Genomic DNA, 71,298 nt, shown 5'->3' on the forward strand with positions numbered 1-71,298 from the left:
AGGATTTTGTGAATACAGCAAAAGGCCAAAATTTATATCAATATGGGAAAAAGAAAGAATTGAATCCAAAAATTATGTACCACCTATCTAAAGAGAAATTTCATCAAACACATGGCAAGCAACCCTTTTCAAAATCCTCCAATCGTGCCCTTCTTTTTCTCATCTTTCTAAGTCTCTCAAACCAATTCTAAATTTTAAGCCTTAATCAAAACCAATTCTAGGCTACATACGTAAATCAAAACTAAACAATTCATATCAAATTTTTTGAACATAAGAAAGTACCTTTAACTGATGTGTTGTCGGCGATATTATGGTGGTGGAATGCTAACTGAAGGTAAGTGCTGGCTTGACAATGTTGGGAGCCCTCAAACTTCTCTCTCCGGGTCTCTATTTCTTCTCGATGTGCCTTAAAGATGTTTTTCTTGCTTTGAGGCTTTGCTTGAAAATAGGTAAAAACTTGTATAGAGAAATTGTCACAAAGTTCTTGCAAGAAATAAAGTACAAAGAGCAGAATTGAAAAGAGAAGCCATTTTTATGAGATTTTCCACCAAATAGAGAGAAATTGTTTCAAAATTGTGCACAAAAAAATACATTTCAGAAGAGAGTGAGAGAGAGAGAGAAAGGTTTAAGGGAAGGAGATGTTAGTGTGTTAGAAGAGGAGAGTTTTTTTTTTTTTTTTTTGTTAAGAGGAATCGGGTTTTGTAACGTGTATTTGGTGGGGAAAAATTAGATTTATTTTTATATTAAAATTTAAAAAATAGGAAAAAAAACTAAATGCTGACGTGGAAAATTATGGGAGCTACAGAAGTTTTGGTTATAATATATATATATATATATATATATATATTATTCTTCTAAAATAATAGTATATGTGCATATAGTATATAATTAAACATATATTTAAGCCCTAGTCACGTGTACAAGCTATTTTAAGCCCAAGCCCAATTGACTAAACAATTTTCATTTAAAAAGAAAAGAAAAAGGAGAGGAGTATAAAAGATTAATTTCTTCAAAAACATAGAGCCAAAAATGTAGAAGAGGAGGAAGAAGAAGAAACGGTGATGGTGAGTTCAATGTTCGAGGATCTCGCCGATGGTGGTTGAAGCTTCAACAATGGTGAAGAGATCTTGTAATGTCCAAAAATTTCAACAAAAAAATCCTTTTGAACATGTATAAACTATATTGGCGTGAAACAAATATATCGTCAAAACATGCCCAAATGGCCGGAATAAGCTGGAACGCCCTGGTTTTTTGGGTGGTACAAATCAGATCCATTTCTATACTAGTTCAAGTGTTAATACAAATTTTTTTGGTTATACTAGCTAGTAGGATACTAAATTAACTCCCTTGTTAACTATAGCTGTCTCTCAAAAATTATCCCTCGATCAACATCCTAATTAATTAATTAGAATGCCTAGCTCTTCCTAGAAAAAAAAAAAAAAAAAAAAAATTGCCCACCCTACAATCCAAATTAGCATCTAAATTAATTAATAAACTCTAGCGTTGCTATGTATCTAGTTTATGGGAATATTTACAATTTACACTACTTTAAACTAAAAAAAAAAATATGTAATCAATATTCTAATTCAATATTAATCTGTCAATTAATATGTTAAATTGCTAAGATATTGTACTTCAGTGGTAATTTTTGATTTCCTTCTTGAGAAAAATCATGATTGGAATATTCTATTTTCCACTTATTGTAAGTGTGGGAGGAACGAATCTTTCCCCAATTAGCTATTGTCCACTCTGGGAATGGGCCAAGGGCTGATATAGTTCCTTAGGCTCAATGCTTATAAGGCAAGGGTGTGAGGTGTTTCTTCCCGATGTGGGATCGAACAAATCCGTGAGGGTGGCATTGGCCCTTGGTCCATTCCCAAAGTGGACAATACCTGATTGGGGAAAGATTCATTCCTCCCACAAAAGCACTACACATGATTGGTACACCCTTCCTTAGGCTCAATGCTTATAAGGCAAGGGTGGGAGGTGTCTCTCTCCAATGTGGGATTGAACAAATCTGTGAGGGTGGCATTGGCTCTTGGTCCATTCCCAAAGCGGACAATACCCGATTGAGGAAAGATGTTAGGACATATGTGATTTGATGTTAGGAGCATATGTCATTTTAGAATTGGCTAATCCTTTGTCAAAACGCACTTTACTTGTAATTGGGTAGATCTAGGATGTATTTAATACTTCAAGGAACAAGGTTTCAAGTTCTAGTGTTAAAACAATACAAATCTGTCTAAGAAACAAGTGAAGAAGTGCTAGATTTTAAAGCTTGATAGCTAGTATCTATCGAGGTTTAAAAACTGTTGAAGCTCAATGCTTGATAGCTAGCTCAATAGATATCCTATCTGTTGAGGTTTATGAAATTTAGTTTTTTAGAGCTGATTTTCATCCAATCTGTGTGTATATGTTTGGGCTTTCTTTTCTCACAATCCTAAACATATATAAGGATTATTTTAAGGGCCGTCAAAGGTTGCGCAAATGTGAAGCAAAGTTTTGTTCATGCAAATTGTGACCGGAGATAGAATTTTTCCTAGTTTATCTTTCTCTTGAAGAAGCTGCTGTATTTGTATATCATAGGGTTTTGTGACCAAGGAACTTTGCGATCTTCATCATGTGATGAACTGAAGAACTTTGTAGCCAACATCTTTCTCAAGTTGGTGATTAAGTAGTGTTCTAGGATCCGCGCATCTATTGGTTAGTTACGTACTGGGAGCCGTGCATTGAAAATGAGAGATTGTCACTACAGAATAAGTCCAATTGGGCATTGGGGTAAGGGTTCAACTGTAGGTTGTTATAAGGTACTAGGATTTCTTTACTTGTAACCGCTTGTTGTGATAATAGTGAATTTTCGAGAGTGGTGACCTTAAAATCACCTGATGGAATTTTTGCCGTGTAGGTTTTCCCCATTTGTAAACAAATCACCGTGTCAATTTAATTTCCGTTGCATTTAGTTAATTGGTGATTTGTTTGTACTATCGTTTGTTTTGCATGTTAATTGAATTAATTAATTAACTTGGCTAAATCAATTGGTTAATTTATCATAAGAGGTCAATACATTCTTGGTCTATCAAGTAGTATCAGAGCAGGCACATTCTGATTAGGCGTTAATTTTTGTTGTGTGATCCATTGACCCCTGTTGTCATGGCTGCAACCGGCTTGAAGAGATTTTTGTTTTCAAATACATCTTGTTTTTCTAATCTTTACTTGTTTAAGTGTATCAGAAAATGCAAGTCTAAAAGTTATTTGAATTCTATTATGATGACTATTGGAAAAGATCTTAGCTTGACAAAGAAGAAACTAGACTGTATTAGAATGAAAATGTGCAAAAGAGTTCATTTGAGAATAGTGAAAGTTAAAGGTTTTGTTCATAAAAGGCAGATGAGACAAAACACCATTCCCATTGATCTGTCATCTAAGCACGAAGTGTGCTTTATGATAAAGTCTGCATTTGAGGTTATTGACACGTGTTTGTGGTACCTTGATAGTGGTTGCTCAAGACACATAACTGGAGACCGATCTATTTTCAAGGTTTTCGAGTCTAAGAAAGGTGGTAATGTCACTTTTGGTGATGGGAGCAAAATCACAGATTAAAGGAAAGGGAGTCATCTCTTTACCTAGACTGCCAGATATTACAAATATTCTATACGTAGAAGGTTTGAGAGTGAACATATTGAGCATAAGTCAGATATGTGATCAAGACTTCATGGTACTATTCTTAAAGGGAAAATGCCTTGTCATGGATGAGTCCGGAAAGAAACTCATAAGTGGTGTCCGCACTCTAGACAACTATTATGGCTTAGTCCCAGATGCTGATATTGTGTGCAATAACATTCGTTTACCAAATGAAGATCTATGGCACCAAAGAATGGGGCATGCTAGTTACAAACATCTTTCAATTGTATATAAGCATGAGTCAGTTTTGGGAATACCGAAACTCTCACTACAACAAAATGTATTTTTAGTGATGAAAATTAGTGAGGAAATATTTTTCGTCACTAAAAATACAGCTTTAGTGACGAAATTCATTTTTCCCCACTAATAATGAAAAAAATTATAACATTTAGTGACGAAAAATAAATTTCGTCGCTATTTTGATTTGAAAAATGGGGGCCAGTGGAGGGAAACTTTGGCGCGAGTTTAATTAATCTATAGTGATGAAATATTTCGTCGCTAAAAGTTGAAATTTTTAGTGACGAAATATTTCGTCACTGTAGGTATTACTATGGATAGTATTAGTGACGAAAATCCTTTCGTTACTATAAAGAAGAATTAGCGACGAAAAATATTTGTCACTAAAAATAATAATAGTTTTGCACTTATATGTTTTTAGTGATTTCGTCACTAAAAGTATGATTTAGTGACGAAATATGATTTTCATCTCTAAAAATCTTAACAAAGCCCGGTCTTTAGTGACGAAACTGGAATTCGTCACTAAAGACTTATAAGCCTAATTTCAATACCCAGCACACCAAAAAGAAATCCAGAGCCACAAAACATTTCAATAACCATTTTGGTAAAAAAAAAAAAAACACAAACCACCGTTGCCGTTGAGCTCAGCTGTCGCCGATGAAGCTCAACGGCAACGTCGATGACTCCAGCCCGCATCGATCGCCAGCGCTTAAGCATTGCGATCGGTGCCGATTGCCAGTGCTGAAGCGTCGCGATCAATGCCGATAGCCAAAGCTTGGCGTTGATCGCCAACGCTCGGCGTCGATCGCCAACGGATCGACGTCGATCGCCAAAGGCGACACTCAAGCGTCGCGATCAGTGTCGATCGCCAAAGGCGACGCCAACGCTTAAGCGTCACTGTTGGCGATCGATGACAATCGCGCGACGCTTGAGCATTGCCATTGGTGCTGATAGCGACGCTTCAGCGCCTCCTCTAGTGTATGGTTCGCCAGCGCCTCCTTCGTCGCCTCTATCTCCGGGGACAATAATCACTTCTACAGAGACCAGGTTTAACCCCTTTTTGTTATTTTTTAGATTCCTTTTGTAAAGTTTGAATTTTTTAAATTTTTGTTGGGATTTGGGGATTCTGTTTGGTTGCAGAGAAAAACATGGAAGAGAGAATGAAAATCGAGGGATTTTTGTGGTTTAATTGTTGTGCTTGGCTGCTGAGAAATGTTGAGACTCGAAATTCAAGTTTTTGAGTGAAATTTAATTTTTATTTTTTGCAATTAGTTATTGTTTTTGGTTATATTATGAAGCTTGGCGTCGATCGCCAACGCTCGGCGTCGATCGCCAACGGATCAACGTCGATCGCCAAAGGCGACGCTCAAGCGTCGCGATCGGCGTCGATCGCCAAAGGCAACGCCAACGCTTGAGCGTCACTGTTGGAGATCGACGACGATCGTGCGACGCTTGAGCATTGCCATTGGCGCTGATAGCGACGCTTCAGCGCCTCCTCCGGTGTACGGTCCACCAGCGCCTCCTTCACTGCCTCTATCTCCGACGACAATAATCACTTCCACAGAGACCAGGTTTAACCCCTTTTTGTTATTTTTTAGATTCCTTTTGTAAAGTTTGAATTTTTTAAATTTTTGTTGGGATTTGGGGATTCTGTTTGGTTGCAGTGAAAAACATGGAAGAGAGAATGAAAATCGAGGGAATTTTTGTGGTTTAATTGTTGTGCTTGGCTGCTGAGAAATGTTGAGACTCGAAATTCAAGTTTCTGAGTGAAATTTAATTTTTATTTTTTGCAATTAGTTATTGTTTTTGGTTATATTATGAAGCTAAAGATTGCATTTAAAAAAATGTAAATATATGTTGGAGCATTGGAAATAATTGAAGTGCTGATTGATTACTAGGGCAAGTGAAATGTAGTAAATAATTCTATGGTGGGCAAATATTGGGTGGTTTGTATTGTAAACATAATTTGTATATAATTCTGTTTGGGTGTTGAGAGAATTGCGGGAATGGATAGAATTGAAAATGAAATGGAAGCCTTTGGTTTATGTTTTAGTGTTGTTTTGGCTTAGTTGAAGTGGAAGGAATTTGATGTTTTAAGTACTAAACTCCTTCAGTGGGTTAAATCTGTGTAGCATGTTTAGTTTCAATATTATTTGATGTACTTGCAGGATCCAGTATTACTTGGGATGGATTGGTTTTGTTGGGAGAAAGATATAGTAACTAAGTTATTAGATATTTTCTTTTGCTTGGATTCTTTCTAGTTGATGCTTGTAATGGTTTTCAATTGCTTATGTGAGTAGTCATTTGTTTTAATTTTAATGGAATCAGGAATGTATTACTGAATCACATAGAGAAACTATGCATGGGGCCTGTATATAAAAGGGAAGTTAGCCTAGCAATACAACAATGTAGTACCTGACAGTGTTACAATAGTATGGAAGTAAATATACAACACTTAGTTTTTGAAACAACAATGGGTGATTACTTATGTGTTTGCTCCAAAATAAGGGAAAGATTACTTGTTTGTTGTATTATGTTGCTTGATTGATTTAATTGAAAATGTTAAACAATTGCTTGCTTTTTAGTAGAAACTTAAGGCAGTATTTTATAGGATTTGGATTCATTCTAGACTCTATGATATAATAATAATGTGTGTTACTCTTTTGCAAGTTTTAGTGATATAAATGTGGGACTTTTGGTGAAAGTTTTTGTATTGCACCATCTTTATGTTGGTGTTGAATTGGGTGAATCTTCACAATTAGGTGAATGGTTGGTGTTGTTTCTCTAAAAAGTTGTTCAGTTGAATGGTTGATTTTTGAATATGATTTTTCCATCATAGTACAAGTAGTTTTGTTTCTGGATTGTGGCTTTTGTTTGCTAGTTTTCATGTGGGGTAGTGATTTTGAAGAATTAGATATTTGTGCTAACATTTGGTTGTTTACATGCTTTTCATTCTCCTGTAAATATCTTTCTTCATTGGCAGTTCTAATTATTGTCTTATCTGCTTGTTTAACTTTTCTTTAACTTTTGTACTTATAAATTTAACTTTTCTTTTGCAGACTAAATACACATTGTTTGCAGTAAATTTGGATTTTTTTTGAAAGTTGTAAACTTAGCTTGAGCAAAGTAAGTAAATTCTAGTTAAAAACTTATAAAACTCTATACTTGTGATGTTGGAAATTGGATTTATAGTGGTATATTGTGTTGGAGCAAGTGGGTGGCTTGCATGATGTTATAAGGTGGTTTAAATTTATATTGGGAGTCTTTTTAATTTCTTGCAAATGTGAGTGGACCTTGTTGATTAGATGTGATGAATATTACTTTAATTGATTTCAATACTTGTAAACACGCTATATTTGTGATGTTTGTGATTGGTTTTGTGGTGGGTTATTGTGTTGGAGCAAGCGGGTGGCTTGCATGGTGTTATAAGATGGGTTGTGTTGGATTTTTGAGATTGGTGAAAATTGTATGAACCTTTTGAGGAGGGTTAAAGTGTGATGAGTAGATTAGGAGGTACTACTTTCATTCATTTCAATTAGTTTGTATATATATGATATGGGAAGTGGATTTTTGAGATTGGTGAAAATTGTATGAACTTTTTGAGGAGGGTTAAAGTGTGATGAGTAGATTTTCACAAATGGGGTATTGGGTTTTACTTAGATTTTGATGTTTTGGCATTTGGGTGTTTGTTTCAAAGTGTGGTTCAATATTTACTTATAATTGTTTGGTTGTTGCTTTCAAGAATTAAGGTTCAAAGATTAATTAGTTGTTTATGGGGATTCTTTGGTTTCACATTATTTCAAGGTGATCTAATGTAAGGGCTATATACATAAAACTTCGATAGAAAGGGGTAAAATGAGTAGGTAAAGAGGTGTGTTCTTCTTAAGTAATTTTTTTTTCCAGGAAAAGGGTCCTCTTCATTAGTCTTTCAAATGGAAAATGTCCATTTAATGGTGTGCATGGTGTCTTGTCCTCTAAAATAAGTATTCATTCCTTGGTGTAGTAAGAATAGAATATTAAATGATGTGCCACCATGTACACCTTTACATTCGAACATTGAAATGGAAAGTATAAGGGAGTCCTATAATTTGAATGTATATGTCACCAAGAGCCTTGTATTTAGCGGCATTGGCACATTGTCTAGTTCTCTATAGAGATAGGAGAACTTGAGTTTGAATCTCCCTCCCCCACTTAATGTTAGCAAAAAAAAAAAAAAAAAACTTGAACGTGTATGTCAGAAATGTTAAACAATGTTAGTTTTGAGAATCTGGTTTCATATTTGATGGTAGATGCTAAGATTTTGTTTGTGGTAATATGTAGATTTTTGGTCCCTCAACTCAACAAAGAGATCTTTATGATCAAGCAGTGATTCCAATAGTACATGAAGTTTTAGAAGGCTTCAATTGTACCAAGAGGAGCAAGCTAGGGACCAAGAGGCACGAGCTAAGTAAGAGGCATGAGGACATCTTCCGTTAGTTCAAATTATACTATGCTATACTTTTTGTATTGTTATAAAACATCTTGAATTATTGTATGTGTTGCAAACAACTATTGTATACTTGTATGGAAGGAGTTTGAATTGGATACTTGTTTTATTTTTTACTTATGGAATGTATGGATCTTTTTTTATAAATGTGTTGTTGAAATAAATATGTTATTCAAATGTGAGGTTTTAATAATGTAATGACAGGTTATAGGTTAATATCAAAACCATGAAAAAAATAAAAACAGAAAATAAGTTTTAGTGACGAATTTTTTCGTCACAAATATAGCAACAAAAAATTGTTTTAGTGACGAAAATTTTAGTCACTATATGTGCCTGGATTTTCTTAAAAATAGTTTTAGTGACGAATTTTTTCGTCACTATATGTACCTGAACATAGTTTTAGTGACGAAATCATTCGTTACTAAATATAATTTAGAAAACTAAAGTGTTTTCAGTGATGAAATATTTTCATCACTGAATAGTGCTTTTAGTGAGGAAAACATTTAGTGATGAAACGTTTTCGTCACTAAAAGTTTTTTTTTTTTAAATCAAATCGGACTTTTAGTGACGAAATTTTTCGTCACCAGGATTGTTAGTGACGGGGCTATAGTGACGAAATGAGTTTCGTCACTAAAAGTCTAATTTCGTCACTAAAGGTCCTTAGTGATGAAAAACTGGAATTTTAGTGACAAATTTTTTCGTCGCTGAAAATACATTTTGTTGTAGTGTTAGTTGAGTAAGCAATGTGGTGTGTGGACCATGTCAGCTTGGAAAACAGACGAAAGCCAAACATCCGGGCACTCAGACATATGCTACATCCAGACCATTGGAGATACTACATTTGGATCTCATAGGTCCAACCAGAACTGAGTCTTTTGGTGGAAAGAGATACATCATGGTTGTGGTAGACAACTTCACTAGGTACACTTGGGTTATACTCCTACGATCCAAGTCTGATGCTCCTGAGCACATTGAAGCCTTGTGCACATTGCAGAATGAGAAGGGCTTGAAGATTGATCAAATTTGAATTGATCATGGTAAGGAATTCGAGAACTCATATATGGAGTCCTTTTGCACGAGAACAGGTATATCTTAAGAATTCTCTGCTCCGATTACTCCTCAACAAAATAGTGTAGTAGAAAGGAAGAACAGGGTTATTCAAGAAATGGCTAGAGCCATGCTGCATAACAAGGATGTCGCTAGAAACTTATGGGGAGAAGCCTTAACACTGCATTTCATATGGTTAATAGGGTGCATTTTAGACCAGGTACCAAGAAGACTCCATATGAGTTATGGAAGGGAAGGAAGCCAAATGTCAAGTATTTCAAAAAATTTTGAAGTAATTGTTTCATTCTCAAGGATAGAAAGAATGTGAGAAAATATGACTCCCGAAGCGATGAAGGAATATTTCTGGGATACTCCTCTAGAAGCAAGGCTTATCGAGTGTACAACAAAAGAACCATAAAGGTGATGGAAACGGTGAATGTTGTTATTGATGAATCTTCAGACTCCGGTTCTGAGAAGTTTAGTGAGAAAATCCCCAAAGAGATTCTTCCTCTCGAGCCCAGGGAAGTTCAAGAAATTGTTGAACAAGAGTCCGCATCTTCAAGTACTCTCGGTACTCCAAGTGTTGTAGAAGATTTAACAGATATATCTACTTCACCTGATTCTGAATCCCATGAAGAGAAAGGACCTTCCTCTAGGGTCAAATTAAATCATCCTCCTGAAGTTATTGTGGGAAACATGAATGAACTTACACTAAGGAAGTGTACAGTTGATAAATGCGTTGCTAACTTTGTGTCTTATTCTTGTTACTTGTCATAGGTTGAACCCACTAAAGTTGAGGAAGCTCTTCAGGATGAAAGCTGGGTTGAAGCTATGCATGATGTCTAGATCTAGTACCTAGATCAGAGGGTGAGCACATCATCGGTACAAAGTGGATATTCCGCAATATGACTGATGGAGAGGGTTATGTGATCCGCAGCAAGGTTCGTCTTGCAGCTCAAGGATTTCCCAAATAAAAGGAGTAGACTATGATGAGACATTTGCTCCAATAGCCTGTATGAAGTCCATCAGAATTCTTCTAGCCCTAGCATGCGATTTGAAATTCAAGTTTTACCAAATGGACATAAAGACTGCTTTCTTGAATGGATTCCTTAAAGAACCAAAAGGATTCATTGATCCACACTTTTCAAATCATGTGTTGTACCTCAAAAAGGCACTTTATGGTTTAAAGCAAGCCCCTAGAGCTTGGTATGATTGGCTCATACAATACTTGGTATCACATGGGTTCACAAGAGGAAAAAATGATCAAACTCTCTTCATAAAAAGGGAAGACGACGAGTTGATAGTTGCTCAAGTCTATGTTGATGATATCATCTTTGGGTCGACTAAGGATGAACTTGCTTATAGTTTCTCAAAACTCATGCAGGGCGAGTTCGAGATGAGCATGATTGGAGAGCTGACTCACTTCCTCGGCTTGCAAATTCATCAACAAGATTCAGGTATATTCCTATCTCAATCTAAATATGCGAGAAATCTTATGAAAAAGTTTGGTTTGGAATCTGCTAGTTCTGTTAGAACCCCAATGAACCCAAATGTTAAACTCACTGTTGACTTGTTAGGTAAAAGTGTAGATTCATCTCTTTATAGAAGTATGATAGGTAGTCTTCTTTACCTTATTGCTAGTAGACTTGACATTAGTTATAGTGTAGGAGTGTGTGCTAGATATCAGGCTAATCCCAAAGAGTCTCATATGATTGCTTTGAAAAGAATCATAAAGTATGTCAAAACCACTGCTGATTTTGGTGTGGTATAGCAATGACACAAATGATGTCTTCGCTGGGTACTCTGACGTAGACTGGGTAGGGAATGCTGATGATAGAAAGAGTACTTCGAGGGATTGTTTTTATGTGGGTAATAATCTTGTCTCCTGGATAAACAAAAAGCAAAATTTCATCCCATTATCCATTGTAGAGGCTGAGTACATCGTTCCTGGTAGCTGTTGCACCCAACTTCTATGGATGTAAAAACTTCTCCATGATTATGGTATTTGTCAAGAACATCTCATTATCTACTGTGACAATACCAGTGCCATCAACATCTCTAAGAACTTGGTTCAACATTCTCGAACCAAACACATAGAGATTCGACATCACTTCATTCGAGAGCTTGTCGAAGATGGTACGCTCACTCTTGAGTTCATTCACATTGATGATCAGAAGACTGACTTATTCACTAAACCTCTTGATAGTAAATGGTTTGAATTCCTTTGCCAAAACATTGGTGTTATCTCCATGGATTGATCTCCTCTTCTCCTTCTCCTTCTTCATGCATTTGCATCTAGTTTTATGCATTGCTTTGTTTAACATATTTTTGTTTGTTTACTTTTCGGTTTTGCGTTAATCTATTTTTTTTAAATAAAAAAATTGAAATATCAGAAAAATACAAAAATAGTGTGTTTGTGTTCATTGGTACTTGTGTACCTTGGATGGCCGTTGAAACAAAATTTTCTAAACTTTGTATCATTTGAAACTTAGATGAGCATCTTTATGCATAACTAAGAAAGTGAGCTTTGTGGCTCGTGTTTGTGATGAGTAAGATTAAGTAATCTCTTGTACTTAACACTTGTATCACTCTTTTTGATGGGAATGACTAGAAAATCCTAAGAGAAAGGCATAAATAACCATCTCACCACTGTTGCCCTCCAATCATGAAATGACATTTGTATGCTTCGACATAGCAAAAGTGGAATGTCAAATACTTAACATCATTGGGTATTTCTTTTCTATCTCTTATATGCCCATGCATGGTTTGCTTAAAAGAAAAAGAATGCAAAGAACAACAAAAAGCAAAAAGAATCAAAATGCTTTATACATGATTGCAAGTGTATTCTATGAGATGTGGGAGTTACAGGATATACCTCGAAGGTGATAGTCCCCATCAAATAGTTATGATTGTGTGTGAGTTAAAGTGATTTTCTCATATCTCAAATCGTCATAACATATAGACACTAATGCAATCTTGCGATATTTTTCACACACAACACGCAATATTCTTTGCTACCTCTAATACATGTGTAGGTACAATGTGATTTGGCCATCACAAGGAATACATGTGTTAATGTATGCTCACTAAACTATCTTAAATTGTTTTTGAAATATAAAATTGGTTAGACGTGTTTAGTGTGTGTGTGTGTTTTGGATCTATGTGCTTAACATTTTTTTTATTGAGAGATGATTTTGAGAGCTTAATATGTGGTTTGGATCCTTATTTGTGTAGCATGCTTGATTGCATTCATGTCTGTGCTTTTCTCTTCTTGAAAAATTGTTTTTAAGCTATCTCAACCGCGGCTGGACACCTCTCAACAGTTAAGCTACCTATCGAGATACTTCAGCTACTTTTTATCACATTCTTGACAGCTTCTAGATAGCTACTTCGATCTATCGAGAAACTTTCTAGATGCTCAATAGCTGCTCGATAGCTACCTCGATCCATCAAGATCCTTTAGCTGTGGACACCTTTAGACAGATGCTGGACAGCTTTTCGATAGGTAAAACATGCGTTTTAATCCTCGATACCTCTCAATTTGTCGAGAATTATGTTTTTCTATATATTGGATCCATACGATTTTCTCTCGTTGTTCTCCGATCTCTCTCGATAGATTCTTTATTCTCTCACTCCAAAACTCCTCAAACTCAACCACTTCATCTTCACTACTTATTCTTTGGTCTTTTCATTGCATTTTTCATAGGTATGATCTCTTTTCTAGCCTTTAGTCATACATTTCATGCATTATGACCTAGATTTTGGGATTTTTTGAAAACTTTTGGTGTTTTTCGAAATTGATGAGGTTTTTGCAAAATTTTTAGGTTGGGTTTTGCTTAAATGAGTTTTAAAACGTCATGCATTGCATCACACTTGCATTATAGCTATATTTTCATGCATTATTGATGTGTGCTATATATATTGATTTGTTGTGTGCTGTTAGGTTTGGATTCGACTTAGCCCATGATATTTTTTTGGTTTGCATGCAACATGTTCATGCATTTTTCTGCATACGTACCTTCATTTCTTTATATTCTTATATATTGATGTGTTTGGTGATTTTCTGCATGTCTCTCTTTCTCCCTCTCTCTTTCTTTCGGTTAGTTGCATCATGGCACCTAAACGAAAATCCACTTCATCCTAAAATCCTCTTCATTCTGGGGTATCTTCTTCTTCTGACCCTACACCTTCTCATGTATGGTTCCGTGATGATAAAGCCCAGAAGGACTTTTCAGAGAACTTTTGTCGACGAGGCGTTCATTCGGAATGCTAGGTCATCTTACCTAATTTTTCCGATACTGACCTACCCATTGTCATTCACAGTAGGGGTTAGGAGTCACTATGTGACATCCTAGTCACTTGTCCCTCCGTGATCATACAGGAGTTTTACTCCAATATGCACGGAATCGATACTTCTGTACCTCATTTCTTCTCTCGCGTTCAAGGTACGCGCATAATAGCTACTTCGGATATTGTATCCAAGGTACTACACGTTCCTAGGGTAGTGCATCTTGACTACCCTAGTTGTGCTCATCTGCGGACTGTGTCCAAAGACGAACTCTCATCTCTCTTTTGTGAGACACCTTGATCTTGGGGTGACCGTCAAAACACCCCTTACCCGGGCTTTGCAAAAGGTCCGAGATTCCTGAACATGGTAATGAAATTTATTCTTCATCCTTTGTCTTACTATAACTCCATTACAGAGCCTCATGCTCGATTTTTGTTATCCCTCTTAGAGGATATCTTTATCGACTTCCTTTCTCACTTCATTCTATCCCGCTATATTTAGTTAATTGGTGATTTGTTTGTGCTACTGCGCGTTTTGCATGTTAATTGAATTAATTAATTAACTTGGCTAAATCAATTGGTTAATTTATCACAAGAGGTCAATACATTCTTGGCCTATCAAAATATTCGTTCCTCCCACAGTAATGATTGAATAAATTAATCTATATTAAAATTAGACATTTATTTGATTGATTGGTGAGCATTACAAATTAATCTTAAATTTGAGATATTGATTGGGAAAAAAAAAATCGTTTTGGCTAAGGTCCACATTATCAATACCATCCTAATTATAGTATTGGAAATACTAATAATGTTATTTAGCAAGGAGAATTAAGATTTTGGAATTCCATCTCTTCCTGTTGTTGTAAGAGAACCCAAAAAGAAAAGAAAAAGGGTTTATTTGGTGGATGATGAGAATGCAAAATGTCATATTTTTCTCCCATAATGTTTAATCTTTTATATTTATTTGGTGCCTAAATGTACTCATTATTCTTATATTTTGATTTAGGGGGATTTAGATGATTCAAGATGATATGGAATGCCAAGATAAAGCTCTACAATTTTCATGTTTTGAGTTTTGAGAGATAGGGGGATTGAGATGATTCAAGATGCTATTGAAGTTGCTGCACCTGCACTGTTGACGTTCTGGAATGTTTCTTTGCCTGCAATTATAATACGCAGATCTGATGCGGTTTATTTTTGGAAGCTTCCAGATCTGATACACGAAAATTCTAGCTGAAAAACACCACTTTCCTAGTTATATTAGAACTTTGTTTTATTTTTAATATTTTTCTTTAATTAGTTAGATTTGGATATTATTATTGAGAATATTTTTAGGAGATTTTGTAGGCTTGGGAAAGGGGGAATTAACGTGTAAAAGGGGGAGGAGAAATTAGAATTGGACACACACGCCTCTCTCTCCCCTCTTCTCTGATTTTCTCCTTTGAATTTTCTTCATGGCCTTGCATGGCTAAAACTTTTATACTTGGTCGAAGGAAACTGAAGCCTCAGAATCTATAAAACTGTGAGTTCTAATTTGTTTTTATTGTTCAATTTATGCTTTGAATATTGAATGTTCTTTTGTGCCTATTTTCATGATTGTCTCGTTTAATTACTAGGAGGCCTACTAGTTTATTATTTGTTGCAATCTACTATTAGGTTAGATATCAAATCCGTAATTGTTTGATCTCTCTACCAAGATTTAATGATTTGTTGCGTAAGAGATTATTAGATCTTAGGAAGAACACTCGACTAAATTAAATACAACCGCTTGTGCTTGTGCTGTTTAGTTTCATCGATCTCTCTAATTCTTAAGGATGTTACTAGATTAAACCTTTAGCGCTTGTCTTGGGTTGTTTAGTAGTAAGCGTTTATTAGATTGCTTGTTTTTTAATTAACTGCGACTAAGGAGAGATAGGAAAATAGTTCTAACGGTGAATATTCAAAGTGTGAATTGATATATACTTGCATCGATGATTAGTTGTAAAATTCCGATGGTGGATGTTGACTTAGATCAAGGTTTGTTCTTTTGATTGAATTCAATACTTTAATTTGAATTGTTCCTTAATTGTTTTTCTTAAAATTGTTTTCATTATACTCAAAACCCCCCCTCCTTGTTCACATAGCATAAAACTAAGCTAGATACTCTCCGTGGGAATGATCCTTACTCGCACTACTACATATATTTTTAGGAGTATAGGTTTTATTTTTGGTTTCCTGCGATAGCACACCAGTGGAGTTTTAAGTAAGTACTCCATATATATGTATGTATGATGTATAATCATAATCATAATCATAAATCATCCTGTAAAGCAAAGAAATATCTAAAGTTTGACGATAACAAGGTAAGGCTTCACTGAGGACCCTATCCACAGTCTGCCATTAAATTCTTCAACTTCACTTACTGAGTCAAATGCATTACCACCATTTCCATCCAACACGTCTATCACCTTTCCATCTTTATCAAATTTGGTTGCCACTGGATCTTTTATCAACCGTAAGGACAAATTTTCATTTTGTAGATTAATTATGTGACAACCTAGATTATTTATGATCTCTCTTCCACTATTCAATCCCACCCAAAACTCTCCCTTCCTGGTTCTCTTAATGTTATCTGGGCATCTTCTAAGTTGAGCAAATACCTCTGAAGAATGACTCTTGGTCTTGGAGCCTCTAAGCCAAAACCTTAGAATTCTGAATTTGCCACTCTCCGCAAGTACAAGGTAGGAGTTGTCCTTGCTTAGAGCCACACCATTTGGAAATGCTAAGCCATTCAGCAACACACTCACTTCTTTGGTACGTGGGTCGTACTTCATCAACCTGCCTGTTTTGTCTCCGCTTAGGATTACAAGTAACCATACCCTTTCACATAAGGAGAGGAGAAAGTTATGGGAAAATTAAAAGAATGAAAGAAAATAATCTCATCTTTTACATTTTCAGCTTAACTAACCGAGTTCAACATTGCTCACTAAATTCTTGTTTAATTATATCTTTTCTCCTTTTAGGATGTTTTTATCAAAAGCCATGATTTTAAAAAGTTAAGTGAATTTGGTAAAAAAGAAATAATTGTATAATGGAGTAGGCAAGGTAGGAATTGAATATCCATCTTTGGCATAGGATCGGTAGCATCCAAATAATGTCTTAATTTTGAAGCTGGGACATTAACTTTGTTTCAAAATAGATCAATCCTGTGTTGTGTATGGGACATTTCCCTAGTTGTCCTTAAATCTACCTCTTCTTAATACTCTTATTCATATTTTGGTTAGGCTGATTGTTTTTCCCTTGTAAATGAGGAAGTTTAGGTGTGTTTATTTGGTTAGTCCTTACATATCTCCTAAAAGATATTATTTATTGCGCCTCTATTTTTATTTGCATCTTCAAAAAAAGAATGAGACCGACAAAAAGAGGGAAAAGTTATATACCTTCTTTGAAAAAAAATGCTACTGTCAGTAAAATAAACAACTCCAGTTTTGGTGTCGATGTCCAAAGCATTTGTGAATCGAAAGGGGACTTCTTCAGCAGAAGTGGCAAGTCGTTTGGCCACACCGCCATGGGGTTCTACCATTAAGAGCCCAAAGTAGGCATCTGCAATATAAAGATCACAAGTTGCAGGGTTGAATTTGAGGCCTAGTGGTCTTCCACACTTTGGTTCATTCTCGAGCTTGGTTGAGCCATCACAAAGCTCCCTATCCCTGATCAAATATAAGAGCAGGTTTGCTCAGTTGAATATTTCGACAAATGTTTTTAGTTAACAACCCATCATGAAGGAAGTACAAAACTCGTTCAATATCCTAATGATGCACGCTTCGTATTTGATGCATGTAAATGTCATGAGAAGCAAACAATTTCCAAGTTATGCTTTCCAATCTTTGTGTACGTTTTTAGACCCTTTAAAACACAACCAGATTAACCTAGTCAATTAGTCAAGTGATTACTTAGTCAAATTATTCAAATCTAGGTTAATACAAATATATCATATCATTGTAAAGTGCGGAAAATAAATAACATAACGATATGATAACCCAGGAAAATCAAACTGGTGAAAAACCTGAGGAGGATTTAATCTAGCTATCCTCAAGGTAAAAAAATCAACTATAGAGAATTAAAGTTTACACAATAGTGACTTAAACCACTAACATCCTATTGCTACCTCGAGTAGGAAACTTACTACCACGACCATGTGACAACTCCGAGTCCACAAACTACTTCTCTCTTGAATTCACAGCAACCACAAGTACTCCCACTTGTGTATCTTTAAGTTCTTTATGCAGCAATCAAACTGATCATCAAGCTCTTGACATAATCTTGATTCTTGATAACCCTAAATATATGTGAAGGCAAACACATCTAGATCTCACAAGAGATTCATATACACAGCATAAACAATAACAACAAAACGTGTCTAGGGTTTTTCCTTTTATACTTAAGGCAAAACATAAAACCCTACACGTCAAATGGGCTTAGGCTGAGTTGGAAATTTCTGCAGAAAAACAATCTGCACGAGCTTTGATCGATTGAGTCTAATTCTCGATTGATCAAGTCAGACAGATTTACACAGTAAATCCTGCAATACACTCAATTCTAACTTTACAAATAAACATACTTTGAGCAAGTCTAAAACAAGACTAAACGTTTTGATCATGGTTTGTCAACATTACAAAATGAAGTTATAATACATTTAAACCTAAAGTCTTAGAACCCAACACTTCAAATTAAATAACCAAATTTATGCAAAGTTGCATTTTAAACCTCATAATTTAAGGGGTTTAAACCCTATTCGTGGTTTAAAAAGTAACAAATTAAAATTTGTAATTTGAAAGTAACAAAGTAAGTTATGAGTTTTCAAAAATTAATAAATTTAATCTCATCCCCATCTAAGCGAATATCATTCATTGTATTTAAGGTTTAATATAGGTTAAAGGTTTAATTATTTCTGAAAAATCTTATAATTTAATTTGTTTATTTTGAAACTATAAAGTTTAATTTGTTACTTTTTAAAAAATTTTAGTTTAAATTGTTAATTTGGAAAATGTATTGTTAAATTCGTTACAACCTAAACTATAAATGAAAATCCACCTAAAAATTAAGAGTGGGGTAATCAATAAAAAATATAATTTGGTTATTAAATCATTTTGTATGGAAGTTCTAACAAAAATGGACAAATTTTTAGGAAAAATTATCCACTTTATTAGAAATGAATTTCGATTGAATATTATAAATTTAAATGTATATTAATTCCAACATTATTTAAACTTTTACATGATTTGACAAAATATATATATATATATATATATATATATAAATAATGGATTCTCTCCATTCCAAATGAAATAAAGATCATGTCCACGATTTTCTAGGAATTAATAGTAGCTCAATAATCAAAATTTGACAAAATCTCCCATCCTCCGATTTTATTTATGAAAAAAAAAAAAAAAATGACAAAATGCCATGCATGTTCTTGTCTTACTCGTATTTTTTAAAATGACATGCCTACAAATTCAACAACAACCTGCTTATAACTCTGTGCCCCAGAGAAAGAATTATGGTTTCTAACAAATTTTCAAACGTTGCATGCATGCCTCCAACATGAATAAGAAAACATTTAGGTTATGCTTGACTTGAATCGCATTTGTTTCTTGGCTAAAATGACAAAACTTAAAGGTGACAGTCAAAACAAGGCTAAGGTTTGATATGTGTACTCTCGAATTATTGACATTAGAAAACATAGGAGAATGATTTATGACTGATCATTAATGTTATGTATATATATGTATGTTAAATTTTACCTGTTTGCAGAGACGATGGCAAACTCTTTCCAACCTAAATGTATTCCTTGCCACTTGAGGATTCTACCATCTGAGACCCCCACATATGGTCCTTTTCCATGGCAATCAAAGGCTATACTTTCAGGGCCAACTGCACCAGGGAGCTCCATTTGGTTGTAGTTTTCGAGGTGATGATCAATGGTAACAGACAGGGTGAGAGTAGGAGCTATGAATATTATTACAAGGAAGAACAAAACGGAGGAAGCAAAAAGTGGCTTCATGGCAGCAAACAAATTAAGATATGTGGCTTCATAGCAGTACACTATCGTGCTATATATGTAGTTTGTGGCACTTATAGTTATAGGGACTTGTGCTTGTAAGTTGTAACTACGTCTTATGTCCTAACTACTCACTTCTCACTTGTCAGTTCAAAGTAGTAATTGCTGTTTATCTATATTTTTCTAAACAAAAATAAATAAAGGGTAAAATAAAAAATCTGTCTGGGAGGTTTGAGTTAATGCCCCAAAGTATTTAATTTCCCCCAAAAATAAATCACACCTGTTAGAAAATTTTCCGGCTCCAAATCTTTTTCTCCTTTCTTTTCCATCTCTGACTATTATCCATCTATTATTTTCTACCTAAATAATGTCTCGACGCATATAATTTCCATAATATAATTATTGTGGGACTGTATTGTGGTAACTAAAAGAAGTTAGGAAAAGGAATACAAACAGTGTTAGGTGTGGTTTGCACTTTTTTTCTAGTATCCAGACCTAACAGGTCAAGTTTATTTCAAGAAAGAAAAATTACAAAGCGAATTACAAAAAGAGCTATGTCATCAGGACGGTAATCAATCCAAAACTGTAGCTCATTGCTAGAATTAGCCTTTCTAGTTAGAAAATGGGCAATTGAATTGCCTATACGTTTACCATGGGAGAAATTACAACTTTGAAAATCAATAGAGAGAAAGATAATATCTGTAATCACTAGGTGTGGTTTGCACTTAAAAAGGGAAAAATCGAATATTTTTGAAAATCCTAAATAGAGGCTAACACTAACGCAAACCCCAAAATAATAGTTTTTTCCTATAAATAAATTGAGGTCATGAGGTTTTTTTTTTTTTTTTTTTTTTTTTTTTTTTTTTTTTTTTTTTTTTTTTTTTTTTTTTGAGGGGGGAAAACATAGACCAATAGATTAAGAAAAGTCGGCTAAATCAACCTGAAGTATAGAAAAGAGTTGTAATGGAACATCCTCTATCTACACAACCAAATATGAAATTGTAATAACATGTCTAGCTAAACAATGAGCAATCTTATAATAAAGTATGCTTCAATTGAATTTAATACCTCACTATGCTTTACTCATCTAGCTAATTGAATTTAATTCTCTCTCTTTGTTAGCAATCTCCAAACTCTTCCAAAAGCCTCTTTCAACAGTCAATTGGAAATATTCTTATTCATCAATTTACACAAGAGTATGCAATTTAATAAAGTAAGAAAGCATTAAGACCAACGATTTTAATACTACATAGGTTCATACAAGTCTTTCGATCTCTATAATTAAGACCGATGCTGAAATATTCAAGATCTATCTTATAATTCCCTCTTTCGACAGCAAATCACAAGATTAAAATCATCTAATTAATGGCGAGTTAATTAGAAGCAATAAGCTTAGAATAAATCAAACAAACATGAAGAGAAATTGTTCAAATTAACATAGAAAAGCAAGCATAGTTCGGAACTAGATTACATCGTTTTCCTAGAATAAAGAAAATTTAGTTCATGCTAAAAATTAAATTCAACATAAACGAATTCACCATAATTTTTCTAAGAAGATTTGAAGGAAAAAATGAATGCAAAAGAATCTTTTTCAGTGTCTTTTCTGCTTCAGCCCTCCTTCTTGTTTCAATACTCTTTTCTTTTGTTCTCTGTTCAGCCCTCTTTCTTTCTTTTCTTCTGTTTCAGCCCGCTTTCTTGTTTCTACCCACTTTCTTTTCTTTTCTTTTTTTCTGTTTCAGCACACTTTTCTTTTTAAGCGCCTCTTTCTTCTCTTTTTTCTTCTAGACGTGTTGCCCTTTTTTACTTCAGCCCAAAAACCTTTTTTCAGCCCAAAACGTTTTTGCCTCAGCCCAAAATACTTTTTCAGTTCAGCCCAAAAATATTATATTCAGCCCAAAACGTTTTTTTCTTCAGCCCAAAATCCTTTTTCAGTTTGTGGTTCAGCGCCTCCTTCTTTTTGTTTCTTTTCTTCCTGCCTTTCTTTTCTGCCTTTAGCCACTACGTATTGCCCTTTTTCAGCCCAAGTGTTCAGCACAAAACCTTTTTCAGCTGCTTCATGTCTCTTTATTTGAGTAAATCTTCATTTTCTTCAAATCTGAAATAAAATTTAAATAACAAAAATCAAGTCTAAAATCAACAAAATAATTAAAATTAGACTAAAGTTTAAAGTTGAGAAGTGATAAATTACACTTAATTATGCAAGTCATCATATATATAGGAAGAAAAATGTGCGGAAGGCGTGGCAACGCCCTCGTCCAGAAACGAGGCCAACGAGAGTGCGCCATGTGTCGAAGCATTAAATGGTTGGCGGCTCGAGGAATCACTCATAAATGATTTTCCCGCTCCTCTGAACCAAAAGATAGTTAACCAATAAAAACTTAACTCCACAACCCGTCAGTTTAAAACGACGAGAATGTAAAGTAGGGGGCAGCTGATAAGGATAAAAATAGTACTTACTTATATAAAGCATAAAGCTAACGATTTTAGATAAAGTCATCAAGCTGACGGGTACAGTTACAACCGTCAACTTCCTCTTGTAGGAGTCAACGAATGATGTTCTAAATTGGGGCAATAAGGGGAGTCCGCAACACACCTAAAGACTGACGACATCAACAAACTGACGCCAGTAAGGCTGAAGGAAATAAATAAGCTGACAACCCTGATGCAAGTTTACTTGCTGCCCACGATTGCATATATAAGGAAATGTCTTGCCCTCCACATTTGATGCTACTCAAAGGATCCCTATAAGGAAAGGATCCCGCCAAATATGCCTAAGAAGACTCCTATAAGGAAAAGACTTCCACACCAAGGAAGAGATGTCAACCCTCTACTACTATAAAAGCCCCAATACCCTCACTAGCCAAGGTACGCATAATTCACCCCTCTCTAGCACTCTAGAGTTGTAAGAAGTTCTAACTTGTCCTTCGAAGGGTACTTGGCCAGCACCACACCGGTGCTCTCTGCAAGGTCTTTTCTTTTGTGTTGTGCAGGAGCTATCTCAAGTGCGCAAGTACCTGTGGCTCACTGGTGACCTTTTCGACATCATCAACAAACATAATAGAAGAGAAGTTGTGTTTAGGCATGTAAATGTTTATCGAAATAGAAGATGAAGATGAAAATGTCTAAGAGAAGACATTTAATTATTTTTCCACTACCAAAACTTTATGGAGAGAAAATTATTGGTTTCAATAATAGGTAACTCAAATGAGAAAGAGAATTAGAATATAATAGATAGAAAACAAAAAGTTGCAAAAGATGAAATATAACATATTTTTACTACTTTGGCTACCAAAATGTGCATGTATGAGGAGAAATTTATTGTCCTAAAATGTTTATGAAAGAAATTTACACCACTCAAAATTTTTTAATTGGATACGAATTTTGACAAATTCACTATTAGATTATATTATCTTTGTATATTCTTTATACTTGCAAAATTTCAAAGTGACCAAAGATTAATAACCATGTCATCAATTAATTGTTTAAATTCAAGTTTTTGTAATTTAAAATAACGCATAAAAGATGATTTTATTAATCGAATAATAAATAACATCCAATTGGCATAAATGTTCAGAACATATAAAATATGTAATTCAATTGTAGAATTTTCGAAATATAAATTCTATAATAAGTTATTGGATGGTGAGTTACACTATGCGTAACTTGAACCCAACCTTATATATATATATGCTTCTATTGAAAACATAAAGAGTTTTCAAACAATTGAGTTACAAGTCCTGGAAAAGTTTAATATAAACTTTCTGTTTACTTTCATCTTTAATTTGTTTTTGTCATTTTTTTTCGCCGAATATACTCGCCAGACTCATCAAACTCTACAACAATGGTAAGAAAAACGTTTTTCCTCGATTACTGGTGATGAATGGATGGATGCCAGGGTGTATTATCCGTGTACTAAAGTTATATATATATATATATATATATATATATATATATAGGAGATTCTAGCCTTTTGCCCTTAATTTTGAAAAAAATTAGCAATATGCCCCTTTTTCGAAACTATATAGGGATATGCCCCTGTTTCGATACTCGATTACTTTAAAATCGAGTTTCATTAAAATACTCGATTCATAGAAAATCGAGTTATTTCAAATAAAACTAAAAAAAAAAAAAGCATAGAACTCGACTTTAGGGAAGTCGAGTTCCAAAACGCCGCCATAGGGCTTAAAAACGTCACTATAGGGCTTAAAAACGCCACTATAGGGCCCCTTGAACTTGGTATGGGGACTTATAAAATTTTTTTGCAGGAAAACGCCGCTATAAAGCTATAAAACGTCACTATAGGGCTTAAAAACGTCACTATAGGGCCTAAAAAAATCACTATAGGGCACCCAGAACAAAGCGATTACACTTATAAAAAATTTTGCAGAAAAACGCCGCTATAGGGCCTTAAAATGTCACTATAGGGCTTAAAAACGCCACTATAGGGCACCGTGAATATGGGCCAATCACACTTCTAAAAATATTTGCAGGAAAACGCCGCTATAGGGCTTTAAAACGTCACTATTGGGCTTAAAAACGCCACTATAGGGCTTCTTGAATATAGAGCAATCACACTTATAAAATTTTTTTTTGCATGGAACTCGATTTCCTGAAACTCGAGTTCCATGGAAATTTTTTTTTTTTATTTTATATTTTTTTAAGTTTGATCGGGCATAATTCGATTTTCTACAAATCGAGTATTTAATTGAACTCGATTTTAGGATAATTGAGTATCGAAACAGGGGCACGCTCCTATATAGTTTGCAAACAGGGACATGTTGCTAATTTTTTTCAAAATAAGGGGTAAAATGCCAGAATCCTCTATATATATATATATATATATATATATATATATATATATACTTCTATCGAAAACATAAAGAATTTTCAACCAATTGAGCAACAAGTCCAGGAAAAGTTTAATATAAACTTTCTGTTTACTTTCATCTTTAATTTGTTTTTGTCATTTTTTTCGCCGAATATACTCGCCAGACTCATCAAACTCTACAACAATGGTAAGAAAAACGTTTTTCCTCGATTACTGGTGATGAATGGATGGATGCCAGGGTGTATTATCCGTGTACTAAAGTAGATTAACTTTTTATTCAATTGGACAATTAGAGGCAATTCTTTGTTAACCTTGTCTGGTATATGGTCTCTCTTTATTTTGCTTTTAAGACGATCTTTGTCTTATTGTTGATATTTCCACTTACTTTCTCTAATGGTTCTAAAAGATGTTAAATCAAATTATTGAGATAGGGTGTTGATTGGTCTTGCCCCCCCGCGGGGGGTGGGGCGGTGGAGTTTTCTTTTATTTTGCCTTTATTTTATTCTCTTTCTTTTAATTGTGAGATTTAAATTTATGGCATTATCAACATGCTGAAGATTATATATTCAAAGTTTTTTTTTTTTTTTTTTTGCATAACAAATTTTTTACCCCTTCAGAGATCTATGCTAATAAATGATAATAAAATTATAGTTAAGATTAAATTTTTGAATTAATTGAATTGAATAATTTGTATTTTATTAACTTATAAAAATTAAATTTTTTAACCCTGTGCTGTTAAAAAACATATATAATTTGTACTACAAAACAAACTTTTTTACATACATATAAACACATAATATTATATATATAGTCAATTTGAGGTTCATATTTACTAGATTGATCATGAACACATTATTATGTTTGAATTTGAACTACTTTTCAAGTCTAAGCCTAGTTAGGCTAATTATCTGCTAATTAAAAAGAACTTAATTAACAATCTTTTTTCCAATTTGATTTCAAGTTATTCATAAACAACTTTGTTCAATTATAGTTCTAATTTTTATTAACACTTTTAATTGGTTGCCACTTCATGAATTTATTTTAAAGGTAAAACTTAGGTACAGTATTTAGTTATTATTTCTTAGGTTCTTTTCTTAAAATTTAGCAATGTAGCTACTTAACTAAAAATATACTTCCATGTCACGAGAAAAAAAGCCACATAACTGAATTTTAAAAGGAACAATACCTAAAGTACTGTACCTAAGTTTTATTCTTATTTTTAATGGCATTTGATAAAATCATTCCCATTTATTTTAGATATTATGTTTATTTCTGATTAAAATTTAATTTTTTATGAATGTATATTACGTGACATCACAAGCATATTCTATATTTATGAAAAATTAAATCTTCACCACTGAATGGTTTATTTATAAAAACAAAATGAATATGATTCTAATAAGACGGATAATGCGTGTAGATATTCTAAGAGCCTTAGAAATACTTTTTTTTTTTATGGGAATATAAATATATACCTTACTAAAAAAAATAAAAAATAAAAAACAAACAAACAGATGCAACATTAAAGTTTAACTAGGACGAAGTTAAGATTTTGAATTAGGGGGAGCCAAGGTATAAGAAAAAAAAAAATTCTAAATATGTAGTCATTTATAGTATTAACAAACTATCAACAAGGACAAAGATACAAAATCATTATTTTGTAATACATTACAATGTAATCATCTACTAACAAAGACACAAAACACTATTATTTCTTATTATAATAAAGCATTTGTATTAGCTCGTGCAAAATTTATGTCTATTTTAGCGTAAGGACCTATTTTTTCTATTTTACATACTCACCTCTTAAAACATCCCACATCCTATTATCTATTTTACATTACATTTGATTAAAATCTATTTCATTATCAATTTTTATTATTTTCCCAAATCATTTTTCTCTCTCTTCCTCAACCAAAAACTAATGCTCTCAGTTAAAGAATTATTAAAATATTCATTTGCATAGTTATGATAATTGTGTGTAAATGTACACAATTATTGTTGCACAAATGTATTTTTGCACAATGACACATAAATTGATATGGGTGTATTTTGAGGTTGATTGAACAGATTTGAGACCTTATGCTATTTTACAACAATTGATGCAAATGTTCTTATAATGAAATCTATGTAAATTTTAGGGGAGGGAGGTCAAGATTTTTGGAAGAGGGGGTCAAATATAAAATTATAGAGAATATACCTCCTTTTTTTTCCCCTTAAAGTCGAGGGACCTCGGCCCCTGTGGACCCTCACCTAACACCGTCCCCGAGTTTAACTACATGTGACTTCATCTTGCGGGGCCAAAATCCTAGTTTGGCACCACTAGAAGGATTTCGTATCTCCTTTCGTAGGAAATAGAAAAGAAGACAACTATTCTAATTATAATTTTGGGGGCACTTGGATAGTGGACTCAATGGATTTGAAGTATTTGTCGTAAATGTGGAGACCCCAAATTCCATCCACTATACTATTGGTCCATAGGGTTTCGAGGGTGTTTCATGGATTGGGAGTAAAATAGTTTAACCATCGAGTGGGACACCACTTCTTTATTTTTATGTAACTTTTTTTTTTCAAATAAAAGAATTCAATGAAAATAAGGTAATGCCAAATTTAATTGTGAATATTGATATAACATAATGTTGCAATCAGCCTTTTTTTTTTTTTTTTTTAATAACATAAATATATACCAAATTGTGAATATTGATATAACATAAATATATACCAATTTTTTTTATTAGTTATATTTCTTCACTCCAATCAGCCTAGCTAGTTCAACCCACTTAGTAACTACCCAATCCAAAAACTTAAGCAAAACAAAACTTTTAAAAAAAATTAAAAAATTAAAAAATGCTAGCCAGCCTAGTATGAAGAAACAATATTATTTTGTGTTTTTTTTTTTTTTTCCCATTTTTGTTGGTAGATGATTGCATCTTAATGTATTAAGATACAATGATTTTATGTATTTTCTTGGTTTATAGTTTGTTTATACTATATGAATGGCTATTTAGGGCTGCTCCACATTGAAGGTAGGGTGATCATAGGACTACCCTAATTTGGAAAAAAATAATTAATATATATAAAATTTAAAATTTTTTGATTTTTTCTTACCCTTTAAGAAAATTTAAGACGGTCACAAATTTATGAACAAATTAAACTTTGAACAAAGTTTGGCAACAAATTTGGTTGTAAATTAAGGCTACAATTCCACTCAATATATTTTTTTATTGGATGCGAATTTTGAAAAATTCACCATTGGATTACATTTTCTTTTTACATCTTCCATACTTGCAGAATTTCAAGAAGAACTAAAATCAATGGTTATATCATCAATCAAATATTTAAATTTCAAGTTTTTGTAGTCTAAAATTATACATAAAAAATAAGTTTATGAATCGAATAGTAAATAACATCTGATTGGTATGAAATTTGACATGTGTTTTAAGAACATAAAAAAACATGCAATTCTATAGTTAGATTTTCAATATATGTAGTCATGTTAATTTGTTAAGTGAGAGTTATAATGATAGGCTACAACTAAGTTTGTAGTCAAGCTTTTTCTTTAAACTTTGATCCCTTTAATAATATATTAAGCCCTTACAAACAAAAAGAAAAAGCTCAAGAAAATTTTTATTGAACTAAAATTTTGAAAGAGAAGTAACTTGCAGCATTGATAATAAGAGTATCATACAATGATTTCAAAATAAGAAAATTTGTAGACGTAAAATTGTAAGACTTATGTATCTACTTTTTTTTTTTTAATTAGATTTTGTAAAATTTAAGTTTCTTAATGACCGCTCTAAAATATATATATATATATATATATATATATATTGTGGGGACATAGGCCTAAATATATATTGAGTCTTGGGCCTTGTTCGAGGAGACTTAGTGGTCCGAGAATAGATCAATAGTAAGGAAAACATAAGACTTTGAACTTCACGAGCAAGCTATGACTGTAAAGGTTGGGAGAGGTGAGCTGAGAAGGAATATCCCCTCGGTTAAACGAAACGAAGATCAAAATATGTGTCCTATCATCTAGGGTGACGTTCTAGGAGGTTCTATTGATAAGGATGTGCATTATGAATGTACAAGAGGGATGGGGGCTAGGAAATATCCAAGAGAAAACTGCTACCACCGCATTGAATACTCTACAACTAACTCTCTAGCAGCATTAATGAGGAAGTGATACCTGAACTATAGTTTTCAGCCTTATGGCTACTCTCCAGAGACTTTAGGAAGGTGCTGATGTGACAGGGATCAACACCAACAATCTAACCTACACGTGGAGGGTAGAGATGAAGGCAAGGGATAGTATAAAGTAGGAAGAAGGCAATGAGAGAAGGGGATCGAAAAATTGAGAGAAAAAGACTGTAGCAATCAAGAGTGGAACTTGTAATCAAACTTGAGAATCAATATATAAGAACTGATCTTCTCAAACTATGCCAAGTATGATTTTCTTTATATTAAACCAGTCTATCTTTATTTTCTTGTCATCTGGATCCACTTTACTTTTTGTCTTACTCATTAAAACCCAGTTTTCTAACTCACTCTCTACAAATTCATTATATTGGACTCTTTGGGCCTAAGTTCATACATCCTTTAGGCTTGGGAGCCAAATCGTGTCCTTATATATATATTTCTAAAGTGTGTCTATGTGGATTTTTTTTTTTTTTTTTTTTTTTTTTTTTTTTTTATACTCCAATCCCCATAATTTGAAATCTAGATCCGTCTCTTCCCCAACCAATACAAACATAAAACACCTAGTAGGTGAATTTTATATTAGACAATGATACTCTTAGACTATTTTTATATTATTATCTATTTTTATGCAAATTCCGTATTTACCAAAAAGAGAGTAAATATTTCTACACTAATTGTGAATATTGATATAACCAGGGGCGGAGCCAGAAATTTTTGTTTAGGGGGCCGATTTGTGTTGCTAATTTATTAGTCTATACAAATTTTTGTACACATACACAAACACATGTATCTATACACACACACACACAAAAATTAGTATCTCATAGTGAATCCTTAAAATTAAATGCTTCATAGAATTAAATTAATCTTTCACCATCTTTCATAATGAAATTTTTACAATTTTCATTTTCAATATAAGTTACCAAATTGTCTACCATTGTGAGTAAAAAAGTTTCAATTGAATTAATAAAGTGTTCAAAGACATAAATGATCCAAAATTTAAAAAAATATGAGAACACATTTTACCATAAAAAATGAATTTGAGAAAAAATATGTTCTCTATAACTACTAGACAAATTGGACAATTTTTTTTAAGAACATTATTGGACCAACTCAAATAGTTGAGGGAGGGGGGGGGGCAAGTCCATTTTTTAGGACTAATTATTAAAATATTAAATATTTCTATATAGTAAAAAAAAAAATTTCAAAAATTTTAGGGGGCCCCCACCCCCCCCCAAACATGTAGCTCCTCCCCTAGATATAACATAATAAATAAAAATGAATGTAAGATAATATTTTTTCCATTCCTTGTAGGAGTAGAGAAACAATCATGAACGCTGGTTTAGGAATTCTGTGTGGGTCTCCTGAACGGGAGGGATCAAAATTATTCATCAAAACAGTAAAGTGGTGGGCGTGGGACCCTGTTTTCTTAACACCATATGTTTACGTTTGCTGTGAGAGCGAGGTAGCTTTTCAACTGTCCTCAGTCACCCTTCTCTGTTTCCTCTCAGGATGAAAGCTGTTAGCATTAAACACTGTGTTTTTTTTTTTTTTTTTTTGGGTGGGAATGGGATTACGAATGTAGAGTAGCCAGAGTGTATGCACTACAAAAGGAAACAAAGAAAAGCTTGCATGTGAGGTAGGTAGGTAGGTATCCTAGGCTTAAATAAATGGCATCTTTTGAAAAGGAGTTTATTCTATACTAAGGGGGAAGCGTATCAAAAGTCGAAATCCCATTAAGACTTTTGATTAGATTAGGTAGCTAAAATGCCAATCTTTTTCCATTTCTTAATAAATGACCTTTTTAGGAGAATGATCCTAATTCCAGTGAAATTTGACCTGTCTTTTTTATATAATTTGTACCCACCACCACCACCACCACCACCACATCGCTGCTGCAAATATATTCATTTCATCAACGTTAACCAAGGCAAGGCAGTCTTAGTTATAGTTATTTGCAAGTTTTCTACTTATAACCAGTTTTATAAAGTGTGGCTTGATTTAAATTTGTTAACTTGAACATGAAAGGATCCATCAGCAAGTGCATTCCACAATAATTAATTTGATTTTTCCTAAGTGGCACCAATTAAGGCCTTTGAAACTTAAGTGACCAAAATTGCTACTTCACTTTTTAGGTGTTTTATTTATACTCCATACTAATTACAGTATGTCATATGATTTTGTTTTATTTTTCTTTATAAAATAACTAAAGTTTAAAATAGGAAAATCATATGCATAACATATTGCAATTGACGAACTATAAATTAAATGCTACCAAGCCGATACATGAGAGAATAATATGTTATGGACCAACATTGAGGTTGAAGTGGTGACCGAATTCCCTGTATTATGTTGAGAATCATAGTAGATGGGAGAAGGAGAATTTTAATTTTAATTTTGGTGGGAGTGGAGGGGGAAGGGGTGTTGGGGTTGAGTGGGTTAGGGAATAGGGAGTGTCAACTATTTTGAAGGCTTCATAATGCTTTCTTTTTTGGAGGGACAGACCCAAAGACAAAATCATGTGGGTTGTACAGATGCTTCAAAACACTGGCTCTTTTCTCCATTCAAACACACAACTGGGTAAAAAGAACAATTATTTCCTACTCATTTGGGCATCCCCTTAGTGCATTTCTTCATTAAGATTACAGTCAACTTCTCTTTAACCCCACTTGTTTGAATCCCTTTTTGACTAGCTTGGAAATTTCCTTTTCTGATTCATAATATTAATTAGTTTTGTTGATCAAGGAAGGAGGAATTGGTGAGTCCAAATGCAATCCAAGTGAGCAATGCTACAGAGTACAGCCACAAAAAATTTCACATTTTTCACAACATTTAATTGGCAAGTTTTTACTCGTCTTCTTCTAGACTCATTATTAATATCATTTTTTAAAATATTTTTTTACATATTATCAACAATCTCCACATCAGCAAGTGCCAAATTTTTGTGTGTATAAATTTTCTCAATCCAAGTGCATGAAAGGAGCCAAAAGGTTGTAGACTTGTAGTACTTAAAAGTTTGAATTGGACAGGAAATGACATCCATATCTATGTCAAGCAGTCTCTTCCTAAAAATAAGAATCCACCAAGTTGAAGACTTATTGGCCGGGGGCTGCGAAGAGAAGCCACAAATATAAATAAATGTACCCAATTAATCTAAGCACATTGACACATTGGATTGAGATAAAGTACAATAACTAAAATATTACGTCTGATGCAATAGATATCAATGAGAGGGATTAAAAGTTGAAAGAAACAATTTTTAATATTTTTCTCTAAAAAAAAAGAACAATTTTTAATATCAATCTTTATATAAAAAAAGTGAGAAAAAGTTAAAAATTAAAAATTAAAAATGGTAAAAATATTTTGTGAGTGAAAAGGAGGTAATTGCAACGGGTGCATGCAATACCTACCCAATCCAAATCCTTGAGTCTAATATCATGTTCAGTGAACATTAGCAGATAGACACTAGTGCCAATTTCAGATTTTTACCTTCCTATTCTCAACTAATTAGTGGCGTGTGCTTGTACCAATTACGCAATGCAATTATCCAAGTAGAACTCACCCACTTTGAGTTATGATCAATGTTATCAAAATCAGGATTTTACGTAAGATTGTGAAAGGTAGGTGGGATCGTGGCTCATAAGATCAGATTATGGATCGTAAGATCCTACATATTTTCATATTAAAGCAAAAAACACATTGATAATGACTTTGTATGTTAAATAATCATGTAAATTTTGAATTTATCCATTAAAAAAAAAAAAACCAAAGATTTGCATTATATAATGTAATTTGCATGTCATACATCACTACATCTATACTAACGAAACAAATATATCTAAGTTTTGACCCAGTGTGTCTAAAAAGTTCAATAAATGTTTAATTAGCAACCAAATACCAAAATATTTATGAACACATATGGAAATATATTCCAAGTTCCAAGTTTAAAATCCAAAAATAGTTATCAATTGGAAACTAGCAAACTAAAATATGAAATCCAAAAGCAAGATTAATATTAAGATAAAGTGATCATTTAATTATTCTCATTTTAGGTTTCATATGACCATCGTTTCAATCATTATCATTCATTTCTTCATCTATGTAGACATTGTATATTTGTATACTAGAGCTGCAAAAGAGATCAAGGTACAACTTCACACTCAACTATTTAAGTTATACCACTCAGCAACAATTATAGAGCATGCTCAAAAAAATCAATCAATCAATATACAAATACAAACATACTAATAAAATTATATATAAGAAAAATATTTTAGTAATATTATAATACAAATTAGTATATTGATTAAACAAATTTAGCAACATTATAGTTTAAAATGTAGCAAAGCCAATATAAATTCTTCATTTAGAAATGATGAAGTATTCCTTCATTTTTATTACAAGTGAACTAAAAACTACAAAACATTTGCTTAGGTTGACATAATTTAAAAAAAAAAAAATAGAATAAAAAGTCATACCATCACAACATAGAAAAATAAAAACCCTTGAAGCTTCATCAAAACCAAAATTTATCCCTTTAAAAAATAAAAAATAAAAAATAAAATAAAATAAAAAATAAAAAAACCCAAAAACCAAAAACTGATGTTTTGGTAGGATCAGTAGAATCATTAGGATCCTATACGATTCTACGATCCTACACGATCCTACATACGATCCTATCATTTTTACAATCCTAGTGCGATTCTAAACGTTTTGGTGAAATGAAATCGTAAAATCATGTGATCCTACGATCCAAATCGCAATTTTAACAACCATGGTTATGGTAGTAAAGAGAGGCAAATATACCACAATATATGCACAAGAAGAAATAGAGGGGGTCTGGCAAAGGAAAAATTATTAAGTATTTATTAAGTACAATAATATAGTTTTTTTTTTATATATGAATATTGGATCCCATCATGAATTTCATTAATATAATTTATTATTATATGAGGAGAGTGAGCAACACATTACTCGATTTCTAAAATAATGAATTATTACTTAAAGGGAGGAGAGAAATGTTAAACCCCTCAAAACTTCCATGCCTTTGTGGTGGGGGAAAATGGGCATTTGCCCCTAATTTACAAACTATGCAGCAAAATGCCTCTATTTTGAAACAACTTAGCAAAATGCTTCAGTTTTTGAAATTCAATTTTAATAAAATCGAATTACAAGTGGAACTCAACATTAACAATGTCGAGTTCTATGCATATTTTGCCACTTAAATTTTGTTTGGGGCCTTTTTTGGTTGCCCAGCCATTTGTGGTCCATTGGAGGGATGACCTTACTAGGCCTAGGTTTTGTTCGGAGAGTTACATTCGGAACTTAACATTGGGCCACGTGGTCGAATGGCTACCGGCATATTTTTAAGCCTACAAAATCATTAAAGCCAAAGTCTAAGAATCATGATAATAGTCAAATAAATATACAATATGCGTTTGATATGATAGTTTTCATTAGTAGTTGTAACAACAGTTGAAACAAAGTAGTATTTATTTAAAGGTAAAGTAATCATGTACTCAATGATGTAAATTTAAAGATATGGAAGTAAAGTCACTTATCTTTGTATGGTTTATAACTCCAACTGTGTAGCATCAGTGAGTTGATAGGATTCCAGTAGAATGCCAGTGGTAGAGGCTAGTTAAGCTTACCCCCTCTTATCATGCATTTCAATGAGTTTAAGTCTTGGTTAATAATTGTAATAGTAGTGGGAATAAAGTAATATGTATTTAAATTTGAAGTAATTATGTACTCGATGATGTAAATTTAAAAATAAGGAAGCAAAGTCACTTATCTCTGATGGTTTGCAGCCCCAGCTGTGCAGCATCAGTTAGTTAATATGATTCCAGCAGTATGACTCCAGCAGTAGAGAGACAGTTTGCAATGATAACTTCGTGATTGAAGGGGAAAAATTGGTGCAACTGGAGAGAGAGAAAGAGAGAGAGAGAGAGAGAGAGTATGTTCAGCTGTGTGTAAGGGCTGGTTAAGCTTGTCCTCTTATCATGGACTTAAATGAGTTTCCCCTTTGACAATGCTCTTTTAATTGTTGTAAAGTTATGAATAGTGTTGCCTTCCATAGGAAGGGCTTTTGTAAGATGTAATTTGTGCCTTCTAAGGGAAGGGCTTTTGTAAGAAGTAGTTGTGCCTTCTAAGAGAAGGGTTTTGATATAAGATCTTGGTGTCTTCTAGAAGAAGGGCTTTAGTAATAGAAGTTCATGCCTTCTATGAGAAGGGCTTTTAGTATAAGTATTTGATATCTCTTGAAAAGTGTAGAGATGGTAAAAGATATAGATGTTTTGTGGGATATAGTATTTATGATATGTATGATATATGGAAGTATGAGAGATATGGAGGTTAAAGATAGTAAAATTGTGAGATTATAACAGCTGGAGAAGTTATAAAGATGGCTTTCCAAGAGGAAAGATCTTGTAAGAGAAGAGTATGGAGATATGTTTAGGTATTTGGAGATAGGAGCAGTAAGATAGGTGTATTTTCTGAATATGGAGAGTGAGAGAATGAGTATAAAAGGAGTAATAGTGTTGTAGTGTGTTTAGCCATGTTGTTGGGATTTACTGTTGGGATCTTTTGCTGGAGTAGTAGAAATTGCTTTCCAAGAGGAAAGATTTTGTAAGAAAAAAGTATAGAGATGTGTTTATGGGCAGTGAAACAGTAAGATTTCAGAGTGAGAGAGTATGAGAGTAGAGCTTAGAAGAGTTGTGGTGTGTTATATGTAATGGTGTAGTAAGTGTGTATAAGATTGTATAAGAGAAGTGAAGAAAGAGATGTTTAGAGATATGGACAGCAAGATATATGTATTTTCAAAATATGGAGAGTGAGATAATGAGTATAAGAGAGTAATAGTGTTGTAGTGTGTTTAGCAAAGCTGCTGGGATTTTCAGCTAAAGGATGTATAAGGGCTTATGAAGGGCATTTATGGGTTAAGGACTGGAGAGTTTAGTTTCTAACTTGGGAACTAAAAACCCAGAAGCTCAGTACTTTATTAAGAGCTTAAGAAGATAATTAGAAGGAGAAAGAGTAGGGAAGTTTATGAGAGAGTTCTCCTCCATTAGTGTCCCCCTTTGAGGTGTTGATGAATGGTCCCCTTTCGAGCTAAGTTTAAGGGGGTATTTTAGCAAAGAATATTAGCCAAAATCTGCCCCAACTAGTAATGAATTTTCAGAAATCCATCTTAAGATTTGGCCAAAAATGGTATGTTGAACTTTAAGGTATTCTTGTTATTTTAGGTAAGAGCTACTGGGGAAAACGTAGCAAAAAAGGAAGGTATTTTAGCAAGAGAAATGTAGTTTCTTTAGTTGGTTTTGATTTTAGCCAAATGTGGAAAAATCAGTAATGCTCAGGCTACTGGGTTAGCTGTTACATCTGTTCTGAAAAAGCTGTCCCAGCTGTCAGGAAAAACTGGGACAACTATCATGAGACAGCTGTTATAAGACAGTTGTTTCTTTGGGCAGAAGTAGATGAGGTCAGCTGGGTGATTTCAGACTGCTGAAGAGGTCATTTTATGGATTTGGCTGAAAAATGGTAAAATCTCTTTCAAGGGTATCTTGCTATTTTGGATATAGCAGCTGGTTGCTAGGATTTCAACATAAAATGGCTGATGATATCACTTACAGCCAAGTTTCAAGTGCTGAATACACTGCTAGGGTTCAGCTAGAAATGTTTCCTTTTTCGGGTGTTTGTGTTTTTGGTCCAAGGTTCCATTACAACACATTTTTAGCAAGTAATAGAATGATTGGTTGAAAGTTAATGAAGCTTTAGAGATCTAGTTAAGGTCTCATTGTGTTGTGATTTAATCTTGGTGAGTAAGAAGAGTATTTAATACTCTGCTCTAGCAGCTAGTAGAGAAATATATGGTTTGATTATGGCTGACAGCAGCTGCGTATTAGAGATATCATGAATATTTTATATATTTGGAGATAGCCAATCATATTAGGCCATGCGTTTGAGTTGGAATTTAGCTAAAAGTAGTAATGTAGTTTATGTAGAATAATATAATGAAATTTCTAAATTTGTATAGCAACAGTTGGGGATTGAATAAACAGTTATTTTCTCAACATTTAGATGGCTGGAGATATTGAGTATTTGTTATATGATGAATGTTAAGTTTTAGGAAAAAAGCAATGGGGAGTCTTATCATTTTAAGTATTATGTGATAAATGATGTTTACCATACGTTACCCGCTACACACGACCTCGTTAGAGTTCAGGGAGTTGGAGAAGACACGCCAAGCAACATGTCTCTTTTATCAACTTTAAACCGCTAGAACTTTACTAAACATACCTCTTGGCCCTCCAAACCACGACTCTCAAAGTTTCCCCAAAGAGACTTATGAGCTTAGATCATAAGCCGAAAATGAGATGACGTACCTCGGGTTTTGTTGTCATTTTGTGTAAATATGGGCTCTTGTTGAAGAAGCCGCTTGCCATGAGTGTAAGAGAGGTAATATGGGCCATGAGCTTTGATTCATTGTGTGAGCCCAATCCATATGTTGATGTTGATGATATCTTGGGTTATGATCCCAATTGATGAAAAGGAAATGTGGGACATGAATCCGCCTCTTAAAGTAAGGATCTCACAGGTCATGTGAGCCTAATCCATGAGATATAAGCTTATTTTGAGTTTTAAATAAATTTACTCAAAAAATCAATAATATGTTGAGTGACATGGGTTGCAGCTGAATATGCCACGTGGGCTGAAAAAAGAGTCCTCAACAAATTTTTTTGAAAATTTAAGTGAAACTTGACATTGCTAATTCAAGTTCCACTTAAAAAAAATATATATATACATATATATATATATATATATAACTCAATTTTGAGGATATCGAGTTTTACACAATCGAGTTTCAAAAACAGGGGCATAGTTTCAAAGTATGAGCATTTTGCTGCATAGTTTGTAAATTATGGGCAAATGTCCATTTTTCCCTTTTGTGGTGTAGTATTCACCCCTTATAATATGATGAGAAGAGAATGTCCCCTGAACTACCTTTTCAAATTCTTTAAATACTTATATTCATCACACCACGTACGTGTTAAAAGATGTATTTTTCCATTTCTCAAATATTAAAACTCTTAAAAGATGTATTTTTCTTTCAAATTTTGGATATATATTTTCTAGGAAAAAAACTAGTTTTTAAATTATTTTTTTCTCCTTTTCAAATTTTTAGTCATGTTTCTTCACTAAATTTTCCAAATCCTATAAGTATTCCCTTTGTCTCTCTTCACTAACATCTTTGTTGTTGTTCCTCGTTTCTCCCTTTCTAGCTAACATTCACCAGCTTAATATAAGTTTTTTTTTTTTTTTTTTTTTTTTTTTTTTTTTTTTTTATATATATATATATAGAGTTTGAAAATATTCTCTTTGTATAAGTACAGGTCCTACAACCCTCTGTTTGTTTTGGCTAAAGACATTTCCCTTAAAAAATTTCGCATTTTCTAGTGTTTATTACCTATAGAAAATCTTGGTTAACGGAAATCATTTTTCAAAATAAACGGATACAACCTAAAAGAAGCGGAAAAGGTTTTTACCTTTAAAGTTAAAAATGTTTTCCTTCATTCTCCCATGCCTCATCCCCTAAATTCCTTAGTACTTCTACCACCTCCATGTCATTTCCACCACTATTATCACTATTGTAACAACCACCGTTTCCACCATTGCCGCCACACCTCCGTCACTACTACATCTTTGTCAGTCATTGGCACCTCCACGGTCATTCCTATTAGTATCCTGATCACCACACCACTTTGGCCCTTGCTATTTCGATCATCATTATCCCACTTACATGTAATATTAATGATTTCCACTATAAACCAAAAGGGCAAAATGTTTTTGTGGATCACTTTCAAAATTTCAACCAATTAAAGAATGTTATTTTTATTGAATATATTTTCAATTAAACATCGAAATAAATGGAACTTCGATAAAAATTTGGATATTTATAAACACAACCTATAAATAGGATAGATAAATAAAAATTATACTTATTTCACAAGATTTAAGTACTAGTATGTAGTGGGTTCTAGTTAGCTCAATTGGTAAAGTCTTTGATGGTTGAATAAGAGGCCTGTAGTTCAATCTCCGCCTACAACAAAAATCGATTAGTGTCTTGGTCGGATGATAAATAGTTATCATCAAGAGTAGATGTCATAAGTTAAAACTTTCTAAAAAAAAAAACAAAAGTACTAATATATACACTTTATCACACCTGCGAATTTTAAAGTTGTGAATTCGAGTAATGGCAAACCTCATTAAAAAGTGGAGCGGAGGCAATGACAACATATGTGATTCCTTTTCTTTCTAAGAAAAAATAAATAAATAAATAAATAATAAAATAGAAAGCATGTAAACCTAATGTCGACCTATCAGGTAACTAGTGAAGAAAATCAGAGTTTTGTGCAAAGTTTTACCTCTTATTGCCTTTGGAGTTAGTATCAAATGGAGCCACTGTGAAAAATCCCTTCCGGTGGCCAAAAACCTGCTCAATGAACCAAACACATACCTAAATTATTCTTAATTTTTTTGGATGTGAAGACAAATATTCTTAAAGTTAATATAGCTTTATTAAGTGCTAATCCAACCTTAATAAATTTTTTTTTTTTTTTTTAATTTTCTGGTCATAAACAACGTCCATCCGATTCCGATTAACTTTTAATTTCATTGATGATCATGGAAAAAGCAGTCGGCAATCGGTCCAAAGAAACGTTTGAAACATCAAGTCAACGGAAATTGTGGGGTCTACATTGCACGTGCACCTATGTACAATTTACATAAGCTGTAATCAGGGGGTGCATAAATTAGTAGTTTGATAGAGTGGGACCCAAGACTCCAATTTGGTGTAACACATGCACACGATAACTCTGTCTTGTAGAATAAAGCTTTACCCTCTGTTCTTCATCAGATGGCAATAAATGTATTTAGGACCCACAAATATATATACTACGAACATATTGTACATATTTTATATATAGATATAGACGACAGCGACAGCGACTGAGAGAGAGTGCAGCTTTTGCTTTTTAAAGTTTGCTGCTTTTGATTGTTTATTGGATGGACTGTCTGTCGAATGTGGAGACAGTGCGAGTGTTTTAGAATCAATAAAGCAAACCCAAATAAGATTATTGTTTTCAAGCCCCAAAAAAAAAAAAAAAAAACTAAGATTATTGTTGGAGAAATATTATCTAGAAAAATTTGAGGACTACAATCTTCCTTTTTCTTTTTTTCTTTTTTTCTTTTTTTTAAGAAACTGGACCATAATCTTTTTTTAACTACAATTTTACCACAATTTTGATGAGTAAATTATGAGTGATTGTTTAAAAAGTAGTTAGTTCATATGAAAGTGATGGACATTTATTTACAATTTATTACATTAGAGTTGTAACAAAAAAAGAGTTACACTCCTATAATTATTGTATTAACTATCTATGCCCTTTTATATCACAACTCTAAATTAGTCGATCATGATCGGTGAAGAAAATAAAAGGCTAGTGTGAAAGTGATTATTCACATTTGCAGCTCACCAATTGATGAAGTTGTAGTTGTGACAATGGTGTGGTGACAAAACTTTTTTTTTTTTTATAATTATTTTCTGGGGATAAGGACAAAATTGTTATATATATAAAATTTGTGAGAAATAAATCAAAATAATTGGCATAGTAGAAAGATCTCACGGGTACCAATTAGATCACCAATCCCAACCCAATTCCTCGAGATTCTCAAAACTTAATAGAAACCAAAATAAAAACAGAAAGGAATATGGAATTTGGCACTTAATAAAATGGGCAAACTCAGGGAATGTTGGATTCTCAGTGGCCACAGTAGAAGCTTAGCAAAACAAAGCAATCCCAACACAAGTTTTAAACTCTCTCTATCTGGGTCTGGCTGACAGCAAAAACTCTTTACTGTTTGACCTCACAAAGTAATTGTTTTTATTAAGTGGTTTTAACATAAATTTGTGAGTGCTTAATAGTTAATACTTAAATTTTGCTCTACTTTTTAAATTAAGACAATGGTGAATAGAAAATTCCCTAGTGCCTTTTTCTTTTTCATTAAAAATAATGCATGATTGAAGGTCTTTTCTTTTACCAATCATCTTTTGCGTTCATCTAGATTTGCCTAATGTGGCTCTTAGCTTTTATATATTCTTTTCTTTGCTGAACCAGTGGCACGCATATTAGTTCTCTTTACTCTTCACATTACCAAACCTCTCTGATTTTGGGTGTAACTAAGTGGCTTGCAGTACTATGAGAAGCGTAAGCAGTTGTGTTGGTTAGCTTCTGATGTGAATATTACATGCAACAAAAACAAAACCAGTTGAAGATTGGTTGTGCTTAATTTTTCAAACTTCAAACTACTCCTACCAGCTTTTTACTTGATTGCTTTCATAAAAATTTAAAAAAAAAAAAAGAAAGAAAGAAAGAAAAGCTGATTTTGGCATCTGGGCTCCTAGTCTTTGAACTTTCAATTCAATGGAAAAGAGAGCGGAGGTTATTTTGTGCTGTGTAGCTTTGTTATGCTTATGGAGCTCAGCAACTGGTTTGCTTTCTTCCAAAGGTGTCAACTATGAAGGTAACTGAAACTCCTCCTCATGGTGCTTTAAAGCTTTGGATGTTTGCTTAATATTTACATCAGTGTGAGATTGTATGGTTTTTTTTTTTTTTTTTTTAATATTTCTTATAAACCTTGTAGTGCAAGCTTTGATAAGCATTCAAGCTCTTCTGACTGATCCTCATAATGTTCTTGAGAATTGGGATGAGAATGCCGTGGATCCATGTAGCTGGGCTATGATCACTTGTTCTCCTGATGGTTTTGTCATTAGCCTGTAAGTAGAAATATATATACATATCAAACCAAGAAAATGGAAATTCTTCCTGCTATAAAATCTAAAACAAAATATTATGTGTGATTTAGTTGAAATGGTTTTGCTGCAGAGGAATTCCAAGCGGGAACTTTTCCGGTTCTCTGTCACCAAGCATCAGCAACTTGACCAATCTCCAGACTGTGTAAGAAAACCAACATATTAGGAAAGTATTATGATAAGTTCTGCATGAATATGAAGCATCTTATTAGAGGACTCTTTTTTGCAGCCTTCTGCAGAATAACAATATATCAGGACCAATTCCCTCTGAGCTTGGGAGACTCCAAAAGCTTCGGACACTTGATCTTTCAGCTAACATTTTCACCGGACAACTTCCCAGTACTCTATCCCACCTGAAAAGCCTCCAATACATGTAAGTCGAATTGTAAAAACAAATTTGTCCTTAAACATGACTTCTACATAAGAAGTTTTGGAAATAATGGTCAGTAACATAGCTTCAACTGTCTCTTACTGGTATTGGGATTTGAATTCTGATCAGGCGGCTAAACAATAATAGTCTGTCCGGACCAATTCCTTCAGCTCTAGCTACCATGACCCAGCTTACTTTTCTGTAATTCTCTTCAAACCTTACCCTTCTTCATTACTAAAAATTATATTTTTTTCTTGAAATTTATTTAGTTTCTTATCTTAATAATGTTTAAATGGATTGTTAATGTTTTAGGGATCTGTCTTACAACAATTTAAGTGGTCCTGTACCAAGGTTTCAAAATAAGACATTTAAGTAAGTCACTCCTAAAATGGTTTTTTTTTCTTTTTCTTTTTCCCTAGTTCTTTTTCCCCCTTCAAAACATTCAACTTTTTCTTTGTCTAATTATGTTCTCATCTTTTGACTGACACAGTGTTATTGGAAACCCTTCGATATGCGCCACCGGAAGAGAAAATGATTGTTTTGGAACGACAACACTATTATCTAATTTTGCCTTGAACAATTCACAAAGTAATTGGAGTTCCCGCTTGTTTCAAGTTTGTTCAATTTATTCAAACCTTTAACTTATAATACAAACACGTTTCCCTGTACTTTATGTTTTATTGCATCTTTTTCTTTCTCACTAATCATTTCTGGTTTGACTAAGTTCTAAGTTCATGATGGAGTTACCTACCAATGAGTTATAGCTCAATTGGTACTTCCTCCTCCCATAATAATAAGATGGAGGGTGAGGTCTTGAGTTCAAGACCCATTGGGTGCATGTGTAACTTACAATTAAAAAAAAAAAAAAATCATGATTGAGTTACCTTCTTTAATTTATATATGCATGATCCCCTGCTTTAAGATAATATTATTTAAATTTAGTTTCTCACAAACAGTTTCTTGCAATTATCATGACCTGTTTTTCTCCTTGTTTCTTTTAGGTTCTCAACCTTCTGGAACAACTAAGAGCCACAAAATTGCCTTAGCCTTTGGTTCAAGCCTAGGTTGTATCTGCCTATTAATTCTTGGGTTTGGTTTCCTTCTTTGGTGGAGGCAGAGACACAACAAGCAAATATTCTTCGATGTTAATGGTTAGTAAAATAAATTTTTCAGAAAAATTAGTAAAGCACTTAGAACCAAATGAGTTTGTTCTGATTAATAGACTCTCTCAAATTTCAGAACAACATCATGAAGAACTTTGCCTTGGAAACTTAAAGAAATTTCAGTTTAGAGAACTACAAATTGCTACAAACAATTTCAGCAGCAAGAACCTGATTGGAAAGGGCGGCTTCGGTAATGTCTATAAAGGTTATCTTCATGATGGTACACTAGTAGCTGTGAAGAGACTCAAAGATGGAAATGCCATTGGGGGTGAGATCCAATTTCAAACAGAAGTTGAGATGATCAGTCTAGCAGTGCACCGAAATCTCCTCCGTCTTTATGGATTTTGTATGACAAGCACAGAGAGGCTTTTGGTTTACCCTTACATGTCAAATGGGAGTGTTGCTTCCCGTCTCAAAGGTAAGGGGGACTAACCAAGGATTATACTATAGCTACGTCCCTTTGTTTGGGACAATTTGCTGAGCAAGTAGAGCAAGATGTTAACGCGTAATTCAGTTGCAAATTCTGCACTAATATATTAACTTTGTTTCACTATCTTCTTTTCTTCATTGTAGCAAAACCAGCCTTGGATTGGGGTACAAGGAAAAGAATTGCCTTGGGAGCTGCAAGGGGGTTATTATACTTACATGAGCAGTGTGATCCCAAGATAATTCACAGGGATGTGAAAGCTGCAAATATATTGCTTGACGACTACTGTGAGGCAGTGGTAGGAGATTTTGGACTGGCAAAGCTGTTGGATCACCGTGATTCACATGTGACTACAGCAGTGAGAGGCACCGTGGGGCACATAGCTCCTGAGTATCTCTCAACAGGCCAGTCCTCTGAGAAAACAGATGTTTTTGGTTTTGGGATCCTTCTACTTGAACTAATATCTGGGCTAAGGGCTCTAGAGTTTGGGAAAGCTGCAAACCAAAAAGGAGCCATGCTTGACTGGGTAAGACAAACACATTGTGAACATTACAAGGTCAACTTAAAACTCCATCTGCCTTCGTAAAAAATATATCTAATTCATGACAGTATAATTGCAGGTGAGGAAAATTCATCAGGAAAAGAAGCTTGATATGCTAGTTGACAAGGACTTGAAAAACAACTATGATCGGATAGAGCTCGAAGAAATGGTTCGAGTAGCTTTGATATGTACTCAATACCTTCCAAGTCACAGGCCAAAGATGTCTGAAGTGGTCCGAATGCTCGAAGGAGATGGGCTTGCTGAGAAATGGGAGGCTTCTCAAAGAGCTGAATCAACCAGGTCCAGAGCCAATGAATTCTCCTCTTCAGAGAGATACTCAGATCTTACTGACGACTCTTCTTTGCTTGCCCAAGCAATGGAGCTCTCTGGACCCAGGTGACAAGGTTGTGAAAATGGAAACGAAGTTAAAATTATGAAAGGAAAAATCAGTAATACAATCAGATTACAAGAATCTGAGTCCAAAATCCCAGTTGAACTGAGTTTGTTGTATATTAGAATCATTTTGAAGCCCCAAAGATTTGTGTTAATTTATGACTGTACAGACTCTGATTTAAGAAATAGGCGTTTGGGTGAGTGTTACATGTGCTTTGGTTTCTGCTGAGTGAAGAAATTTTTTCAGATAAATGTCATACTAAGAGTCCTGAAGTTGTAAGAATAATCTTCTTGGGATGAGCTTCGTTTGTTTTAATAGCATGTTGAATCGGGAAAGAGATTCATTACTCTGTTAACACTGGAATTGTGATGCTTATTCTTTGTCCTAAAACCAATATCAACTTCCACGATTTGTTTTCAGAACTTCCATAAAATCAAGAAAACATGTACAATATCTCAGTCCTTTACTGCAGAGAATAGACATGTAATTATGTAGGATGCATTCATGGTCCACACTATTCTTTATTGAAATTGATAGTGACAATGACGAGATTGTTCGGTCTAATATTGGATAGCTGGCTGGAAGTGTGAAGGAATTGGCATCTATCATCCTTTAACCTTTTGTTAAAGATAAGATCAGATTCTCAAAAGTGAAACCTAGATTTGGAAAATAGCGAGATGTGGTTCATCCACTAATTGAACACTGTAAGGCATAAAAAATGGTACAAAATGCATCTTCAACCCAAAAAATTCATGAAGGGCATTACACATCAACTCAAATTATTGTCCCCAATTACACTGTGTCACATGAATATTTTGACTGCCTAGTCTTGACTTGATTCAAATTGCAGGGCTTTTAATTTTTATAGTCCAAATTAATTACAGAAGATCAAAATGAAGTTGTTCAAGGGTGATATTCCCTTTTACAAAATATTGGGTGGTCCTAGTAATGCACCAACTAAAGGTGGGGATATTGAAGATCCCAGGGCTGCCTAATGGCCAGAGAATAGAAATTCTAAAGAATCTAACAAAAGAAACATAAATAAAGATGTGCGCACTGCACAGTTCCACTTGTTGCAAGATAAGTATGGGCAAAAATATGTATAATTTATCTTCAGAGCTGTTAGATTTAACTTTCTCTTCAACAGCAACAATTATGCAATGTATGGCTGATGATTTAATTGGATCTAAATAATATTAACATTTTTATTTCGATGATAAAGTTACACAAATGTAATTGGGAAGCAACTCTGCCAAAGGGATTGAAACAAAAGAGATTGAATGATAAACCAAAGCATTACATGAGAAAACAATGTTTAATTCTGGATGAATAGAATTTCTGCTCTAGGAGAAGCCCGCCGAAACCTCACCAACTCAATCAACATATTCAGTCTTCCCTCTGTAACAAATGAACAAGGTGCGATGCTCATTACCTCAAGCACTGGAGAATTTTCAAGCAAAAACTTGATGAATTCCATCTCATGAGGTACGCCAGACATCTCTGTCATCTTTACAACTTTAAGTCTCCCAAATATGCAATGTGAAGGACATTCTTTCTCCCAAAAATCCAAATCAGTTGCTTCCATAGCAGTTAGCGTGTTTAAGGAGCTCTAATAGAAATTAATGTATAGAAACATGTTAGTCATAATAAAAAACTATTAACAAATGTTTCACAAAACAAATACTGAGACATTCACCAAATAAAGCCTCAACACGTTCAACATAGCTTACCGAGATTTGAAGTTCCTTCAAGTTAGGAGAGTTCGTAATCAAGCGAAGAACAACAAGTATCTCTTTCATATCTTCAAAACTTACTTGATATAATTCAATAATCTTCAAATTGATATATTTAATTGGAAGTCTTCCTGGGTCATCACCTACAGTCAAGTACTAGAGACGGGAAATAAGAAATCATTAAGATAGTTTCATATAAAAACTATAAGCGTCCCTGATAATAAATCCAACTCAAAACAAAGTAACAGAAGACACACTAGACAAATAAAAACATAACATAGTGTTACCTTTGTGAAGTAGATACGCCCAATGAGCCTCTCAAGATGTGGTGCACCACCAAGAAACTTGATAAAATTACAACTGGAACTTTGTTCCATGTGTTCAGCAATGTCCTCAGTCATATACATGGCAACAGACATTGCGATCAGAAGAGGAGTATTTTCGAGACAAATGTCTTTGAATTCACCTTCAAGGCACAAGTATTTGAGATTTGGGGAACGAATATTAAGCGTTAGACTATCAATGTATGATAGTGACAGACTCTCAAGAAGAGGGCAACTAATGATAACACTTTCAATTGCATCAGAGGCAACATAAACTTGGTGAAGCTTAAGGCTCTTCAAAAAAGAGAATCCCTTAAAAGTAGGTGGTGGATCTAGTTCACAACGAGACAGCTCCAAATGGGTTAATTTTTTACAATTAAAAAGACATGAAGGTACCCTAATCCACTCATTTTCATCCAATTCAAGAACCAATTCTTTGATATCTTTCCTTGAAAGGAAAAGTATCCATTGATCTATATCTGGGCAGCTCGTCAAGAATGAAGTACAAAGCTGGAACTTGTGAATTGGTCCTTGATGGAGAAATAGAGCCCGAGTGATAAAGTTTATAAGCTTGTTCTCGACAAATGTTCGGTCGTTAGTTGAAGTAACACATTTTTCGTCAAATGCAAGATGAGTGAGTGTGGCCCATCTATACCTCCATTTACTTGACAAAATGCTTGTCCTTACTGCCTCTACTATTGGTAGCCGAGTGAGAATACTCTCTATAATGCTTTGAGGTAAATCACTAATCAAATCCAAATCCGGAGAATCACCCATTTGTGTGTCTCAGCCAAAATGACAATCGAGCAATGCCAACACAACCTATAAGCAATTGAAAAAAATTTAACTCAAAAATCAACTGCCACACTGCTATGTTTTCATTATATTCCACATTTCACAACAAAATCAATAATTTAAATAAAAAAAATAAAAAACCCATTTCTTAACAAAATCATTAATGCAATATATCTTCTACTATTCCATCATTAGAGTCTGAGGAAACAAAGACCCACTACTCAGATGTCTCCAATATGAATATTTCTTTGTTATATAAGCAATTGGCAACCAAATTCATCAAGAGCACAAAATTAATAATGTTCTACTTCTATTGTATAAGTAATGAATTTGAAACTCAAATTCAGCCCCGCCGCGCCCCCCCACCCCACCCCCCCCCCCAAAAAAAAAAAAAAAAAAGAATTAGATCTTAGACAAATACGAATTATTAAAGAGAAAAGAAACCAACATTTAGACAAAAGCGAAATAAACATTTCCGTAGATTAAAAAAAAACATTTGAAATAAATAAAGCAAAAAAAAAAAGATTACCGAGATTGGAAGATGAAAGTTGTTCTTTTCCGGAAGAAGAATGTCAAATTTTGCTATGTGAAGGCAACCGAAAGTTTGTAGTTTGGTAATAACGCGGAGAGAAAGAGATGCGACGGTGTGGATTGTGGAATGGAAGAAACACATTTCAGTACTTTTAATTTTAATTTAGGCCCAAATGCTAAAACAACCTTCGGATTTGGTTTTTTTTTTTTTTTTTTTTGGTTGGGTTTAAGTACACTAAGTAATGTTATACCACTCAATAATTTGTTATAGAATTCATATTTTGAAAATCACACTATTAAATTATATATTATATATGTTCTTAACAATCATACTAAATTTCATGACAATTAGATGTTATTTATTATTTGATCTATAAACTCATCTTTTATGTATTATTTTAAATTACAAAAACTTGAACTTAAAGAATTGATTGATGATATAGCTATTAATTTTTAATCACTTTAAAATTTTGCAAGCATGGAGAATATACGAAGATAATATAATCTAACGGTAAATTTGTTAAAATTTGCATCCAATTAAAAAATATTGCGTGGTGTAACATTACTTAGAATTATACCAAATGTAACTTGAACCCAACTTTTTTTTTTATATATATATAATTTTGTATAAAAACACACGTTTCAATTATTTTTTTAATTTAATTAAGTTTTTATTCTTCTCAAAAAAAAAATGAAGTTTTATATTCCCCAAATTGACCCTATAACTAACTTTTGTTATCTTAAAAAAAAAAAAAAAAAAATCACATGATCATCACGAGCAATAACATGAGTAAGTTAGTACTCGTTTGTTAAGAGCTGAAGTCGGTTAATGGATAATCACTTTGTCAGGATAAGCTAAACCAATTTTGTTATGGCTGTTATTGGTAGTTGAAAGTTCAAATATGTGTATAAACACTCTTGAACGTTTAGACCCCCAAATTACAACTTAACCAATTCAAGCATTATGTCAAACAGCTAGTGTGCGGAAAATTAACATAAGCTATAATATGGAATTGGAAAAACTATCTAAGCCAAATTAAAATCACAACCCACAGCAGATAAAAAGGCAAAGATAAAAGGGAAGGAAGATGCAAACACAAATACAACATGCGATGTGTTATCGAAGAGGAAACCGAAGTTCTCGACGTAAAACCTCTCCACCGCCCTCCAAGCGGTAAAAAATCCACTAGAAAATATAGTTGAGATACATGGACAGCAATAGACCCTCCAAGCCTAATCTACCCAGTGCACCTAAGCCCTCCAAGCTTCTTGCTCCAACGAGGTTGCGCCGAACCTTTTTCTTTTCTAGCTTCCCAGATTCCGCTACTAGACCGTAGCATCAACCAATGTAGATTGGTTCTGTAAGGTTGAATTTAATCAACCATGTGTTAGCTTTATTCCATGACAAATTTGCTTGTAATATAGCACTTAGAAACCTTGTATTTAGGTGGGAATCATGTAAGGGTAGCGTGTGAGAGAGTGTGAAGAAATGCTCAAGACAGTGCAGTGAAGCAGAGACTCGCGGCTAGGACTCGCGGGTGGCTCGCGGCTTGCAAGCCGCCAAAAGTTGCTCACGTGCAGAGCATGCAGGGGAGCTGAACAGTCACGCCACCTGGAGCACTACACGACAAAAATCCAGACTGGCCATTAAGTTAGCTCGCGACTTGAACTCGCGACTCAGTCAAGTCGCGAGGTTAAGTCGCCAGCCAGCCCTGTTTTTGGAAAAACTGACTCTTCGTATTCCATTCTCACACCAGTATAAATACCCCTCATTCCCACAAGATATGTGTGGCTATTCAGAAAGAAAAACCCTAAGAGAGGTTTCTTCAAAACACCCACCCAATTAGAGAGAGCTACTCATTCTTAGAGAGAAATCTTTGTAGTCTCTTCTCATTCCCTCTCTCATTGTCATATGTATTGAGAGGAGATTTCTATCCAAACACTACCCACACCCATTTAGAGTGTTGAGTGTTTTTGGAGTTTTGGGAAGCATTGGTAGATGCCAAGGATGGCGGATGCTATGGTCTAGTAACGGAATCCGGTAAGCTAGAAAAGAAAAAGGTTCGGCGCAACCTCGTTGGAGCAAGAAGCTTGGAGGGTTTAGGTACATCGGGTAGATTAGGCTTGGAGGGTCTATTGCTGTTCATGTATCCCAACTACATTTTCTAGTGGATTATTAACCGCTTGGAGGGCGGCGGAGAGGTTTTACGCCGAGGGCTTCAGTTTCCTCTTCGATAACACATCGTGTGTTGTTCTTGTGTTTGCATCTCTCTTCCCTTTATCTTTGCCTTTTATTTTCTGCTGTGAATGTGATTTATAATTAGCTTAGATTGATTTCCAATTCTGTTTATAGCTTATGTTCATTTTCCGCACACTTGTTGTTTGTCATAAAACTTGAATTGGTTATTTTGTGTTTGGGGGTCTAAACGTTCAAGGGTGTTTATACACGTTTTTGAACTTTTAGGTTCCTTCCTAACTGCTTCCCAGAAATCCAAACAGCCCTCTCATAGTGATGAATATGGTGAGAACAAGGTTTGGTAAAATGCCTCTCAAGGATTTGACAATGGAGAGGAAGAGAGTTGAGGAATTTGAAGAGACTCTAATGTATAGATTGTGCGTAAATCAATCTTATTTTTCTTTAGGGTTTCTCTCTTAAAATTCTCTCTGGAAGCTCTCTTTCATTTGTGGGTAAAAGGGGTATTTATACTGGAGTAAGAGAGGAATGTGAAACGTCAGGATTTACAAAACAAAGGTGGCTCGTGGCTTGACCTCGCAACTTGACTAAGTCGCGAGATCCAATCGCGAGATAATCGTATGGCCAGTTGTCCTGTTTTGTCCTGTAGTGCTCCAGCTAGCATGACTATTCACCTTCTGGCATGCTTGGCACGTGTGCTGCGTCTGGCGGCTTGAAACCGCGAGCCACCCCCGAGAACAAGCCGCGAGTCTCTGTTTTTTTGCACACTCTTGAGCAATCAACACTCTATCTCAATCACTACCCTTACAACAAACCCACCTAAATACAGGGTTACTAAATGCTGAAATACAAGCAAATTTGGCACGGAATAAAGCCAATAAAATGGTTGATTAAATTCAACCTTACAATCTCCCTCTTTGGCTATTCCGTGACAAAACCCTAAAACAGACTCTAGACTTAACATGTGAGTTGGGAACAGTTGAACAAAACTCACTCACACCTAATTCTAGAAGCTGTGAAGCACTTGAATCTTAAGAACATGAAACTCCTGAAACACAACAATACACCATGATCATTGTATGCAGAAAAACATGAAATGCATATGAAACAAGCTTAAGATGATCAAGCAAAGATGAAGTGAAGATTCAAATCAAGACTTAATCAACCAAGTAATCACCACAAGGTAGTGATCACAGTGCTCATTCACACTTGGAATGAACACTTGAACATACAACTTAACAAGAATAAGGCAAGATACTTGTATGCTGAACACTCAACCAATGCATAATACACAAAATATATGCATCTAGGAACAATCCTACAAGGGCACAAGAGTGACAGTACATAAATCAAAATGCAAGACATTTAGATAGAAGAACTGATTTCAACATAGCATAAAAGGCTGCATTAAGTAAGGTACAAACCATAAAGCCTACAAAATATGCATAAAAACATTAACCCTAAAAGTTTACATAAGCACATGGGTACAAACCCAATATATCCTAAAAAACATCAACAAAATATATAAAAGATTAAACCAAGATTTTAAGTTATGAGTTAGAAACAAGAATACACCAAAACCACAGTGTATCAAACCCATATAAATACAAAAAAATATAAACCTATAAGTTTAAAGGTTAAGGCTTAAAACAAGAGTATCTGTGTACTCCCCCTATCACTATGCACACTTCCCTTTGAGCTTTCTCCCCCTTACTGAATGCTTTCCCCCTTTTTGGCACGAATAGCTCAAGGCTGTTGTCCAACTTTTGTTGAATAGCGTCTAGCTGATTCTCCATAGTCTCGAGACGCATTTGAACATGGTTGTTTGTGGAGTAGAGAAGTGGCACCATCTCATCAATGCGTTTCTGAATATTTTCAAGTAAACTACCCATTCTATCAGTTTGAGGATCAGTCTGTGCATACGGAATGCTAGCTTGTGGAACTTCAGGAATAGCATGCGAAGTAGGTGTGGTATGTGCAAGTGTCTCTGACTCAGGGGCAGATGGAGTAACCGGAGAGATGTGTGCACTCTTTGGTGTTTTAGAGGAGTGACTTCTGCTAGCTTGAAGAGTGTACATGGAAATAGGACGCTAACGGGTCAACATTTTTCCATCTGTGGGAGGAACAATGCCTTCACGAAGAATGAGCTTCATGATGAGACTGCAAAATGGAATAATTCCTCAAGCTGGAGTTCAAACTGCGGTATTTCTCATGGTGTAAAAGATGTGAGCACATATATCAATGGGGGCTCCTGTAATAAGATCACAAAGGAATAGAGCTCTCCGAAGATTTATAAATGTAGTGTTGGATAGTGGGTAGAGATTAGTGAACATGATCAATTTCAGTGTGGTCAGCTCTGGTGCAAACTTTGCGGTGCTGATGGATGTTCCTATATTGGATACTTCATGATCGGATCCTAAGATTTGTAGAATTTCTTGAATCTCTGGAGTTCGATCATCGTATGGAGTTAGATCCACATTCTGAGGTCTAGTGATGCCGAGAACATCTGCGATGGAGTTTGGGGAAATGCCAAACTCTTTTCCTCTGACCCAGAAAATAAGTTCAACTCCAAAATCACTTGCATTGGAGAAGCATTCTTTAACCAGTTCATCCATTGGATCAACAAAGTTCCCAAACAAGTTTGCCCAATCTTGTGGCTCAAAGATTCGAGGGATAAAAGTGGTCCCTAAGGTGTTAAACTCCACCACCCGTTCCACTATAGGAGTTGACTTGTCAAAGATATTTGAGTAGATGTGTGAGGTAAGCGGGGTTCTAAACCTCTCCTCATTGGAGTCTTGAGATGACTGTGATGAGAGTCGAGTCCTTTTAGCAACTAGGGTTGTTAGATCGTCAGCAACAATGTCTTTACCCTTAGAGGATCGACGAGACATCTGCAAGAGAATAGGCCCACAGCAAAGAACCAAAAACAGCACCACACAAGATAAATATCAACATGATTCGATGCAAATAAGAGTGAAAACCAGAGAAATTAATACACAAATGCTAACTTAAGACAGTTCAGACCCAAACAAACCACCATCAATACTAAAGTGCACAATACGACAAGTGCAGCAAAATGGTGAAAGAATAATAGAGCATAGAGAGACACAAATTCTAAAATAACTGTCAATTAGACAATCTACCATGACCATGATATGCATACAAAGACAGCATTCGAACATTAAGAACGGATAGCATAAAACAGACCACATAAAATTTCAAAATGAAGGATCAGAGCACCCAAATTAGATCATATGGCTGTGAGACACAACATTCAGAAAAAGAAGTTGTTTTAAAGGAATACTTTCAAGATGCCATCATCCACACATTATGTTATCATAAAAACACAGTAAACCAATGCTGTAAGCCAACTATAACACACAAACAAGTGAAAGGAGCAAGTCACAAAAATACCAAACCCATCTAATAAAAGAGTTTGAGAATCAACAACAGGCAAATATCAGACCAAAGATTAAACACATTGTAACTAATCAACATGAAAACGGATGAAATCAACAACACACACAACTAGCCATACCCATCAAACAAAGAGAGGAATGATTCGAACATAGTATCTATCCAAATGGCAAGAAACATTCATTAAGCAGGGAAAATGAGATGAGGAAAGCGAGACCAATACCTTTTCTTGATGATTTTGAGAAGAAATGAAGTAACAATGGAGTTTGAAAATGGGTACACGGAGTGTTTGGGAAGGAGACAGTTGAGAGAGAAGATGAATAGTCACAAAAGCTCGAGGGAAAACTGAAAAAGATTTAAAAACTGCCCCTATTTTTGCCAAACACGCGTTTTTCGCCACTGAAGTGAGTCGCCACAAAGACGCCAGTTCAAGCCGCCAGTTCAAGCCGCCAAAACACTCAAAGACAAAAGTTTGAAAAAAATTTCTAAGTGTTTTTCGCGACTAGAAGGTCTATCCGCGAGAGAGTCACGAGCTAAGCCGCCAAAATCTCTGAGTAACCCTCGCGACTGGACCTTCCACTCGCGAACAAGTCACCAAAAATGACCCGCGAAGACGCGACTGAGGCTCGCGACTTGACTTACCCGCGACTGAGTCGCCAAAACAGGGCAAAAAAGGATTTTTGAAATTTTCAGATTTTTCTAACAAAATACTTTCCAAAAACACCTAAAAACACTCAAAAATCTTTTTGTGCTTGAATTAACAAAGATTGAGCATGTGAAAATACATTTTATCAGGTACAATTACACAAATGAATATGGCATTTATTGAACATAAACTTGTGTGTTGTGTGTGGATATCAACAATGAGATAGTCCTTAGTTTAATGTGAAACTTCAATAATCAATTCAACCAAGGCATACACAATTAGCACTAGATCATGTGATCCATCTCAATTATAGAAATATGTATATATGACCTCCCACAAAACTTGATAACATATCTTGGAGCTTTATATTTGACTTCACTTTTAATCATAACATTTGATCTTTTTGATCCTTTGAAACAATTACCTCTCATTGTGAGAGTGATATATGATATTTCACATTAAAGAACTAGCCTTTGGCTTTTTGAATAAACATTCACTTTAATATAAGGTCGCTTACCCTTTTTCCTAGTCGAATACTAGAATGTGCGACAAGTTTTTACAACTCAATATCTCTTTTCATTTGGAGATTTACATTTGGTGAGCTCTTTTTAGCCAAAAAAAATAAATAAATAAAGAGTGAGAAGATATATAGACACAAGTCTATGCATGTCTCAAGATTATTATAACCATTCACTAATCATTCATGACAAGTTTGAAGATCTATTTACAACAATCACATAGATTTCATGATTTCTCCCACAGTGATATGAGTGCAAAGAAACAAGCAATGCTCGAAAATGCACAAAGTTATTAGCACAAAGGTACATGGCAAAATAGGTTTTGAGACAAAAGCTCAACAATGTCAATCAAACTTTTTGATTTTCTAATTTTTATGTGATTTTTGGATTTTTGACACTAGAAGAAAAAATTGATCAAAAACAAAAAAAAAAACAAAATCAAAAGTATGCACAAGTAGACAAGCAAACAACCATCGGCAAAAACAACAAGCAAACAAACAAACAAACATCGTCGCAAAGCATAGGAAGTATTAATGCATGGACATGTTGTAATGCTTATGCATGAGTACCATTTTTCACCCACACGTCACTTGCGTTTGGGGTGATTTCCTTATAGGATTGGGTACGGGAGTTAGGGCTTTCAAACCTTCGTGAGAAGCTTTCCAAGCAGTTGGTGAATGCACCAATCATCTTCATCACGTTCATCATTCCGAGATCACCATTTTGATCTCTAGATTGTTCACCTGCCCAATTTCTTCTATCATTTCTAGGTCCTCCTGACCTATGAGGAGTTGCACTATTCTTTGCTCTCAGCTTTTGGCAATTTGGTCGAGTATGCCCTTGAAGTCCGCAATGATGACACACATAAGTTGATCTAGGACCTCTTTGTGGTCGTGGACGAGACTTGGCACGAGATTCAGACTTGCCCACATACTGATTGCGGGGATTCAACAATCGTTGGTTCTCCACATTCTTCTTCTCCTTCATCTTGAGCTTCTCAGCAGTAAGGTCAACTTCAACTGGATCTTTAGCCTTTACAAACTTCACTTCTTTAGTGACAGTTCCAGATGAGCTACTTCCTCCGGTATATCCCAATTCGGATTTGTCTGAAAAACTCTTTTGAGATGAAATAACATCATCTAGCTTCTTGGTGGTGACCCTCTCTATTTTAGCATTTACTTGCACAATCTCTTACTTAAGAAATCTCACTTTTGTGTAAACTTCTGACAACTCACCATTCAGTGTCTCTATCTCACATTTGGCCTCCCTATATCGGATTAGGAGGCTCTTATAGTCCTCATCTACCTTCTTCATTTTTCTCACAGCAGTCTTGGCCACCCTTGTGTACTCACCCAACTTCTCCAAGAGTGAGTTATAATTCTCTTGAAGGTTGGCTGTGCTTTCATCTTCTTCAGCATCTGATTCTTCAACAATTCCCAGTGATTCTTCATCACTATGTTCTCCAAGGTCTCGTACAAGCAGATTCAACTCATCTGAAGACTCAACATGAGCAATAGTCATAAAAGCTGAGTAGTTCCCCTCTCCATCACAACTTTCTTCAGATTCTGAGTCGGATGAATCCGAGTCACTCAATGTTGTGGCATACACTTTGCATTTCGATTTCAAATAATTCGGACATTCTTTCTTAAAGTGTCCATGCCCGTTACATTCGAAACAAGTGACACCTTGTGTAGGTTGGGATTCTTTTCCATCTTTCTTTTTGAATTCCCTTTTCTCCCTTCTAGAACTTTGGAATTTTCTTTTATCATCAAATTTGCCATTATTTTTGAATTTCAAGAACTTTCTGAAATTTTATGCAACATCTTTGTCAACAACATCTTCTCCCGATGAGTCTTGATCTTCCACCTTCTCATTAATGGTCTTAAGAGTAAGAGATTTACTCTTCCGTTGATTGGGCAGCGACATCTCATAAGTCTGAAGAAAACCAACCAGCTCCTGGACTTTGATGTCATCAAAGTCCTTACTCTCTTCAATCGCTGTCACTTTAGCACGAAAACTTTCCGGCAATGATCGAAGGATCTTCCTTACAATTTTAGAATCCTCCATTTTCTCCCCCAAATTGAACTTGCTGACAACCACCTCATTTAGCTTCCCATAGAAAGAGTCAAAGGACTCATCCTCACTCATTTTGAGCTCCTCAAACCGAGTGGTCAGCATTTGCAACTTGGTATCTTTCACTTTCTTCGTGCCTTCGTAGGTGATTTCCAATATCTCCTATGCTTCTTTGGCAACGGTAATGTGGGAGATCCTGTGAAATTCATCTGGAGACACACCACAAAAAATAGCATTGAGTGTTTTACTGTTAGCATTAGATACAGCGAGTGCTGCCTTATCCCATGTGGATTTGGCTGCCTCAGGTTTGGTCCAACCAATCTCAACAGCATCCCAAACTGATTCATCAATTGAGCAAAGAAATGCTCTCATGCAAACCTTCCAAAAAGCATAATTACTACCATCAAAATATGGAAGTGCATTTAGGGATTGAGACTGATCCATCTCAATAGGGAGTCAAGGATCACACAATGGTATTGAAACCAATAAAAGTATACCTGCTCTGATACCAAATGAAAGTTCAAATATGTGTATAAACACCCTTGAATGTTTAGACCCTCAAATTACAACTTAACCAATTCAAGCATTATGTCAAACAGCTAGTGTGCGGAAAATTAACATAAGCTATAATATGGAATTGGAAAAACTATCTAAGTCAAATTAAAATCACAACCCACAGCAGATGAAAAGGCAAAGATAAAAGGGAAGGAAGATACAAACACAAAGACAACACGCGATGTGTTATCGAAGAGGAAACCGAAGCCCTCGGCGTAAAACCTCTCCGCCGCCCTCCAAGCGGTAAACAATCCACTAGAAAATATAGTTGGGATACATGGACAGCAATAGACCCTCCAAGTCTAATCTACCCAGTGCACCTAAGCCCTCCAAGCTTCTTGCTCCAACGAGGTTGCGCCGAACCTTTTTCTTTTCTAGCTTCCCAGATTCCGCTACTAGACCGTAGCATCAACCAATGTAGATTGGTTCCTTCCTAACTGCTTCCCAGAAATCCAAACAGCCCTCTCACAGTGATGAATATAGTGAGAACAAGGTTTGGTAAAATGCCTCTCAAGGATTTGACAATGGAGAGGAAGAGAGTTGAGGAATTTGAAGAGACTCTAATGTATAAATTGTGGGTGAATCAATCTTGTTTTTCTTTAGGGTTTCTCTCTTAAAATTCTCTCTGGAATCTCTCTTTCATTTGTGGGTAAAAGAGGTATTTATACTGGAGTAAGAGAGGAATGTGAAACGTCAGGATTTACAAAACAGGGGTGGCTCGCGGCTTGACCTCGCGACTTGACTGAGTCGCGAGATCCAGTCGCGAGATAATCGTATAGTCAGTTGTCCTGTTTTGTCTTGTAGTGCTCCAGCTAGCATGACTGTTCACCTTCTGGCATGCTTGGCACGTGTGCTACGTCTGGTAGCTTGAAGCCGCGAGCCACCCGCGAGAACAAGCCGCGAGTCTCTGTTTTCTTGCACACTCTTGAGCAATCAACACTCTATCTCACTCACTACCCTTACAACAAACCCACCTAAATACAGGGTTACTAAATGCTGAAATACAAGCAAATTTGGCACGGAATAAAGCCAATAAAATGGTTGATTAAGTTCAACCTTACAGTAGTTAGTTAGCTGATACAACTAGTGTCGACATAGAAACAGTTGGTAGTTAGGCATTATAGATTCATTGTAGCTAATTTTGGCATTGTAGGTGAATATAAAGAAGATTGAACTCATTGTAAAGGAATCATCTAGATTGTTAATAAAAATACTTCTCTCTATTCAATTTTTCTCTTTCTTTTACCCTTTAATTCTCTAGTAGGCCTAGTTCCCTCAAAGAACTACTCATCTTTCTCTTTAATTCACAAGACTTGGTTGGTCTTATTAATTGGTATCAGAGCCAATTCTATCACCATGACAGAAACCTGAACTTTATTTCCTCTCAATGAAAAAATCAACACTTAACCATTAGCAATAGGGCAACATGATCAGGAATTTAGCAATGTTCATAAGAAGTCAGATGCAGTCACTAGTATTTTGCAAACTCTATCAGAAACTGTGCAAGGACTCACTGAAGTTGGTAATGGATGGTAGCAAAGAACTGCATCCCCACCAAGAACTTCATCACCAATGGTGACAGTTCATCAAGAATCTCCCTTAATAGCAATTTCCAAGGTAGTGAGATTAGAGTTTCCACGGTTTGAGGGTGAGAATCCATTGGGTTGGGTCTACAAGGCTCATTAATTTTTTCAACTATACAATACCCTGGTCAATCAGAAGATACTCTTAGCCTCATATCATATGGAAAATAAAGCTTTGATTGAGTTTCAAAATGCATAAGAGGTTGGCCAATTCACTAGTTGGGAGGCTTTTGTTAGATTATTACATGTGAGATTTGGTTCTTCTGCCCATGGTGATCCTATGGCTCTAACAAAACTAAAGCAAGTAGGTTCTGTGTCTACTTACAAAGGGCAATTAGAAGCTTGGTCTAATCGAATTAAAGAACTATTTGAAAAGCATAGACTTAGTTGTTTCTTGAGTGGTTTGAAGAATGAAATCAGGATGCCAATAAATATGTTAAATCCTTAGAACTTAAGTGTAGCATTCGGCCTTGCAAAGATCCAAAAAGAATATCTTCAAGCTAGTAAGAAGGTTAAATCATAGATGAAAGTCCAAGGGCATCAATTCTTGGTCCACCACCAATGATCAAGGATGATGGAAGAAGTACCAAATTACCAATTCAGAAGCTATCCCAATCCCAAGTGGAAAAAAGGAAGAAGAATGGTTTGTGTTTTCACTATCATAATAAGTGGTTTGAAGGTCATCAATGTAAAACCCCTAGAGTTTTCTTATTGGAAGGGTTACAACAACAATTAACCAGTTCATTTGAGGAAGAAACAAAGGATGAGTCCATAGAAGAAGCTACTACTCATTTGGAGAGTCAACAAACCATGGTAGAAGGGATTGCTGAGATCACTCTTTATACTTTCTTTGGTAGCCCATCTCCAAGTACAATGAGAGTGTGGGGCAGAATTAACAATCAAGAGATGATAATCTTAACTGATTTAGGTAATACTCATAACTTCTTGGATGTGTATGTGTGGTTGTCCTTACAGTTGCCCCTATCTGCTGAAGACAGTTTTGAGGTTAAAGTGGCTAATAGGGCTGTGTTAAAAACAAAAAGAGCTTGTCAAAGAAGTTCCTTTGAAGATACAAGGCACTACTTTTGTGGTGGATTTGAATGTGTTAGCTTTAGGAGATTAACAATGGAGTTTATTTAGAATGGGAAACAAGTTTTGCTTCAAAGGTTAAGGCCCTTTAGGTTGGCTATTCAAGATGCTAATAATTTCTTCAAGCCTACCATCAAGAAAGGCTTACTACTATAGATTATCAACTGCAACCCTTCTGCAAAATTAGTTTAGAAACATGCAGTGATTGACTCTTTATTGAAAAAATTCAACAAGGTCTTTGTTTTGCCTACTAATCTACCACCTTATATAGGCCATAAACATCAAATTATATTAGAGGGCACTCAACCCATTTGTGAAATACCTTACAGGTATCCATTCTATCAAAAGTATAAAATAGAGAAAATTGTTCATGATTTACTTGAAGTTGGATCTATTAGATAGAGTTAAAATCCATTTTCTTCTTATGTTTTGTTGGTGAGAAAAGCATAAAGTAGTTGGAGAATGTGTATTGAATATAGGTCTCTAGATCAGGCTACTTTTAAGGATAAATACTCTATTCCAGTTGTAGATAAATTACTTGATGAACTATGTGGTACTATAATCTTTTCTAATTGGACTTTAGGTTTGGTCCAAATAAGAATGAAAGATTCTGATATTCCTAAGACATCATTTAGAACTCATGAAAGGCACAATAAATTTTTGGTAATGCCCATTGGGTTAACTAATGCTCCATCAACTTTTCAATCATTGATGAATCACACTTTTAAATCCCACTTGAGGAAGTTTGTGTTAGTTTTCTTTGATAATATATTAGTTGTTAGCAAGACCTTGCAAGATCATGTTTAATATTTGAAGGTTGTTTTAACCATATTGGTTGTATGCAAAGACTAGAAATGTGTCTTTGGCGGTGAAGAGGTAGAGTACTTACGTCATATCAATTCATGACAGGGGATCAAAACTAATCCTAAGAAAACTAAAGCCATGTTACAATGGCCTATTCCAAATTCGATGAAGGCATTAAGGGGTTTCTTGGGCTTAAATGGGTATTATAGAAAATCTATTAGAGGTTTTGATGTGATAGCAGCCCCTTTAAATGCTTTATAAAAGAAAGATGCATTCCAATGGACTCCACAAGCTGATTAAGCTTTTCATGCCCTCAAGTTAGTTGTTTCTAATCCTCTAGTTTTGGCTTTGGCTAATTTCTCAAAGGTTTTTGTGGTGGAATGTGATGTCTATGGTGTGGGTTTATGTGTTGTTATTTTGCAAGATGGGAGGTCATTAGCTTTTCATAGTGAAGCTCTTAAGGACATAGCTCTGCATCTGTCTACCTATGAAAAGGAGTTCCTACCTTTGGTGAAAGTAGTAAAAAAATGGAGGCCTTACTTGGTAGGGAAACCATTCATCATCAAAATTGATCAACAAATTTTGAAATTTCTTATTGAGTAGAGGGTGGGTACACCTGCTCAACATAAATAGATTACTAAGCTCTTGGGGTATTCTTTTATGGTTGAATATAAGGATAGGTGTAGACACTCGATTTTGCACCCATAATTTAATTTTGGAAGATGACTAAAATGACCATTTCATATACCCAAAAAATCATAGTCGCATTACATGCATTAAATCATTCATTGCATGTCGTAAAATGATCTTGAAATTCTAACGGTCGCGATGATAAGCTTGATTCCCAAATCAGACCATCGGATTGAAAGATATCACAAGATCAAGTTTTCATGGTCTGCATGCATTGTGTGTGGGTGGAACCGATCATATGTGATTAATCAAAATTAAATTTGATTGGTTAAACAATTAAAATTAATTAAATAATTTTGTGATCGGTTGTCGATTCTATCAGGAATAAGTCTGCTTGCATGGGAATAAAATGGATAATTAAATAACAAGGGAATTGTTGATAATTAAGTTTTTTTTTAGAATATTTACATATCAGATAATTATTGTTTTAAAGACCTGATTATCAAAATAAAATAGATTAATTTTAGAATACGAGTTAGAAATACATCTAGGTGCAATTCCTGACTCAGAAAATCCCTAAAAAAGAGTCCAAATTGAACCAAAATTGGAAGTGGGGCTCGACACATGAGAGGGCCAATTTGCACTCTTGGAGTGCTGATCACCACATGGTAAGTGCTGATTAAGTTAAAACACATCTATTTCGAACTTTTGGGGATAAGGACGTAATCCAATTCATATTTGATGCCATTCAGCTTATTTTTCAAGCATCCAATCTCTATAAATAGGGGAAAAACATCAGAAATTGGGGCCCTTCTTTTTCTGACTTCTTTGCTCCCCTTACGTTAAAGACATTTTGGAAGCCTTGGCTTTAAGAATTTCTTTTCTGTAAGTGAACATATCTTAGATCTCAAAGAGGCTAAAATTCTTTGATTTCTAAAGTATTCTGTCATTGAAGGGTACATTCATGCAAGTATGTCTTTAATCTCACTCTTTTGTTTATTTCTTTTCTTCCTTATCTGATATATGTGTTTTGTTCATTGCATGGTTTTCATGAATGTATGTTCGATTTTATTCATTGTCAATACAATCTTGTTCATACTTTTTAGCCATGTTCGCATGTTTAATTCATTGTTTAATAATTGATTAACATGCCTAAGTTTAAGATTTGATTCTTCTTTAAATTTCAAGATTTGCAATAAACTCCTAAAAACATTTTTTTTTAAAACAACAACAAAACAGATCTGTATTTTCATTAAATATAGATCTGGAAATTTTTTTGCATACAAAACTAATCTGAAATTTTTTTTCTATATAAAAACAAATGTGTGTTTTCATTAAATACAGATCTGAAAATTTTTTTTGTATAAAAACTTATTTGTATTTTCATTAAATACAAATTTGAATTTTTTTTTCTTTATAAAAACTTATTTGTATTTTCATTGAATACAAATCTAAATTTTTTTCTGTATAAAAACTGATTTGTATTTTCATGAAATACAGATTTGAAAATTTTCTACATAAAAAAATGATCTGTATTTTTATTAAATACAGATCTAAAATTTTTCTGCATATAAAAACTAATCTGTATTTTCATGAAATACAAATTTGAAAATTTTCTGCATAAAAAACTGATCTGTATTTTCATTAAATACAGATCTGAAAATTTTCCGCATATAAAAAATGATTTGTATTTTTCACTAAAATACAGATCTGAACCTTTTTATAATAAAAAAAAAATGTTTTCTTCAATATCAAATATCACCAATTTTTGTGTTTCTTTTTAAAAATTACAAATTTCAAATTCTTAAAGAATGAATTAATCTTAAATTTGGGAATTTCAATATGATGCAACATTCAAATGGGTATATAAATGGTCATTTTGAGTCTAGAAGACTAGACTCCATTTGGGCTAAATGGGTGCCTAACACCTTCCCATTCTGTAACCTAGCCCCCAAATCTAGATTTTGGTTCGTAGATAGTTTGTTATCTTTTCCTTTTTTTTTTTTTAGATTGTAATCCAGGAAACAAAGCTTTGTAATTTTTTACTAGACTGTAATTTAGGAAACAAAGAGATGTATATTTCATTTTATTAGATTGTAATTCATTAAAATTAATGAGAGGTTGTATTATTCAAATATGTACCATATGTATTTTCTTCTTCTTTTTTTCTTTTTTTTTTTTGTAACAAAAAAAAATAAAATAAGTGGCGACCCCACACATAATCCTGTAAAGCGAAAGTGCCGATGCCTCACCCCTTTTCTGTGTGCACCATTAAGAGCTAGTTTTTTCTCAGTCTCTCTCAGTGGTGACTCTGCTAGGGATGTCGAAGGCTAAACTTCACATTAGACTTTTAATGACCAATTATATACCCATGTTTTTTGCATGATGATTTTGTTTGATTCTTTGTGTCTTGTATTACTTGTATAATATTTTGTTTGAAGTTGCCATGTTGGTTGTTAAAAGCTTTCCCTAACTATCATAGTGTGTCATCAAAACAACAAATATGCATATACCCATCTCAATATATGGTGCTAGTAATCATGGATCACCAGTCTTTATTAGATTCGAGTACCTAGTGGTGAACTCACCAACTCATAGCCCAAAGTCATTAAATCATTTGTTGTTGACTAAAAAGGATAGACCATGCTGTTTGGACCAACATAATTTTCATCACATTACAAGCTGGGAGGTGTAACGTCCTAACTATGGGAAACAATAAAACAACAAACCCACCCTACAATGTAATGACTTAGAAAAATTGAATTGCATTCTGTGTGTGTTTGTTTGGTTGATAGATTGATATAGATGGGGATCTAGCTTTGTTTGACCCAATTATGCCTTTTCTTAAGGGAGAATTTGGTCAAGATCAGAGGGAAGACTCCAAAGAGAATCCAAGAATGACAACCAAGCTAGAAATTCCAGCTCCAAGCCTATCACAATACTGAAGCCCATAAGTATAGAAGGCACTCCATAGTCCCTGTGTTCAACTTGCAAGACAACTCCAGCCGTAAGAAATTTGAAGACTCTGTCACCATGGCAGAGGGGGAAGAGCACCCAAACACTGAAGAGCCAATGAACACTTAAGAGCTACTAAACACTATGGTGGAAAGCCAGATTCAGTTGAGGGAAGACATGAACCTTATCATACAGTAGTTTCAGAACCTGAAGGGTAGTCAAGAGGAAAACAAGAGCGATCAAAATCCCCCTACCTCGGAGAGAAAGAAGAAGATTAATGCGAAGATAAGTAAGATGGAGGAGATGATCAAAAGGGCCCACAAGATGGAAGATCTTATGGATTACTAGTCGTTCTCGCTTTCCCAGATGTGAGATTGCCCCTAAAGTTCAAGATGCTAGTCTTGGACAAGTTTAACGGCACAAGCTACCCCAAATCCCAACTAAAGACTTGCGAGACAGCCCTAGCCATAAGAAATTTGAAGACTTTGTCACCATGGTAGAGGGGGAAGAGCACCCAAACACTGAAGAGCCAATGAACACTCAAGAGCTACTAAACACTATGGTGGCAAGCCAGATTTAGTTGAGGGAAGACATGAACCTTATTGTATAGCATTTTTAGAACCTGAAGGGTAGTCAAGAGGAAAACAAGAGCGATCAGAATCCCCCTACCTCAGAGAGAAAGAAGAAGATTAATGCAAAGATAAGTAAGATGGAGGAGATGATCAAAAAGGCCCACAAGATGGAAGATCTTATGGATTACCAGTCGTTCTCACTTTTCCCAGATTTAAGATTGCCCCACAAAGTTCAAGATGCTAGTCTTGGACAAGTTTGACGGCACAAGCTGCCCCAAATCCCACTTAAAGTTGAACATGAGGGCTATGCAGCCTCTAGGAGCTACTGAATAAATGTTGGTGCAAATGTTCCAAAACACCCTGACCGGAGCTGCTCTCAGGTGGCTCCTCAATGTTGAAGACAATAGAGCAAGAAACTAGGAAGACATGTAGGGAGTTTCACAACTAGTACAAGTACAATATAGAAGTGGACGTGATAAGGAGAGATTTGGAGACCACTAAACAAGAGCTAAAAGAGTCCTTTTCTGCCTTCATTACCAAGTGAAGGTCTAAAGCCCCACAGATCATGAATAGGCCGAATGAAGAAGAGCAATTAACCATGGTTGTAAAAAACTTGTTACCCATATACCATAAATATTTGTTTGCTCAGTACTTTCCGAATTGTAAAGCTTTGATTGCTGCTGGTACTCAAATTGAGGATGTAATAAATAATGGAACCATAAAAAAAGAGGATGCACCTAAGCTCAAAAAGAATTTTGGGTCTAGTTCCAAAACTACAAAAGTCTCTAATATATATAAAAATGATCCCTACCAACTTATTGCCCTAGTGCAAATATCGCAAGAGTGGCCTCCAAGGCCTAGGAGGGAATTTCATGAGCTGTATATGCCAATGAGTCAAGTGTTTGAAAAACTGAAAGCAAAAGGGTTACTAAAACCCTTAGACCCAAAACTAGTCCCAAACCCATTACCTGTAAAGTTTGATGTGAGTAAAAGGTGTGCCTACCATCAAGGCCCAGGCCATGACACTGACAAGTGTTATAACCTTTGTCATTCAATCCAAGATATAATAGACACTAAGGTGATTGCACCGCCTACAAGGCCTAATATCACCAATAATCCCTTGCCTAACCACAATTTTGGGAGAGGACCAAGGATTAATTGTTTGATGTCTGAAGAGGAAGGAGAAGAGGACCCATCTGAGTTGATCTATGGCCTACCCGAATGCTTTATGATGACTTGGGAGGAGCTAATGGGTATGACGTCCACTGCAGGGTATGATATATGGAGTGAGGATACTATAGAAGTCCTAAATTATCCAACATCCACATATGGGGGGAGACACTTCAAACCCCAATCAAATTACCCAACATCCACGCATGGGGGGAGACACTTCAAACCCCAATCAAATGATCCAACATCCATGCATGAAGGGAGACACTTCAAAACCCAATCAAACGATCCAACATCCACATATGAGGGGAGACATTTCAAACCCCAATCAAATGACCCAATATCCACATATGTGGAGAGACACTTCAAACCCCAAGACACTTAATTAAATTACCCATCAAAAATTGCTCCCATCACAAGAGGGGAGACACTTTAAACCCCCATATTTGGAGACAGACAACCTGATAGTGGCCTTGAACAAGTCAACCCAACAAACACCCAATGAAAAGGATGAGGTCCTCAAGCAGTTGCAGAAGATGCAAGCCAATATATCTTTATGGGGTTTACTCATGGCCTAATACAAGCATCGCCAAAATCTGGTAGACCTTCTCAATCAAATCTAAGTCCCTACAACCACTACTTCTCAAGATCTAAATGCCATGATTAGATCTATAAGTAGGGAACCTACTATTTCCTACTCCAAAAAAGATTTAACAAAGAAAGGGAAATGCCCCAATGACCCATTGCACATTATTGTAGATGCCAAAGGCAAGAGGATACCAATGGTCCTAATTGATGACGGAAGTGCCTTGAATGTGTGTCCTTTAAAGACCGCAAGTTGCCTAGGTTTGAGCATTGAAGATTTTGTACCAACTGATTAGCATGTGAGAGCATATGCTAATAGTAGAAGGGAGGTTTTAGGAACTGTGACACTAGAACTCACCATTGGACCAATGATCAAGAAAGTAGAATTCCAAGTGCTGAACATAGCTTCGTGCTTTAATATGCTCCTCAAGCAACCATGGATCCATGATACAAAGGCTGTACCTTCATCCCTATACCAAAAGGTTTGATTTTCGCATGAAGGAGCCATAGTTACCATATATGGCGATATTTTGACCATATGAAAGCCCATTTTTGGTATCGATTCTGAGAAGAAGCCATTAACCCTGGATGGCTTTGAGATTGAGAAGCCTGGCTTTGAAAGAAGAGAAAAAAAAAGTTGAAAAATCCCTATGGACTTTGATCCCTATAGCAATAACAATGTGGTAGCAATGATGAGAAAAATGAGTTATTTCCCAAGGATGAACCTAGGCAAGATTGTGAAAGAAGCAGTTGTTCAAGTTCTGACAATTCCTACTATCACACCACCCTTTTAGGCTAGGTTATAAACCTATGGATGATGACTTATTAGAGATAAAAGTGAGGAGGATGGCCTGTGCAAAGGCTAAAGCAAAGGGGCTTCCTTGTCCCTTTAAAGCCTTTGGAGCCTTACACTCCCACATTGAACGGAAAGTTTGTTAAAGCTGAAGATATTCGGCACTATTGGGGATTCCCTGAACCAAGATACGTTCCTGAGTAAAAAAAAAAAAAATAGTGCCTGTATTTGAGTTATTCTTTGATTGTGATAGTAAGCTTCCAAATTTGAAGTAGGAAGGTACAAACTGGGCCTTGACTGATTGGGCTAATTACATGGATCCTAATGCAACGACTATGCTTTTGGGAGATGCTATCTGCAACATAGAAGAATAAGAATACTGGGAGGCTTGTCAACATGCATTGAAAAACCCATATAAAGCAAGAAAAAATGATGAAAATGATGAAGAGGGAAAAGCCCCTAGTGATGATGATGAAGGTAGTAACAGCAAGAGTGATAATAATGGCGACAACAATAGCAGTAATGACAACGGAGACAATAATAGCATTGATAGTGATAGTGAAAAGAGCAATAGCAAAGACTATAATAGCCAAGATAGTGGCAATGATAGGGGAGAACCCCTAGTGATAGAGAGGATGAAGATGTGGGATCTTTCTATGAAGACCATTTTGATGATGATGTGGACTACTATGATGGAGATATAAAGGATGATGCAGAAGCTAAGGGTGGAGATATAGAGGATGATGTAGAAGCTGAGAATGAAGATGTAGGAGATGATGCAAAAGTCAAGGATGAAGATGCAGAAGCTAAAGGTGACGATTATGATGAATACCCCTACGAGCGACCTTTGGATTGGAGTTGCATTACTGGTGCCAATTCAAAATCAGGCCCTTGATATGACAAGTATGGTCGAGAGATTCCTGAGTTAGGTTCATTCCATAATTTAGAATTTGGCTCACTAACCCCATACACTGAGGAAGAAGATGACATAGATGCTAAACTAGCGACATTGGATAGAAAGCTAATGATCCACAGCTTCAAAAACTTAACTTTGGAGAATCTTGAAGATGAAGATGAGAGAATAGAAGGGAACGAATCAAAATACTTCCCCCAATACATCTGCCCAAGCAACAAAAGGAAGCAAGATCAATTTGGGGAGTGGATGGACAGCATAGAGCGCTTGGATGCCTATGTATCTAACAAACCTATAAATGTACTATGCTTTGTTGTTGTGGTCTTTTCTGCTTGTCTACAGATGGCTCCTTCATCCCCAAAGAAGAAAACACCTGCCAAGAAAGCAGATAAGAGAATGAAAATAGACCATAATCTATTTAGGTCTGTTTCCCATTTTGAGAGATATAGGAATTTTTTCTTAAAGGCAGGCATCATACAAGAAAGGTATGTGGATTTGGAGGACTTGAGAGACATCTTTATCCCTAATTGTTTTGAAGGGAGAGGTTGGGAAAAGCTGCTAAGTGATTTACCAGTTGTGTGTAAACCCCTGATTAGGGAGTTTTACTCCAATGCTGTGATAAGGGAAGATGAGTTGAGCTGCTGGGTTAGAGGAACAGAATTCACCTTAGATGCACATGACATTGATGATGTGCTAGGTCTTGAGGGATTAGAAGATCATGATTTCATCAACTATAAGGATAGGATGCTTTTTATAGAAACTATACAGTAGAGGATTGGTGGACAGAGAGAGGGGAAATGCCTAAATACCACTGCCTTTCCTATGGACATGAGGTGTCTCACTATTATCATGATGTTTAACCTGTATCCTATAAAGAAGTTGACTACAATTAACAATATCAGAGCTATTTTTCTGATGGAGCTCAAGGAAAAGACATTTATTGATATCAGCTCCCACATATTTGATACTATTGTGGATGAGACTAGAACCACTTCTAGGCCTAAACTGATCTTCCCTAGCCTACTCATGAGGATTTTCAGAAAGAAGGGTGTTGCAATCCCTCGAGACATCAGTCCCATGTCTACACCTTCAGCAATTAACAAACAAACCTTCAAGAGGATAAGTGTTCGTCTTCCAGGTGAAGAAGATGAAGGTGATGAAGAAGAGGGTGTCCCAATGAAGGCAGAGGCAGAGGCAGTAGGTCAGGCATCAACCTCAACACCTAGAAGGAGAGGCAAGAGGATTAGAGCATCAACTTCTTCAGATATACCTCCAGATGCATTTCAGGTCATCCTGGATAGACTTGATGGACTCAGAGAGGTCCAGACCGAGCAGTGTGAGAGGATAGCAGCAATGCAGGACCAGCTTAATATTCTCACAGCAAAATTTGACAGTATCACCACACATCATGAGCATTGACCCTTTGGCCATTCCGATCAAAAAGGGGGAGAAGTTTTTAAGATTCATGCAGCTCTTGAGGGGGAGTACATTTAAGGGGGAGCAGTCAAAAACAGTGTTTATATTGTTTACTTTGTTTATGTTTATGGTTATAGTATTATGTTTTGGATAATTGTTGTTATTATGGGTTTGATACACTGTGGTTATGGTTTATGCTTGGTTCAAACTCATAACTCATGGATGGTTTTGAAACTTTGGTACTTTTTATATATTGATGATGTTTTTTAGTATATAATGTAGTTTGTACCCATGTTGCTTTTGTAAGCTTTTAGGGTTTGTTTTCATTGTTTGTAGGCTTTATGGTTTGTACTATGCTTTATGCAGCCTTTATACTTTGTTAAATCAATACTTCTAACTAAATGTCATACATTTTCTTTTGAGTATTGTCACTCTTGTGCCCTTGTAGGATTGTTCCTAGATGCATATATTTAGTGTATTATGCATTGGTTGAGTGTTGGGCATGCAAGTAATCTGCATTGATCTTATTAGCTTATATGTCCAAGTGTTCATTCCAAGTGTGAATGAGCATTGTGGTCACTACCCTGTAGTGATTGCTTATTTGATCAAGCCATGGTTTGTTTCTTAACTCCATCTTTGCTTGATCACATCATGCCTGCTTCATATGCATTTCATGCTTTTCTGCATACAATAATCATGGTGTATTGTTGTGTTTCAGGAGATTCATGTTCATATGATTCAAGAGCTTCACAGTTTCTAGAGTTAGGTGTGAGTGAGTTATGTTCAACTGTTCCCAACTCACATGTTAAGTCTAGAGTCTGTTTTAGGGTTTTGTCACGGAATAGCCAAAGGGGGAGATTGTAAGGTTGAATTTAATCAACCATCTTGTTGGCTTTATTCCATGCCAAATTTGCTTGTATTTCAGCAACTAGTAACCCTGTATTTAGGTGGGATTCTTGTAAGGGTAGTGAGTGAGATAGTGTGAAGAAATGCTCAAGAGTGTGCACGAAAAACAAAAACTCGCGACTGGATCTCGCAGGTGACTCACTGCTGCAAGCCGCCAAAAGCTGCACACGTGCCAGGCATGCCAGAAATTTAAGCGTCATGCTAGCTGGAGCACTACAGGACAAAATAGGACAACTGGCCATTCAGTTATCTCACGGCTAGAACTCGCGACTCAGTCAAGCCGCGAGCTAGCCCTATTTGAAAAACCTTACATTTCACATTCCATTCTGACCCTGGTATAAGTACCCCTTATATCCACGAAATAATGAGAGCTTCCAGAGAAAATTTTGAGAGAGAAACCCTAGAGTAAAACAAGATTGATTCATCCACAATCTTCACATAAGAGACTCTTTAAATTCCTCTACTCTCTTCCTCTCCATTGTTAAATCCTTGAGAGACTTTTTACCAAAACCTTTTCTCACC

General features: G+C 35.0%; 3 protein-coding genes across 4 annotated transcripts; 1 reads left to right on the forward strand and 2 right to left on the reverse strand.

The window, feature by feature from the left end:
- Positions 1-15,890: 15,890 nt before the first annotated feature.
- Positions 15,891-20,601, reverse strand: LOC115979621 (protein STRICTOSIDINE SYNTHASE-LIKE 10-like). The gene is made up of 3 exons (XM_031101675.1): positions 19,525-20,601; positions 17,161-17,430; positions 15,891-16,600 (listed from the first exon to the last, which is right to left on the reverse strand). Exons 1-3 carry the CDS (start codon positions 19,782-19,784, stop codon positions 16,063-16,065), a joined length of 1,068 nt encoding a protein of 355 aa, XP_030957535.1. The 5' UTR covers positions 19,785-20,601; the 3' UTR covers positions 15,891-16,062.
- A 20,024-nt stretch (positions 20,602-40,625) lies between these two features.
- LOC115981958 (protein NSP-INTERACTING KINASE 2-like) lies at positions 40,626-44,930 on the forward strand. The gene is made up of 11 exons (XM_031104405.1): positions 40,626-41,391; positions 41,512-41,644; positions 41,754-41,825; positions 41,910-42,053; positions 42,180-42,251; positions 42,363-42,422; positions 42,541-42,638; positions 43,052-43,201; positions 43,290-43,631; positions 43,787-44,166; positions 44,261-44,930. The coding sequence occupies exons 1-11, from the start codon at positions 41,292-41,294 to the stop codon at positions 44,579-44,581; spliced, it is 1,872 nt and encodes a 623-aa protein (XP_030960265.1). The 5' UTR covers positions 40,626-41,291; the 3' UTR covers positions 44,582-44,930.
- Positions 44,931-45,832: 902 nt separating this feature from the next.
- On the reverse strand, positions 45,833-48,143 carry LOC115981959 (F-box/FBD/LRR-repeat protein At1g13570). Of its 2 annotated transcripts, XM_031104406.1 has the most exons (4): positions 47,956-48,143; positions 46,596-47,453; positions 46,306-46,464; positions 45,833-46,184 (listed from the first exon to the last, which is right to left on the reverse strand). In XM_031104406.1, the coding sequence occupies exons 2-4, from the start codon at positions 47,406-47,408 to the stop codon at positions 45,891-45,893; spliced, it is 1,266 nt and encodes a 421-aa protein (XP_030960266.1). In that variant the 5' UTR covers positions 47,409-47,453; positions 47,956-48,143; the 3' UTR covers positions 45,833-45,890. The 2 variants fall into 2 exon arrangements, with proteins under 2 accessions (XP_030960266.1, XP_030960267.1); XM_031104407.1 differs by lacking the exon at positions 45,833-46,184 and having other exon boundaries at positions 46,326-46,451.
- Positions 48,144-71,298: the final 23,155 nt, after the last annotated feature.

This window comes from Quercus lobata, chromosome 3, assembly GCF_001633185.2.
Source record: "Quercus lobata isolate SW786 chromosome 3, ValleyOak3.0 Primary Assembly, whole genome shotgun sequence".
Taxonomy (NCBI): Eukaryota; Viridiplantae; Streptophyta; class Magnoliopsida; order Fagales; family Fagaceae; genus Quercus; species Quercus lobata.

Bases quoted from the DNA above. Each gene is read 5' to 3' on its own strand.
- LOC115979621 (XM_031101675.1), bottom strand. From the start codon at position 19,784: ATGAAGCCACTTTTTGCTTCCTCCGTTTTGTTCTTCCTTGTAATAATA. The intron at 17,431-19,524 runs GTAAAATTTAAC...ATATTTGATCAG, and splicing joins GCCATCGTCTCTGCAAACAG to GGATAGGGAGCTTTGTGATG. The intron at 16,601-17,160 runs GTATATAACTTT...CTTATGTGAAAG, and splicing joins AGCATTTTTTTTCAAAGAAG to GGTATGGTTACTTGTAATCC.
- LOC115981959 (XM_031104406.1), bottom strand. From the start codon at position 47,408: ATGGGTGATTCTCCGGATTTGGATTTGATTAGTGATTTACCTCAAAGC. The intron at 46,465-46,595 runs GTAACACTATGT...TCCCGTCTCTAG, and splicing joins GGCGTATCTACTTCACAAAG to TACTTGACTGTAGGTGATGA. The intron at 46,185-46,305 runs GTAAGCTATGTT...AATTTCTATTAG, and splicing joins TGAAGGAACTTCAAATCTCG to AGCTCCTTAAACACGCTAAC.
- LOC115981958 (XM_031104405.1), top strand. From the start codon at position 41,292: ATGGAAAAGAGAGCGGAGGTTATTTTGTGCTGTGTAGCTTTGTTATGC. The intron at 41,392-41,511 runs GTAACTGAAACT...TAAACCTTGTAG, and splicing joins CAAAGGTGTCAACTATGAAG to TGCAAGCTTTGATAAGCATT. The intron at 41,645-41,753 runs GTAAGTAGAAAT...GTTTTGCTGCAG, and splicing joins GATGGTTTTGTCATTAGCCT to AGGAATTCCAAGCGGGAACT.